Genomic DNA, 60,948 nt, shown 5'->3' with positions numbered 1-60,948 from the left:
TGAAACAGCACAGAGAAAGGAAGGCAATGCTCTGTCACAGCTATCTTTTCAGGAACACAGTGATGGTGTTCATGTTAAAACCCAGAACCATTGTCTTAGGTGCTGACAATTTTTGCTGCAAGATGAGAGTAAGCACCTGAGTTCCCAGGTTTCCTGAGGAAAAAAAATACTCCCTGAGGGACAGCTGGGCTTCCACATGAGATGAGAAACAAAGTAAGTTGGTCACACTTAAAGGAGAAGATGATGTTAGAAATTCACATCTCCCAGTTCCCCTCTGTTTACATTACCACTGAGAAGAATAAAAGTTGTAGGCTTGGGGCTAAAATCAAACATGTTGTCAGTCAAAGTGACTGACACACTTTCACAGTGAATTTCCTTCACAGTGAAAAATGTTTATGCTATTCTTCCTTGGGGAGAGGAAAGGCTGGAACAGCTCTTTTATGCCTTTGATGGCTAAGAATATTAATGACAAGAATCTAAATTCTAATCTGCAATCAAATACATGACAGGAAGAGGGCTGAAAGACATTAACTAGGTTTTACATGACTGCATAATGTAATGCTGATAAAGCTGTAAATAAAATTAAATGGAATGTAGCAAAAATACATCTTCTCTGATGTTCTTGCTGCTGCTTTGGCACCTCTCCACTTTTAATACTCTATTTCAGGGCTGGATATTGTGTAGAAGGCAAGAAAAGGCAACCCTACAGACACGAGGTTTAGCTCTGAGCTTTGCAGGGTGAAAGTGGCAGTACAAAAATCAAAGTCACTTGTTTTTGGGAACTGAGCTGCTTCTCAGAGACTGCTGGCTGGAGGCAAGATGCTGCTGTTCTTCGTGTTGTTAGTGGGAAATGTCATAATAGTAGTTACGTAATCTCAGCTCAACTGCAACAAATCCTGGTCGGTCATCAACACTGTGGAAAGATGACAAGTGTCACCACGCAGGAAGCAGAAAGCTCTGGAGGTGCATGGCCCTTGTAACACTCGGGGCTTTACCTCAGTGACAGCTCATTTAAAGCTGCTCACTGTATTTGAAGACTACGAACATGATGCTACAAAATGAATGCCAAGTGGCAAATACCACTACAGAGCATCCAGTCAGTGGATTTAATATCATGCATGTTACTTAGTGGTTGGTGAAGGTACTGTAAGAAAGAAATGGTAAATCAGCTCCATTTAATTCTCTACTTCATTTCCTCCAGCAATAATCTACAGAAAAAAAAATATTTACAGCACAATATCTGCCTTATGATGGGTACTACAGTCATACAGAGTGGCTTACCACCACTGAGAGCAGCCTGCACATATGGCTATACCACTGTATGTACTGTCATTCCTCTATATCTTCAATTCTTTGTTGATGGGAAAACACAATTGAACTGGCAAGAAGCTCTTACAATAATACATTACATATTGAAACAGTTACACTGCCTGACTTTAGTTTTCCTTTTTATTTCTTCTTTTTTTCTTTCCAATATTAAAGATATGTGAGTACAAATAAAAAAAACCAGCATACTTTATGATATGCTTATTAATCACAGCAAAACCCCAAAACTTTCCACTCTAGAATTGTTACGGCATTTTAGTCAAACTAAAAGGCAGAAATTATTTTATGGCTCCATAGTCTTTCCAGAATACTAGGCGTAATAAAACTAACAAAGCATCAAGATACCTAAAAGTGAAGTACCCCAGCTCCTTATAAAGAATACAGAGACCTTTGCTAGGCACACATATTCTCCAGAGGATAAACTGGAAGATTAAGTGACATTACAATAAACTTTGGATACTTTATGGAAACCTTCCTACATCTAAAAGTCAACAAAATAGTTTAAAATGAAAAATCTTTAAACATTTTTAGTAGATTTTTTGCAATACACTAATTTAAGAACAGATCAGGTAGCCTTTCTTTTCTTCCTTGTCTGCATTTCCTAATTCTAACTTCTGAATTGTTATTGATCAGAAAAAATGTTTCTGACATACTATGTGTGATCTGAAAAGGTATTTTGCCTCTTACTAAGTCAATGGGATCCAATTTTTAATATATTCAGAAATCAAAGAAGAGAAAAATAGGTCAAAACAATTAATTATTGTTTGGCAATATGACTTTGGCAATATGACTTTGAAATTTCAGTAAAGTCTTGGAAATTAAAATGAAACAAAATACAATCCAAAATGAAACAAAAATGCTTAATTTCAGACTGTCTTCTCAAAATACTTGTTTCTTTATGACACCCTGTATTTTGTATATAACTATTACAGCAAAATCAGCTGTGCAAAATCAGCTTCTCTTAGTACACTCTGTAACTCAAACAATTTTCACTTGAAAGTGCAACCAATTCTTTAGTTTGGAGGTTGTTTGCAAGCTAAACACCAGCTGAAACAACATATTTTGAAATACCTTTCCCCATTCCTCCCCTCCATCCTGGCTATTAAGTAAGTAGACTGAAGTATACTTCTACTAAAAGAGAGAGCATCACATCATACTCACTTGTATGTCCAACACAATTTCATTAGATCATAGACTTCTGTTGGACAGACTTCTGGACGTTCCATTCGTTCTCCTCTTTCAATCATCTGTGCAACTTCACCACCTTTCATTCCCTGGAATCAGGGTGACCAGAACAGTCATTCAACTTGCAAATGATTGCAGCACACATGCTAGTATAAAACAATCAGAGGCCTGGAGCTGGTTTTAGGACTATCTTTGCAACTTATTTGTTGCAACAGATGGGGTGCTAAGGCCAGCCTTAGCCCGTAATAGAAACCTTTTTATGTAGGAGAAGGGATTGGTTCAAATTTGCTTGCATTTTTAGAGAAAAAAAATTGCCAGATAGAACTACTCACCTTATATGGTTTTTGCCCGTAAGAGAAAGCTTCCCACATTAAAACCCCAAAGCTCCACACATCACTTTTGCTAGAGAATTTGTAGAAATTCATGCATTCTGGAGCATACCACTTGACTGGCCATTTTCCATGACTTTGTGCCTAAAATACATCATAAAATAAAGGAAAAAAGCAGGCTAGAGACAGCAGAAAGTAGTAAACATCAGAATTCATATGCACAGATTCGTACCATGACAATTTTTATACAGTTTGTATTAGAAAGAATGAGAATCAGCTTTAAAATTGTTACAAATTTGCTCCTGAATCTTCTAGTTTCAAAATAATGCAACAAAATGAAATCTATGGTAAATCCAAGTCTATCTAAATGACTTGGAATCACGTTTATAGTGGCATTTAATTCAAAGGTTCTCTTTAAAAGTAAGATTTTTCAACTAGGGTCTCCACAGGGGATTGAAGATACACAATCAGTTACACAGAGTGTCATTACTTGAAGTTGACACCCTATTTCAGAGCAGACTGATCACCTTATGGTACACTTCAGTTTGATTAAATTATGTCATAACACTGTGTTATGATAATGTAAGCATTAAGCTATCCCAGCAAAGAGTGAGATCTAGTGAAAGAACCCCACTGCATTTTGTGGAGTTGTAAAGGGATTGGGCCTTTGATACTGATTCTCAAACCTCTGACAGAAGCTCTGGCTAGGCTGCTGGCAGTGATTTCAGATGTTACTGCCTTTTCTGGCAGCAGATTCCCAGACTATTCCCACAAGAAGGTCCTCAGAAGGGAGTATGTGCCTGCTCCTCCTCTGCAGGGTTTCAGAGTCTAGCTTACTAGTTTTATATAGCTGATGAAAGGGAATGTGCAGAAGGAAGAAATTCAACTGCAAGAGCAATTTATCAGAAAAAAAGAGACGCAGATATGATTAGAGCCTTTGTCTCCCGCAGATGTTTGTACCTTATTATATGTGTCAGTTATTTAAGACCCTTTAGCTGCACAGAGATCCAATGAATTTAAAACCAAGCTAAACATATTCTGCTTAGAGCAATGATTATGTACCAGTGATGTTCTTTCAAAAACCTCCCTGAATTCAGTTATTAGCCAATAATACTGTGTGCTAGCCTAAACTGTCTTTACACATGGTCAAAATCATGTGCCCAAAAGTTAATATCTGCAACAAATACATTCTCCCCCTTTTAGTTATGAAGGCACCTCATTTCTACCATAAATTTCAACCTTTTACTGACAAGTTTACCAGAAGTAAATAGAAGAAGTAAGCAAATAAAAGAATTGACAGGCTTTTTCCTCCATACACATCTCCTAGTGTTGATCACACATTTTGAAAATCAGTGACATATTGACAAGCTATAAAATAATGGATGATACATATTATTTCTAATTTTCAACTTTTAAAAACAACTGCAACCTTATTGAGCTATGCTACTATACCGCTTTCATGTGTTCTGCAAACCTTACCTTATAATAATTTTCATCAGCACTAAGAGCTTTAGAAAGCCCAAAATCACTAATTTTGGCATAATGTTGGGTGACTAATAGCACATTCCTTGCAGCCAGATCCCTATGAACAAAGTTACTCTCCTCCAGGTATTTCATCCCCATGGAAACCTGATGTACCAGCTCTGTTATATTCTTCTCCGTGACATGTCTGAAAATCATAATTGAATTGTAAGAGGTCAGGAGTTCATTTTCATGACTTTTCAGGGAGTTCAAATATAAATCTTTACTATAAACTTCCCAACATCATATAGGAACCTGATTCACTTAGATAAGCTTTAATTAAAACAGGCAGCAGAAGAATATTCTGACCAAGATGATGTGTGATCCTATTAATAAATGAGGATATGTGAAAATTTTTTCATTTATTTAAAATTCACTGTTTTACGTGAAATATTTGACATCTAGAAAACATGTACACAATAATCATGTGCCAGTAAAGAGTAACTAAATCATTAATTATTACATTAACAACATATGAATTTAAAATTGCCCTTAAAGGAAAAACAAGTCAAACCAAAATAAACTGTATCTCTTTTACCCTTTGGCTAAATACTACGAAATAGAATCACACTTACATACCTGTTTTTTTGCAAAAATTTGTTCAATGGCCCAAGTTCAGCCATTTCCATCACTAACATCCATGCCTCAGCTTCACATATGCCTATCATTCGGACAATATATGGGTTATCCAGTTGCTGCATTACATTTGCTTCTCTCAGTAATTCATCTTTTATGGCTGGATCATTACTCTCATTCTTGAGAATTTTTACAGCCACTGGCTTGGCACCCCTATGAAAAAGAACCCAATTCTGTGATTAGTTGCTGAAAAATCTATGTGCCAATGCACACAACCTTCATCTGATGCTTATGCGCACACTATACAGTGACAAAAGACAGAACTGACATTCAGAAGGGGAAAAAACCCAACTGTAACAAAGAAATGTCTATCAAAAGGTCAGAAGGCAGCTAAGCAAAAGAAAAAGTTGAAAGAATCTGGGAAATTTATAAATAGTCATAAAAATGTCTTAGCAGGCCTGAAAACAAACATAGTGGAAAATATCTTCTTGCTCATTATGGCAAGAATGCTATAAAGCTTTTGTGGCAAGAAAAGCTATAAAGGTCTTTCTAAGCATGGAGGTATTTTTGGGGTGAGATTAAAACATGCAGCACTGAACGGCACCAAGGCAGTGTACTGAAATCCTGAGAAACTAGACCTATCCCTACAACCTGCAGCTCACAAATAAAAGCTAAATAAAAGAATGACTGATGAGGTTGACAGAGCTCAAAAGTGAAATAAGATTAGCAGACACACAAGCTGGGACCAGAGCCCTTCAAATCCCCCCAGATGCACTGGAAAAAGAGTCCTTCCTGGCTCTGAAAACTTTGGCTAAAGATATGCTTGCAGCTTCAAGTGCTGAAATTGTATACATAATCAGCCCATGCACTTAAACAACATATGGATAACATCTTACTATGAAAATGCATTAATAGTAATATGCTCCCAATTTTCCCAGTATAGAATCATAGAATCATTAGGGTTGGAAAGGACCTTAAGATCATCTAGTTCCAACCCCCCTGCCATGGGCAGGGACACCTCACTCTAAACCAAGTGAATGCTGCCAGGGATGGAGCATTCACAGACTCCCTGGGCAACCCATTCCAGTACCTCACCACCCTAACAGTAAAGGGTCTGTTCCGCGGCAAAAACATGATAGAGAGGGCATAGCATATTCTATCTTCCTGAAAATCAGTATTCCAGCTTCATAAAATAGGTATTTATAATAATTATTTTAGGTGAAAATCTCTGTGCTACAGGTGTATCCATGTCACTCTACACCATTTCTCAAAGAGCAGTTGTGCAGATGGGGCATACTGAGTAGCACAACTGCCCATACGAACTATGGAGTAAGGCAGTGGACTTCCCACCCTACTATCCCTAATAGGAGGGAAAATAGTCTTAAAGGGCACTTCCTCACTTCACAGACAAAAATAATAGCTGTGAGGTGGCTATGCTGTAGGCAGAGGTGTCTGCAAACAGGAGAGAGGGGGATTTGACTAGATCTCCAGAGGTCCCTTCGAACCCTAGCAATTCTGTGATTCTGTGAAAATGAGCGTATGAGTGCATGTACAAAAAGAAACTGGTAAATACTATTCAAAAGTATTCAGGTGCAGTCTGTCACCCCAAATGAAATGCACAGATTATTGCTGCGCTGAAAAACTAAAAACTCTAAAAACTCTTATGTATTAGATTCCATGAAAACAGAAGAAAACACTTACTTTTTCATCTTATAGAACCCTTTCTTTACAGTACCAAAGTTGCCTGAGCCAAGTTCTCCTTCCTCCAAGGTTAACAATTTCCTGTCGAGAGTGACATTTTTTGGTTTCATTTCATCTGGATCAGCATATGGACTTTCATAAACCTCAGTATCCATGGGTAAGGCATCTCTCTGATCACCTGCAGATCAATCAACGAAAAAATCAGGCATTATTTAAGACATTTGTGCTGCCACAGCTTTTACATATTCACCCTTTCTATGTTAAGGATCATCAGTGTGTTTGACTTAGGAGGGCATTATGAAGAAAACACTGGCAGTTCAGCTACAGACACTTCAGAAAACCCCCAAAGAGAGTGACCTCTACCTGGTGACATGCTTTAACTACTGAGCATTTGCATAATGTGAAACCAGGAGGTTCCTTAATGGAAGGAGGGTTAAAGGCTGGCCCTTCTCCTTAGTATTTCCTGTTAGTTACCTCAGACAATTCTTTCACTCAGAATGCTGCCTTATATGTAGCTCATTCTTACCATAATCATTAATTACATTTTACAGAAAGTCTGAGCACCAGCTTTGTACTGTGGATGCAACAGGGCATGGTTCCTTTTAAGAAGTGGAAGATGCAGCTTTTAGAGTCAAAGAAGTAATAATCTTTCACTTCAATATGGAAAAAAGATTTCTGCTAAATTACTTTTATTACTGATGGTGACATGTGGCAATTTCAGCTTCCAGGCTTGAGCTACGATAGTGGCTGTACCAATACACAACATGGTGTGACACAAATGCCAGAAAAATGAAATATGGTTAATGGGAGATCTTTGGCATAATGTAGGAAATTGTATTAATGACGTAAATTGCCTACCTTTTTCTGCTCCTGTAAGATCTCTTTTCCTCTGCAGTACGTAAGGATTAAAAGGTGCTTCATCAGGTGGGTGGCTAGTAGTTGGCTGAAGCTGTAGCACACCAATAGAGGTTTTATGTTTAGCAATGAATTGGTAAGTTAAAAGCATTCTTTCCCCAACGATTATGGTACAATGATTGCAATAGCCACACAGATGAGAATCAGAAAATGAGAAAGTGATCCAGCAAAGTTATTTCATTCTGGAAGTTATTGCTTGAGTAAATATGCAGGCCAAATAAAACATACACCGCTAAAGCACAAAAAGGCTTTGCAAATATTTTAGAGCATTTGATCTGAGAGAATGGGTCATGCACAAATCTTATTCTGCAGATATTAAATTTACATACATTTTTCAAATCTAACCTGTAACACAATTAGTCATAGGAATTTCTCTTTAATCTGTCCTTCCTCCTTCTCCAAGTTATCTCTGTCCATACCTAGGCCACAGAGAAATTCCTAGCACAAATTCGAGCAAAAAATACTTCCCTGTTTCTCTTGTGGATGCTACAGAGTGACTCCACTTTGATGAATCTGGGGTAAAAAGTAATTATTTCATGGACCAGATACTAGACCAGTCAGTTCACAATCTAACTCTTACTAGAGCAGCTGTTTCAAATACAATCCCTTTTCTTTATTCTTCATCAAAGGAACACTATGGAGCACACAAACCATCCCAGCATAAACACAACATATTTTCATGCTACTTGGCTGAAGGATGAGTATGGCACTACAAAGTAGATGACAGAAACTTATTCTTCTCTTTTCTGTCTACAAACTGTCAGGAACAGGGAATTACAGACCTTATTTCCGCAGTTTAGTCCCTTTGCTTTGCAGTGTAAAAATTCTACTCTAGTCATGAGTGACCTCACCCTCCTAAGACTGTTTTGATACCAGAAATTCAAACATCAACACTAACCTGCTTGGCTTGAATGGGAAACAAAAGTATATTCTACTTGCAAAACACTACTTGAGTAATAAAAGGATAAAAATATCACTACCTAAGGAAGGGACTGAGATGCTGAGTCTTTGGCAGTTTCCAGGATACTGGAAAGAAAGTTCTGAAATACTTAGGGATTATAAGATCATGCTTTCAAAGGATGCTTTTGTATATTTTAACCTTAAAATAACCTTTCTGATAGAAATGCAAAGTGTTCAGAAAATGACATCTAAAAGAGCCTGCATTGCTCTGGGCCTCCTTTGCTTTTTTGAAAGGGCTGACAGCATTATCAATTGTCCTCTGTTCATTGTGGGGAGTACCTCAATTGTGCACCAAAAACTGTGATGGGAGTATCTGAATCCAAAACCATTACATGTTCCACAGCACACCCATCTCTAAAAACTCTGAAACCTTTTCTGTAGCCATAGTTAGGTAAAGTCACTCAGTTGTAGGTGTAGGTGTAGCTGTAGCTCCAGGTTCTAGCTCCAAGCTAATCAATGAAGCATGCAGCTGTTTTCTTCTTTTCCATAAACAGTCAAGTGCTGGATGGAGCTTGTGTAGTTGTTATATAACAAGGAATATAAATTCATCCCACAGAAGGATAAAATTTCAGCAGATTTTCCTCAGTTTTAGACGAGTAGAAAGATTGTGTACCACCCTTCCTCACTGTACCCCAAGCTTACAAGGAATAAGATACAAGCACTTTGGGAAAGGCCTTTGAAAATGGTAAGCTCAAGATTTCAAATGGCACAGTATGTGACACCTTGTGGTATGGACACTTCTAAACTATGGGGCAGGCTGTCAGTTAATGCTTTAATACTAGAAAGCTGTTGTGATCCAGTCCTGTCTGCACATCAATACTTTTTTTTTTTTTTGCCTTCTGCTAAGGTTTGATTTTCATTGGTTAAACTTCTCAGGTAAGCTAATCTTATTCACTTAAGCTCTTCTAAATTTACCATTCTTCCCCTTATTAGGGACTAGCTATACCAGTGTGGCACTTTTATAGAAATACAGCCACACCAACAATGAGAGGAAAGCAGAAGGCAGAGCCTTTGCATTGCCTCAAAACGTATCTTTCTAGTAAAAGCAATACCACTTTCTATGCGTGGATAAGGCCTTAACAGGATAACCCTTGAGCAGATTTGATAGAATCTAGTTGATGGAATGGGAACAAGACCCTCCTATGTTTGTTTAAAAATATGAATGACATGGCTTTAACTATTCTAAGGCTGATTTCTATAATAAAGATTTTAATCTCATAGTAAAGAACATACTTACAAAGTCGATCAGTACAGCAACTGCAAGCTCTTTTCAGGTTAATAATTCTGATTTGCAAACACACAAACATAGTCTCTTATTTTGCTAAACCAACGTGAATAGCAAAATACTGCATGACAAAATCAGCCAAATGCTCAGTGAGCGTTTGCTATGAAAACATAAATCACCACTAGGTGGCACAAGGTCATTTAAATTGTCAATTTTACATTACAATAAAACAGCTTGAAAATTTTTGATCTGAGTACTAAAAATATACTTAAATAAACAGTTTGTGGTTTGTTGGGTTTTTTTTTTTTTAATGTAATTTCCAATACTATTCCAAGTGTAAATTTTCCATTTTAGTGTCTGAAAGCTTTTACGTGAGAGGAGTAACTGCCTAATTAGCCAGGTCTAAAGTAAACTCTGCATGTTGGGATTAATGGGTGGTATCTGTCTTTTTATGCCTGCTCATTTTTGTTAAAGAGCAACTAGGAATAAATAAATAAACAAGAAAAGACTCACAGGTGGAACAGGGACACACATGTTATTCTCAGCAAGCAGACAAAGTTCATAACTGCATATTTCACAACTACATCAATTGCTGGAAAACACAATTTTCTGAACAGCATTTTCATTAGTACACAGCTAGATTCCCCTTGACTCCCTGATATCACCTGTCCCATTCTACTTGGTCTTGTGGCATCTTACACTTGTGCAAATGTAATTAGCATGAATGCATAACAAGATTTGTGCACACTGGTTCTGTAAGAATATACTTTGTGGTTGTTATTAACAAATTATTCCCTAAACGTGCTCAGTATCATTATGTAAGAAAGACAATCTTCTGATTAGGAATGATATTTCAGAGTAGAAATATCATTTTGCTCTGCTGTAAGTGACTGGTTTTTTGAAAAGTGTTTTATCACATTTTACTCGCAGACATTTTGAGATCTGCACTAAAATCTTGGGATGTGAGAAATTACTTAAAAATAGTCCCACAAATTTAAAAACTTCTTTAAAACTATTGCTTTAGTTACAAAATCAAGGCCATACTTACGCAGATGATTAGGAAAAAAGCAGAAAGTTAAAAAAATCTTCACAATCTGATTGTTATTAGCCAAGACACACATTTATAACAGCAAGCCAAATGAGCGGAGTAAAAAAAAGAGTGAAATTAGTCAAATATAAGTCCTTTTAACTTATTAAAAAACCTGAGACTATATGAGGCACCTTTTTGCTGCCAGCCTTTGGAAAGGTGTACGATTTGAGTCTTGAGATAATTCCACCTCCTGCCCAACTCTAGAAACCACAATATCAAAAGGAACATTAAATATGTCAGGAAAATAACTAAAGGTATTTTACAAAGCAGAAGTAATATACAAGAACAAAACACTCCCAACCTTTCCCTTGTGTGTGCCTGCAAGTACAAATACAATGCATCAGACAAATCTAATACAGGAATCTAATACAGGAAATCTTACTATGAAAGTTTTGACTATGTTACTTTCAAGCCATCTTGAATACATACATATACCTTAAAGCAGTTTTTAAATTCAAGCACATTGCCTTTTTACACGGTATGTTTCTCCTGCCTGAGTTATTGAACTTCAGTACACATTTAGCAATGTAAATCAGACAGTAACTTTGGTGTCTACAAGTCTGACTGATTTAATTAGCAAGATTTGAAGCAAACATTGGTCTTACAACAATGTGGCTATTGAAGCAAAAAGCACACAAACTGGTCTTAATTCCAAAAAAAAATGAACAGGCTTTAGATTTTAAAATGCACTTATGTTTTGTATTAAGATAATTTTAAAAGAAATGCAAATATATCTTACTATAATACATTTACTTAATTAAATGTGACTAATTAGCATTTCTAGGGTAACAGAGAACCTACCTGACTAATTAAAACTGTGATGACCAAGCATTTAGGCTGACACTCAGGCTGAAATAATAATCTGAGCCACATTCTTAGTTACTTTAAAACAACATTTAAAATTACTTATGGTTGGATGTTCTGAACTTTCAAAAACCCAATCTGACCTGTTATTACTTTTTATTTTTCCCAAAAAATAGCTTTTCTAGTGGTTAGGATCAGTATCTTTCCTAGCTTCCTTAATAAAATAGCTTCCTTTATGTTGTAAAATTTACTCCAAACACACCAGCAGATTCTAGTTAAATTAATTGGGCAGTCTGCTTTGAATATCATCCAGCAGATCTTTCCCCAGTGGTCATACATTCTCAGCTTCTACACAACTTCACATTTGGGCATGCTTTCCAGTAAGTCTTTGGAATCTCACCAGTGTATTTCAGGCATTAAGATACACAAAAATAAAAATTTACTGAAAAATTGGTCTAGATAGGAGCACCAGCATTGTATTGCCCCTCAGAACAGGCCATTCCCCTCCATGCTTCAGCTATTAATCATGTTCTGTCTCAATTTTGCTCCTTTTTTTCTAATCAATCTATTCTCACAAGTCATCATCTTTCCTGTTGCCTGACTCTGCATTATCTCCTGTTGGTCAGCATTCTTCGGCGCAGTGCCAAAAACTGACGAAAGTATTCCAGCTGAGACCTTTTGAGTACTGAACACACTGGAGACTTCTCATGTGTCCCTTTCTTCTACCAGCATGATGGTTGTTGGTCCTTGTTCCTGTTCTGATTCATTACAGGCATCATCTCCCCTGAAAATCTGTTCCTGCTCTCCATCCTGTGTTCTACAGCTAGCTATTAGAAGTAAAATGCGTTGAACTAGTTTCTACTTCACCTCATTTTTTCCAGGACATTTCTCCAGTTCAGCACAATTCTTTTGTGTCCCAGTTCAAATACTCATAATCCCAATTCACATATTTTGGCAATTCCTTTTGTAAAATAAAAAAACATGCAGTCCTTCAGAAATACCAAAACTCTAAAAAATAGTATTAATCCTGATGGTGAATATAGACTGCATATCCTCTATGTAAGACCTTGTGATTGTATTTGTTCTTTTCAGAATGCATTTTTTGCAATCTAAATCACGGTATTTTAGCCCCTGCATACAAGAAAAACCTACACAAATGGTCTTCAGTAAGTTACTGGGGAAAATATTAATGTATGACAACCTGGCAATAGTAACTGAAGTCTTTGAGCTCCATAAGCAGTAATATTACTTTAGAATTTTTCACTTTCTGTTTCTATATTTATACTACAGGAAAGTAACTTAGCAGGCTTGTTCGAGAAAACTAAAGAAAATACAACATTCAGATTTCAGTTTAAAGAAGTTCAGAATGCCAAACATATTGTAACTTTAAACAGTATTTTAGTAGAATATTTGCAAAATATACAGTTAACACACTCACTCATACCTTTTCCTTCTATCCGTCATGATGACTCCTAAACATAACTACTACTGATCAATCCTGAAATCATTAATGGTTGTATGTAAAATGCGCAAGTGACCAAACATACTTAAGTCAGCTATTGCTAGAAAAGTTAAAGGGTGGAATTAATCTCATAGAATCACAGAATGGTGTGGGTTGGAAGAGACTTTATAGATTATCTAGTTCAGTTCCAGGCCACAGGGGGTTGCAACCAAAGGTTCCTCAAAGTCCCATCCAACGTGGCCTTGAACAATGCCAGGAATGGGGCAGCCACAACTTCTCTGGGCAACCTGTGCCAGTTCCTCACCATGCTCAGAGTGAAGATTTTTTTCTAATGTGTAATCTATATTCCCTCTGTAACCTTAAGGCCATTCCCCCTTGCCCTATCACATTTTAACATGTCCTTGTTAAAAGTCCCTCTCCAGATTTCTTGTAGGCCCCCTTAAAGTTTTGCAAGGCTGCTATAAGGTCTCTCCAGAGCCTTCTCTCCTCTAGGCTGAACAAGCCCAACTCTCTTTGACTCTCTTCATGGGAGAGATGCTCCAGCCCTCAGAGCATTTTCATGGCCCTCCTCTGGACTTAATCAAGCAGGTCCACCTCCCGTTTGTGCTATTGCCCCACAACTGGATGCAGTACTGAAGGTGGGTCCCATGAGAGCAGAGAGAGGTAGAATCACCTTCCTTGACCTGCTGGCCAACCATATCCTTTGATACAACCCTGGACAGAGTTGGCTTTCTAGGCTGCAAGTGCACCCTGCTGGACCATGTCGAGTCTTTTTTTGTCAACCAAAACAAGTCCTCCTCAGGGCTGCTCTCAACCCCCTCCCCACCCAGCCTGTAGTTGTGCTTTGGATTGCCCCAGTCCAGGTGCAGGATCTTGCACTTGGCCTTACTGGACTTCATGAGGTTGGCACTGGCCACCTCTCAAGTCTGTCAAGCTCCCTCTGGATGGCATCCTTTCCCTCCAGTGCGCCAACTGCACCACAGAGCTTGGTGTCATTGGCAAACTTGAGGAAGGTACACTCAGTCCCACTGTCCACGTTGCTGACAAAGATGCTGAACATCCCTGGTCCCACTACTGACCCCTGAGGAATACCACTTGTCACTGGTCTCCTCTTGGACATGGAGCTGTTGACTACAGCTCACTGGGTCCGACCATCTCTCTCTCTCTCTCTCTCTTCAAATTCTTCAAAAGCAAGCCTTTGTTATTTCCTGAATGACTGGCTCTTGATTTAAGTTCATTAATGTTAGGCAAGATTAACCACACCCTGTTAGCATGACTGACATTTTCACCTGTAAAGCATCATCAACAACTGGGGTGATATTAATACAATGCATTGGCGAGAAGTGGTTGGTTCATTTACTTCTGTTGCACAGTCCTAAAAATCAATCAACTTTGTCAGATACATGGGGGTTTTTGTTACTACTTCTTTGATAAGTTAAATACCTATAGTAAGACGTAAGTTAGTAAGGCATAATTTTCGCAATTTTGGTTGCATAATTTTAAGTAATTTAATGGGGCACTTGATTTTCAGAAAGTTGTGGTAGGAGAATGGCTGTTCATGGGCCCACAGGTACTGAAGTAAATGTAATTGCTTATTTAAACACAAATATTTTTTTCTATAATGTGGGACTGCATTGAGATAATGACTTAGTTGATTAGGCTCTCCAGGACACAGTGACACAACTAAATTAAATTCCTTATTTCAGATCAGCTACAGTTGAATGAGGTGTTATGTGTTATACCTCAGGTGGCTCCTCTCATCAATGGACCCTAAGAACTTAGGCAATGATAATCACAGATGGGCTTGCTCACTCTTCATGGAGTTGATGAAAGAACTTCCCCCAGTTTCACTACACAAAGAATTAAAACCCTTCTGCAAAGTCTGCTGTTAGGTGCACAGACCTAATCTAAAACTAAACTGAACCTCAATTTCTGCTTCAGCCAGTAGATTCTCAAAATGGACAAGGCAGTATCTCTCCTCCTAATGTTGATACAGTAATTATAGAACATGATGATCAATTCCACATATGACAAATACTGATTTTTCCATACATTATATGTAAAAAAGAAGTTCACAAAATTAAATTATAAACAGCTCACGCAAAAGACTGATGAAAGCAATAACCATGCTAGACTATGTTTAGCATGTTCTTTTCAACCTACTACTTATATACCTATAGAAACAAATTCACTGACGCAACAATATACAAGCATTTGGCTTCTTAGAGAAGTGTGTGACTGTAAGCCTTCTCAAATTAATGCTGCTGCTATACCAACACCTATTCTTACCTTAGAAGGGGGTCCAGGAAAAGGAAAACCAACATTATCTGTAAAATAATCACATGTGGAAGGATGCTGAGCAAGATGAGAAATGTACTATAAGAACATAAACTTTACACAGGGAATCAACTTTCTATTTTTTAAATTGCATTACAGTGCATTTTATTCTTACCAACTCTCTTTCCTTTTGTCTCTAATGTGCAGCAGACTCTGGTACTTGCTGCCACAGAGCCAAAAGTATGGGCAGCGCCTAAAGTGATTTGATGGAGCAGAATAAGTATGGGCATATCCTCTCACCATGCCACTGGTATCTAGTCTGAATGACAGAAGGCCTTAGAGAAAGAACACCACTTCTGGAATAGCACAAGTTAGGCAACGATTGAGCAGAATCATATTTTTTTCCCCTGACAGTCAGGGCAAGAGGAAGGACAAGGTCTCATCAGTATTTAATATGACATTAAAGAAGAAACAGGACAAAGAATATACTGGACCTCAGGGCACACCCCCCACACTGCCATCCCTTCCCCTTCTCCCAGGTTATCAAAGAATGCCTCTCTGACCCCCATTTTCAACATCAGGAGCAGCCAATCCCCTGTTCTGCCCTGTTTTCTCCAACATTGGATGCAACTGCACCCAACTTGAATGCCTGTAGCACTGCTGCTGATATGCTGGCCTCAGCTCGGAACAAGGACAGTTGGAGGAGTGCTAGGATGACCACCTTGTTAGTGTGTGGGGCCAAGTAACACACACTGTCACTTCAAGCAGCAAAGCACATTCTCGATCTGATGCCGATTTAGAGCCAGGATAACTGGACTTGGAAGCCTCCCTTAATCTACAGGATCTGCCTCTATTCTGCATGGTCTGACACAATTTACTTGTAAAGTTGGAAATATATATATTTTTTTTTAATCCAACTTTAATCTACCTTAATCTGTACCCACCTACATGGCAAATGGAAAAAAGGCACACATCTTTATCATCATTACCATGGCTACTGATACATATAAAAATAATAGGAATAACTCACCATTTTCTGAGCCAAGTGGACAGGGAATGGTAAGAACCCTTAATAATCCATCTGGTTTGTATGAATAATGCTCAACTAACTACCAGAATAAGAGGAAAAAAAAAAAAGAAAAAAGAAGAGAAAAAGATATTAAAAGGTAAAGATGATATAATTAATTGTCTCTTTAAAACTGTGTATGTATGTATGATTGGTACATATTACAACAAGTGAACAGGGCATATAGCAGATCTTTATTGCACATGTTCTTACCTCATCTTTACTTCTCTTTAGCAGGGATTTGTTTCTGATGTAACTGAATCTGGAACCCCTGATCCAGGAATTTGTAAGACTCAGGATTCCACACCCGGTTCTGCTACCTTTGCACCTCTGAGCAAATCACTTCTTTTTATAACTCCATTCCACCCTCATTTCTTTTTTTTTTTTTCTTCCCCCAAATGGGTATAACTACAGTGTAGGAATTGTCCTCATAAGCAATGCTTTCTTTGGCCCTCAAAGTCGCAGTGGAATGTAAGCAATTAATAAATGTATAGTACCAACAGTTGTGGCCATTTTTGTTCTTCGTTGTCCTCACCATGCTATTTTATTACTGATATTTTGGCTTTGGTACACTTGAGTAAAAGGAGGGGGTCTGTGACTGAAAAAGTTGCAGACATAACTGCTTTTAAATTTCCAGTGACTCCAGGAAAGTAGTATGCAGGACTTTTACAGAAAAGGCTAAGAATGAAATATAAAAGTAAAGACTCATATTTTAGATTTGTGGCTCACTTTACTTGTTTTACTAGAATTTTCAGCAAAGAGGATGTAAGAGATTTCTGCAGGGATTTAAATTTGCTTAGCATTTTCAATTTACACAGTCATTTCTCCAATGTTCACTTTATTACCATTTATGGGACAGTCAACTATGAATTCCTTAATTGCTTAATCTTTACCAGGGGTCAGACATATTTTGGTGGTAACCTTCAGCAAACGATGTTTTTTCAGCCTTTAAGGTAGAATATTAGAAAGCTAAAGAATGCAGTATGTGTACAACGTCCTAAACCATTTCCTTTGTGCTTCCTAGAATTCTGTTTCTTGCTGTTATAAGCTCTTTAGCAAAAGACTATACCTATCATAGCTATTACTGAATATGGTCACTTGCAAATGCAAATGGTTTTCCACTCTAGAGAATATTCAGCTACCTGAATAATAATTACAGCGATTTTGAACTGGTCCAAGCTGCAATATCACATGTGAAAAAGATCAAACTCTCTGCTCTTACACAACTTTATATACTAACATATATTTTCTTCCTGGATAGAAACCACATAAAGTTTGAAACATATGAAAAACAACCTGCCAAATGATGCTGCTGTTTAGATGAAGATTGTTGTCACACAGCATAGTAAAACAAGCTGCCTTACTCAGTTATACAGAAATATGACAACAGATATCCAAGTGATTCAAATTTAACAGACCTGCCAGAGGGTGTCAAATCTCTTCCCATCCGGTATGGAGAGCTTCCCTGTCTTATCTCTGTCAATACGGTAATGCAGTACTTTTCCATCATTCAGCAGACACAGGGCATAGGAACCATTGCTGTCTCTTTCTCGGATACTGTAGAAATAAGAGAGATTCTCACGGTTATTTTTAAAATCACCTTTTCATTTAAGCTTTTGAATTAAAACCAAATAAAATCAGTACTGCAACTTTTAAAGACATTTTGTTAAGCTTTTCATTAATTTCTTAATGTAATTTGTTTTCAGACATAATTCCCTGAATTTTTTTTTCTCCCACAAGAGGCAAGAGATGACAACAAAATATTCAGGATGTGGAGCTCTTTGTAGGCAGCTACAAAGCATTGCACAGTGCACACAGCACTCTCTGAGCAAGGAAGCATTTGAAGGCTTCTGCACTACAGGCCTGCAAAGCCCACAGAAATCTGAGGCCAGGATTTAGCATATGCAAACAGCTATACTTCAGTGTCCTCTAAAGTTGACCTAGAATTAAAAACAACAGATTAGTGCCTTCTCTAAAGCAAGATTTCTCTCTCGTATCTCTTATTTTTAAATAAACAGATGACAGTAAGGGTGGAAGATAAAATACTATAAAACCATACTGTGAAATAACAAATAAAGGGAAAATCTTTGTGCACTGAAGCATCTTGTTTGACAGGAAATGTAAAGAAAAATATATGTTTCTGTAATAATAAATTCTTAAAATTTTGGTAAAGATATTAGTGCTTTGTTGCAGATTTCACAGGAAATTCACATGAAATTTTACACCGTGTTGGAGTATGTATCTGGTTTAAACTTCAGCAGTCAGAAATCAAAAAATGTAATGTAAAGACGCTGTCTAGAATTCATAGGTAGACAGAATGATCTTACAGGAGGTCTGCAAGTAACATCTGAGATACTGCTAAAGCGTGGCAGAGTTGGTTTATGTGTACTCAAGGCTAGCTCACACTGGGACCAGGGTCTTTCGGTGCCTGTTCCAAGAGTAGATAGGAGTTTTCTACTAGTTCCATCCTAGTTGGCATAGCACTTCTGAGTTTAGAAAGTAGGCTTTTTCTTTTAGTTTGTCTATGTTCACTTGCTTCTGACAGTGAAACAGAAATAGAGCTAGTTTACAATTTTCTGGAATAATGGGTTTGTCTTATGAAAAACTCAGATTCAGCAACACTGAAACATTACTTGTTCCATTGTGCTTAGAAATCTAATCATTCTCCCTTGAATTTTTAAAAAGTTCTGAAAAGCAATATAGCAGGATTTGCTATCTAAGGCGTTGTGAAACTTTTCTGTTAGCAACACTAGTACTTGCTATCATATCACAGAAGACTGCAGAGGCAGTAAATTCTGCTCCCCAGTTGACCCACTCAAGGTTGAACTAAATATGTTTTGTCTGAACTACTCATGCAACTGTTTTCTTTCCAAGAAGTGATTCTTGTTGTATAAGATGTGAACAGGACACTGGCTAAAAAAAAAAAAGGAACCAAGGTCAGTTTTTTTTCTGAAACCAAAGTAACTTGCCTAGTCTCTCTAAAGCAACTTGAAACACCACAATCTGGTTTTTCATGACATTCGCGTATTTTCTCAGAGTGCTGACTTCCTGTGCTGACTGACCAGTGGAGAGCAACAGGCTCTGCTAAAATGAAGAACTGCTTTTATTTTGTCTTTCTCTCATTTACTTTTAGCAAATAAAGCTGAAAAATATTTTCAGAATATAGGACATTGTTCCTACAACATGAATGGCATTTCATTGCACTCAGATTTCTGTTCAGCATAGGTAAGATTATAAAAATGCAAATGGATTGTTTCCTAGTAAAAAATGTCCTTTGTGTTTCTCACGAGGAAATGGTGGCTCCAACACAATTAGCTCTACCGAAACTGATTCTCCTTTGCAAGAGTTTTTACTATTCCAAGTGGCATTGTAAACATTTATTGAAATCACACTCATCAATGGGAGATAAGAATCCTGATTTTTAGGGACCATGGCATAGATCCAAACAGCCCTATCATTATTCAAGGCACAATTTAGGAAGAGTTCAGGTTTATGAGATCATTTCTGAGCAATCCCTTCCCCCACTCCAACAGTTACATTAACTCTGAATACATCTGCAGTTCATAGTCACAGCAGCTTCTGTCAGACACCTCTACCACTGCATGCACAAAAAAATCTCCATGCTAACACTTACAATTGACCAGTTCCCGTTTTCTTGGGGTTATAGCCCAGGTGTTTTTTTAAACTGTAGCCATTCAGCTCCAGGACAAACTGGATCCCTACAGAACACAAGAGGAGGTACTACTATCTTCCAACACATGCCTAAAGAGCAGAAGTATCAAGAGCACTGAAGCAATAATCAAATACGGGCCTAAGTCTCAGTTTTGGCAATGAGATCCTTTACTGGTCCAAAAAAGTGCTCACACAGAACTTCTCATCATAGATCAAACCAAAAACTTTTACTACCTTTGGTGACAAGTATAGTCACAGGCCATGATGTGCAATTTCATTTTGGTTATGAAGGCTGTGATAATGGCTGTCTAGGTTAGACTAAGCATCCAGAACTTCATTTGGATACAGTATCCAATACCTTGCAGTACTGATACTGTGAAAAATGGCATAAAAAATGGTACCAAATAAAAGGCTGCTCAAACTGAAAGGTTATAAACCGAAACATCTTAAAATTGAAATCAAGGTTTTCACATCTTCTTGAGGGTGCTGCCTGTACTACTAAGGGCCATCACATTAGATTTGGGGTCTTGCTTCATGTGTGTAATTCTCCTATGAAAAGAAAAAAAAACTTAAGTTCCAAATGCAGTATCTGCTTCAATATGCTTGGAAATTGCACACAGTACTGATAACAACAAAAAAATCTTCATTTTAAAAAGTTGTATTAAAAAACAAAAAAAGTATTTCGTCATGGAAGGAAGCTACTAGTGAAGTATCACCTGGTCCTCCATTTCATGGCAATTGCTGTGAAATACAAATTACAGAATTAGAATATACAGATAAGAAACACCTGTAAATAAGCAATCTTTTCCTTTCACACACTGAGATTAATCGGAAACAATGATTAATTTGTTCAGATCAAATTAATCAGAAACCACTGATAATGAACAATGTCACTGAAAGCAAATTTAAATTCACAGATACATTAGAGAAGCACCAAGGTATCCAGATTTTCTGTTTTTTTTTAAAGAGCAATTTTAGAAAGATCTGAAAAACTCAAATTGTTATGCAATACAATGCAATGCAAAAAAGGTTTATTTATTGATTTAAATTTTAATGCAACCTACCCTTGAGTATTTTTTATGTTTATGTGAATGTAACCCAAATAGCAATCAGTGAGTATTCAGTGTATCATTACAAAGTGTGTAAATAGCTATCTGTTTTCTCACTTGGGAGAATCTCTATTTTTGCTTGGAGGCAAAAAGAATGAATGCCTCAGTTTTTTCTGCTTCCAAGTCAAAAGCCAAATGATCACTTTTTTCTAAAGGAAAAAAAATTCCTAGGGGTTAAAAAAATAAATTGCTATTACAATATGCCTCATTGACTGTGTAGGAAAGAAGTCACAGCAATCTACAGTGGAGAATAATGAAGGAAATAAACCAGTAAGATGCTTGCTTTAGGAATGGTGTGAAATATTATCACTCCTGAATCCAAGAGTGCGTTAAAAGCTTGTTCTCAGCCTTGCTTTTTCATCTCAGTTATAACAGCTTCTTTGATGCCAGAGATATCAACATTCCCCACTGCTGATCAAACTCCAGGCATTCCCTGCTTGTCTGCCTGTATGAATATCTCTCTCTCTCGTAACATTATTAACAATATGGCTAGTCGTTATCACTTCAAATATGACTGCACATATTCTGAGTCAGAGTGCTAATAAGGAATGACCTTGGTGCTATTTATAAAAGGATCATACAAAGGAAAAAATAGTCTGAGTGCAGTCTTCATCTACATTTTTGTTCTCTTGGGGCTATAATTTCTCTGTTTAGTAACACATTAAAGTTGTTTCAGAAATGTCAGCATACTACAGAATTTAGGAACTAGCTCAGGCACACATGACTGCTATCTACAATAGGACCTAAAACTCCAGTTCCTGGTCACACTAGTAAGCTGTGCAGTGAAGAAACACCTTTGCAAGAACAACTGCATCACTGCAGTCTGTTTTGCTGGCATTGTCAGCAATGGTGGCATTACCCTGACAGCAAATTACACTATGCTCCACTTAAATTTGCTCCTTTACAAGTAGCTCTGCTGTATAACTGCACCCGCAACATGGGATCTTCATGAAGTAGCTATCTCAGAAACTGCATCTTTTTTTCACACCCTCAACCCACTCTGCTGCTAAAGCAGACAGTGTACAGATAGTCTTTAGAAGCCACAGCCCCACTGTAAAGGTCTGCAAGTGGCACCTAATTGTGCACTTCACTGAAGATCAGCAAACACCTCTTCCAAAGAGCTGTTTGCATCCTCCAGGCTGCTGTGGAGAAGAACCTCCAGAACTATGGTTCATTGTCTGTTTTTTTCCATGTATCTTGGAAAATTTTTATGGTCATCTAAGCCTAGCAAGTGCTTGGTACTTCGAAGAGGAACTTCATCATTAACATCTCTGAATTAAGCTCATGTCTAATAGGACTGTTTTCTCTTTGTCTGAAATTAACAATGTCCAATTCCATTTATGGAAACAATACTGATAGATTTATTTAAAGAATACTTTACAACATCAGATAAATCACGTAGCTCAGAATGCACTCCAGCAGTGGTAAATCCCTAGTGGAAGACAGTAAGATTAATGTACACATGGCTGCTACATGTATCAAACCCACAGATTTCTGGTCAGACAAAACACAAGAAGACTTATGGACAACTGCACTTCAAAACTTTTGATTTCTAAATTTTTTTACTAGTGCTAACTATTGTGACAAATAAGGGACAGTTTAGACTCTTGATGTCATGAGATGCCATGATGAGTCAGCAGCTTGGATGAGTAGCTGTGTTAGATTTATGATGCTATTCCTATTCAGGAAGCTGTAAAATTCTTTCCATATTTATGGTATTTAAAAAAAAAAAACCTAGATCTAATAATCTTGTTGTGCTGCAAAGCAGCACTTAAGAAATCTGGGGAACAGATGTGTTCTCAGAGAGACTGCTGTACTGGATTTTGTTTCAAGGTAGGTATGTCAGATTGTTAGCACATTTTTGGTGTACTGAAGTTTTAGAGACCCTTGTAAAAGACTATACAGAAATATTCTAGCCTTTTAAAATGTATTATTTTAATAAACAAGATTATCTTTTGTCAAATACCAGCACCTATTTATGTTGAATAGCCTCATAGTACGTCTCATTGAAAATCTACCTTCCTCCTATTTTCCCAGTCTCCAAGTCCTATCTCAACACTTGAACTTCTCTCAGACAATGAATGTTTCTCAATTTTACCTTTCAATCAGCTACCAGGCTTGAATGTATTAACCAACTTGAGAGAAACAGTCCCTGATCAGCTACATTCACAAGCACAAATTCACAGACTTCAGCCTACAGATGGACAGAAGATACCACATGCACTGCTGCTAGGTAGTGAAAAAGTATGCAATGCCTGGGCCTGAAATGTAAAACGCACCTCTCTAGTACTCAGAAATTTTGCTGCTGCTGTTTCAGTTAGCTAACTAATGAGTGGTCTATTTCTGAACACCTACTGAGCAAGCCTATGTTAGGCAAACCACATATGCAGAAAATACAAAACCTGTCTAAATTATACAGTTCTTTCCTTATTTCTGATGAGCCTCTATGTCTACTGAGCTGAGAGCTAGATGAGCTCTAGAGGAAAAATCACCAATCTCTGATACAAACAATCATCACATTATTTCTCTTGCTGCTCTGGCTGCTGAATTATGGGGCAGATGAAGATCTAACCCTGTTTCTTCCCCAGGAGCATAAGAGTAAAGGGCAGCTAAGTGGTTACTAAGCTCTAAACCTGACAGATAGGCAGTCTGTGCAAGAACAACTAATGCATCATACAGCACCATACAGAAGTAAACAGTGTTAGTACTAAGTAAGAGGGACTCAAGCTCAACACACTGTCAATTATATCTTCATACTATCTAAGCTCTATTGGCACATGGTTTGAATTTAGCATTTTCCCCTCTGTGGGGTTTATCTACCTCATGAGAAAGCAGCTGCCTGGTTTCCAGAGAACTGATAGATAGGCACCAGCTGACTTACGCAATCCCACAGAGGTCTGTCTGCCCCCTCTGCTGCGAACAGCACCAGGCCATCTCTAGGGGGAACAGGAAAATGCTTGAGAGTATTCCCATTTAAAGCTGTAGAAATACCTATAGAAGATTAAAAAGATACCAGGGTCTACAAAAGAGACTAAAAATGACAAGTCTGCTAAAAAATTACACTCCACTCCAAAGCCCATCCATCTTGTTAAGAAATGATAGCTAAGAGAACCATTTCCCTAAATAAAAATAATAAATTTTATATATATATATATGTTCCCCCAAAGAGAAGCATTTTGACCCCACAGAAACCAAAGTGTGCAAGAAAGAAACTGGAAAATCTGGAAGTTTTAATACATGACTCAGGTCATTGATTAAATAGCATTGATTTGGTAAGATGTTAATTCAGAAAGTAGTATTTTTTTAATAGAAAAAAACAAGCCGTTAAAAGAAAGGGTTGCTGCTTTGTTTCAGATCTCCCACTCCTATGTCTAAAATGTAGGAAAAGATACTATGAAAATCACTGAGCAATTACAAGGAATGATGGTATGGCAATGCTGTGTTTGTATTCTGTGACAGTGACTACATTCATCAAACCAATGAAATCTCTGTGCTACAGGAAGAATTCAGAAAAGATTAATATGTGATAAGGGGAATCTTTGGATCCACCAAAATGTGTAATAAAATTTTTAACAAATTTATAACAATTTTTTTTGTTACAAATGGCAACAAAAGCAACTGGTAAATGACCAGCTGGATGATATAATTACGGCAAATCAGTAAAGGGAAAGAGTGGGTACTGCAGAAGCATACCCATCCTGCACTCACTCTTGGGGTTTTACTTTGGCCTAGCTTTAAAAAGGTGATAGTCAAGTGCTGAAGAAGACCACATAAGTGGGTGATGAAATTTCTCTCAGGAATTGCACAGCTCTAAGTGATCCTTTCCTGGCCATGATGCTTAAGCTTCATTTTCTATCATTATATAAATACTTGTACTGGGGGACAGAGGGGAAAAAAAAAGCTCAGTGAAAATACTTTTTCAAATGAGGATTTTCCAAAGAAAATCTTTTTTTGCTAGAAGATTTTGACTGTCTCTAATCCTCATGAGGCGATGGCCGTTAGTCACTATCCTAAATGATGCATTTGCACTCAGAAAACAAAACATCACGAGGTCAAGTAAATGCAGACAGCGGCAGACAAAAAGTGGCATTACCAAGGTAAAAGCAATTCCATTTGTTGTGCAAGTACAAAGCCAAGCACCACCACTGTCCCTGGGAAACTGACAGTTATGGATCCCAACAGGCAGTTTGTATTTTTGCCACTTTGGTGAGTTAGTGTATACGGGGTACAAGTGGCCAGACTGTGGCAGCTGTGCTGTAGGACCTCTCTGAGGAGGCCAGGCTGTGGCAGCCATGCTGTAGGGCCTCTCTGACAAGACCAGGGGCTGCCCTGGTTCTGGCTGGCCCCAATGGACACTTGCGCAGGGCAGCACCAAGACCCTCAGCCATGTATATGGTGTCTCTGCCTCTGTGAAAACATAATTAAGGACAGATGTACACTTGGTGGGTGGTGGTGGAGAGAAAAAGCCAAACACAAACCAGAAGCAGCAGCACAAACACCAAGGGCAGAGGAGGAGGCAGAAGGAGATACTCCAGGCACCAGAGCAGTCTTCTGCAGCTTGTGTGAGGGGCCGTGGTGGAGTAGGTGTCCACACCATAGCCCTCCAGGCAGGTGGGTGTTTCCTGAAGGATATTTCCTATGGAGGACCCATGCTGCAGCAGTGTGAGCATGAAGAGGCAGCAGAGAGATGCTGCTACAGGCTCACTGCAGCCTACATTCTACACCCATCCTCCCCTGTGCTGCTTGGTGGGGAAAAGATTCGGGTGTGAAGAGTGAAGTTGCATCTGTGAGAACTGGGGGTGTGGGTGTGTGAGGGGAAGGTGTTTTATTTATGTTTTTGTCTTTGTTTCTTACTGTCCAGCTCAATTTTAACTGATACTAAAATAACTATATTTTCCCAAAAGGAATCCTGTTTTGCCTACAAGAATTTACTGGTACATGATCTCCCTCTCTCCATTTTTACCCATGATGCCTTTCCATCCTGTTTTCTCCCATATTCTGTTGAGGAGAGGGAGTGTGACAGCATCTTGGTGGGCCAAGGTTAGCCTACCACAGTCACTTAGTCCTGTTTATCAGTTATAAAACAAAGTTCAATGGATTTTTCTTGCCATTGAGTTTCTCTGATGCTCCCTTTAGAATTAAGCCTAGTATTTGATAAAAAAACCAATGGTCCATGATTTTGCTATAGTTTTCCATCCTCAGCTAAGTGGAAACCTAATCTTGGAGGCACTTGCTTAATACATGGATGATTATGTCTTGTATATCATGCTGGACTGGGCTCTTTAACTGTGAATAAGATACATTTTAGGGCATACCCTCATTTGATTCACTCAAGGGTTCTGTGTAATAACAGTGGTGGTACACAAAAATACCAGAAAAAAAGCGCTCACAGAAATTTTCCGTTGTTCCTTGGCCCAATGAGGATACGGTGTTCTGATTCTTCCCGTGAGATCCTCCCATGGAACCATGGCATCTTCTCATGGGCTGTAGTGGCAATCAACTTCTCCAGCTGAGGCTTTTGACTAATGATAGCTTGTTCAAGAGCGTGTCCCTAGAGAGTGGTAGAAACACAGTCAAACTCTCCTGCAGTAAAAACATGACAGGTAGACTCCCAGTAAAGAACTGCTTTTGGAACATCCATAATCTGCACATATATAAAGATATGGTTGCTATGAAAATATTGAACCAGAAACTAATGTATAGTAATCTAAACATCACAGAGCTGGAATTCTTCCTTTATCTCTGATAAATAGAAAGATAAATAAGTAGTTAATTAAGCTTATTAAATAAGCTTATTCAGTATATAACTGAAAATTACACCTCATTTTTATGCAATTGAGACATAGCTAACTCTAAGTAGTCTCAATATCCTATGATAGTTTACTGAAATAAACTGAACATGCTTTGAACTGTTGAGGTGTGTTTATGTTGAAGACATAAAAAGCAGGCAAGACAGTCCCAGTTTTAGAGTGAACTATGTTAATATTTTGGTATAACCTATATACCTATAAACCGATCTACAACCTACCACTTCTAAATCTGGCTCAGAATTTGAGGGCAAAACCCACTAGTTTCATCAGTTTTCAACTTGAGTTCACCAACTTCTTTCTAGATTGGGCTCAGACTCATCAGAAAGAACTGTTAGCCTCAACACTTGTAGTAAGTTTCAGACTTTTTCAGTTTGTGCATTGCTTGATATACATTATAGAACAGAACACACAAGGTTACTAGCTAGTAACAAAAGAGATGAAAAAATGAGTGCAACTCCAGGAGTTCATAATGGTAATTCATGGCATCCCAAGGTGAAATACAATTCCCATTGCAGTGTCCTACACTGGTGTTTCCATGTTAGGACCGGTTTCTTCACAGTCATTCTAAGGAAAAAATCCAACCTGTCTTCCTCAGCATGGAACATTCCTGCTTGACACAGGCAGTACCAAAGATGTATAATCAGTGTTCTGCAGTTAAGAAACCAAGTTCTGTTTTGGACAAATTTAAACAAGCAGGAGGCCAACTAAGAGGGGAGGATGCAAAACAGGTCACCCTGTCACCCTGCCTGCCTGCACATCAATGAACAAAAATTCAGAACCAAAAGCAATAAACAAACCATTTCTGTATCTTGTTCACTACATCTGTTTTGGTGCATGTGGAAATCTGATGATACAGATTAGTGCTAGATAGATAGATGGTAAATAAGGCTATACCCAACAAAGACATCATAAAGCTCCAAAGTTTTGTAAAATTTCAGGAAAACTATTATGGCCATCTTACTGCATCCACTGGGAAAAAAAAAAAAAAAACAAAAACAAAACCACCCCACTGCTCAAAACTCAACAGCTATGGTTCCACTGGGAAAAAATGCCACATAAAAACAGCTATAGCTGGAAACAAACACTGCAATCTCTTTTTTCTCCTAACTCAAAGACCACTGTATGGCAAAATCATCCTGGATTTACCTGTAAATTCCAAGTTTGTTTGACGTACTCCCTGATGAGGTTCTCTTTTAAGTCTTCAAAGGGTCCTGTTTTGGGTTCAACACCTGGTGGTCGGTTGAAAGGTTTTCTCAATAGACAGATAAGGCCATCTGCTGCTTCTGAGTGATAGCTAATGAGTTCAGCAGGACTGGCATGCGACTTGCCTCCTGCAATGGCATAAGAGCCACTCAGCTCCCTCTCAATGGTATAATGATGAACCTTCCTTCCATGGGCCAAGGATAAGGCAAAGCCACCCAGGTAATTCCGGCTTTGGCGGAGCAAGTATAGTCCATCACTCACTCCTCCTTGCATCAGATACTCTTCTGCTTCTTCACGTGTAATATTGCCAAAGAAGTATGGCAAATGGTTAGCAGGGTTCACTGTGCTGGAAGCCATGTTTTTCCTTTTCCAAGAAGCAAAAGTATTCTATATGTGAAAAACAGATGGGAGACATGAGTATCAGCTGGAAATAAGAGAATAAACCAGTAACATGGCAATTCATATGTGGTACGTCAGAAGCACATTTTTTAAAAGATTTTTGGTTTTACCTTAGAAGTTCTCTTTCTAAATCACAAGTGAAGTTTTTCCTTTTTATATAGTAACAGAAAAAGTTTCCTATAACTGCACAAGTTACCTTTGACTCTTTGCCTCTTTCTTCTTTGCCTAGCCATACACAGATCCTGACATTTTCACTTTACTGAAAACCTTCATCTATCCTTTGGTCCTGGCCTTGAGGTGTTTCCCAATACAAGGAAATAACTAGGTAAGCCAGATTCAGTGAGAAGTTTTTCTTTCTGGTTTTGTGCCATTCTAATTTTGCTTCTGAGTAGCTTATGCCAGTATGTGGGCTGAGTATTGACAAAAGTCTTATATTAAAATAGTTAACATTCTTCTCCACAGAGATTTACCAATAATAATAATAATAATAATAATAACGAAAAAATTACAGTGTCTTGTGAACAGTTTTCATTTCAAACACCTTACATAACAGGAAGGCAGACTACCAATAAAAACACAGGAGACAAGTTCACAGTCTCTGAAGAATAATAATGAACACAACATAAACATTTTCAATGTTTTTATTCTTACTTTAACAATAAAAAACATGTTTTTATATATAGATCATATACACACACAGTGTAAAGCTATTGTAGTTTAATATAAATTTCTTAAAAATATGCACAAGGACTCTACAGAACTCTAGCTACAGGAGCAGTGTTGTGACCTGTCTTCCGTGAGTTATCCCAGTCTCTAACCTACACTGTCAACAGAGAAATTTATTTTCTTTAAGCCTCACTGGTGGTTTACACTGCCTGGACAGCTAAGCATTGTGCTGGAATTACTTTTTTCTCTTTCAAGTTACTGAAGACATCAGAATACAAAAGTTGAATTTGGTTAATCCTTGTTTTAGTGACTTTGAAATGACTAATGGATACTGAGAAGAGTACCCCAGCAAGAGTATTTGTGAGCATATTTTTACGTCAGATGAAGTGGTCCACAACTGCAATTACTTAGCAAGTTCAACGGTCGAGTTACTGTTTCTTGGAACAGTACGAGTTTTTCTTGTACTTTCTCATGTACTTTCTCTTCCAAATTGTTCCTCAGTCCAATCACTGTCCTCGGTTCAGCTGTTATTTTTCTCTTTGTAATGTAATGTAATGTAGTGCAATATAATCTAATAGTTCTTTTTCTTCTTCCTAATAGCTGGTACAGTGCTATGTTTTGGTTTTAGCCTGAGAACAAAGCTGATAACACACTGATGTTTTAGTTGTTGCCAAGTAATGTTTACCCGGATCAAGGACTTTTCTGTATCCAATGCTCTGCCAGTGAGGAGGGGCACAAGAAGCCATGAGGAAGCAGATACAGGACACCTGACCCAAACTAGCCAAAGCGATGCTCTACACCACAGCACGTCATGGCCAGTATATAAACTGGGGGGAGTCATCCGGAAGGCACTCATCACTTCTCGGTTTGGGCTGGTATCCATTGGCAGATGGTGAGCAATTGTATTGTGCATCACTTGTGTTTATTGTTGGGGTTTTTTCCTTTTTAGTTTTATATTCTCTCCCCTTGTTATTTCCCCTATTGTTACTAGTAGTAGTAGTTTTGTATTATACTTGATATTTTTGACTTTTTTTATCTCATGGTTCTGAGTTACTGTCTGGGGTTAAACACCAACACTGTTTAATCAGGGCTGGCCACAGACTGTTATATCTACAGTTTATGTAGCCTAAGAAGGAAGGAACCCCATTTAGGGACAGTTCAACACCTTCCTTCAGTCTAGAAAGAGAACAAAAATCCTCCTATTATTGCCTTTGCATTTGTAAAATTACATAATCTGAAAAGTTATATTCATATGAAAAATGTATGAAGTGCACATATTTGTATTATTTGTATGTTAAACTTTTTCTTAGGAAGTATCTCTCAATTTTATTAACAAAATATTTATTTTCCTTGTCTTTTAAGTTCAATTGTGACAATTTGATATTGAAATACTCTTAAGTATACAAAATAAGTGACAGCCTTTCTTATCTGTAGTGTATTATGCAGACTTTAGACTAACTAGGCAACAATACATGAAAGAATAAACCCTGTTGTTTGTGTTTATAAGATCACTGCACATCCTGTATTTTTTTTCCCGGTGTGTATACACTGAGAAAAATGTATATGTACTGAATATGAAACCTGTGAACATTTAATGACAAAATACTGTTCTCTGTGTTTTATTTAGGTTACTGCAGCTCTCTTTTCCCATCTTGCATTAAGCTTGGATAGAAGAAGACAAAAGATCAGAAGTTCAGCTCCTGTTTCTATTGCTGTGCAAGATATAGTAGTAAAAACAAAGTGCCCTTCACAGTTGAATTAAAGGTAAAATTTTAGGGAAGCCATCCAGCAGTCTGTAGAACCAGTATCCAAAAAATCAGGATGTTTGTGAACAGGGTTAATAGACCTCTCTACTTGCAGCTGGCCAAAGCCTTTAAATGAGTTACATGAGCACATGTGGAGAGGACTTTATGGAAGACCATGTAAGAAGGGAAAGTCCATAATGCAAAGCTGCAACTAAGGAACAGATGTTTTAACATAGGGCCTTCTGGCACATGGTGCTTTGTACTGGCAGCTCTGCATCAGGCACAGATGTGGTGTTTGCAAGGTTTGGACTGTTAAGCGAGGCCTTGGTGCTGGTGTTGTGCTCTGTGAGTTGCAACTTGCAGCTCTCAGGGCTCAGCTCCAGAGCTATTGAAGGATTTTCCCCAGCCCTGCCAGGGTTAAAGCAGCCAGGATACCCCAGAGTTGAGCTTGCAGCAGCAGAGGTGAGCTGTGCAGGGACACCTCACCCTGGGGAGATGGGAGGGTTTCCTTCTTGAAGGACCTGGGCATTTCTTCCCTCCTTCCCATCCCAGCCAATGACAATGGCCTCTCTTCTCTTCCTAGCACCATACCCGCTGCTGCAGCACCGGAGACAGGGAGCAGCTCAACATCACCAGTTCCCTCCAACCCACTGCAGCCTGTCAAGTGCATAGCCATGGAGATGGAGGACTGCTGTCCCATCTGCCTGGGCAACTGGAAAGAAGTCAGCTATGTGATGCCATGCCATCACCAGTTTTGTTACCAGTGCATCCTGCGGTGGGCTGAGACCAAGCCTGAGTGCCCCCTCTGCAAGAGAAGGATCCAGTCCATCTTGCACTCGGTGCAGGCTGATGATGACTACAGGGTGCATGTCATCACATCACCTTTGATACCATCAGTCATTATTCACCAGGCGGAAATGCCCAGACGCCCAGCCTCCCATGACTTCCGTCACCCTGGAGCATCCCATTCACAGGCTGCAGAAGGGGTGCCCAGGGATCCTGTGGGCCACCTCCAGCATGAGGAATGGGTAAACCTTTTTCAGGACCACCCAACCCTCCTTGAGACTGTGCTGTCCTGGGCTGAACGTAGGCTGCAGCAGATCTTTCGAAACAGGTGGTTGGAGGCAGCCATAGTGGAGAACACTATCATGGTCCTCCTGACCAACTATGGCATGAATGAAGAGCTGCTGGTCCATATGCTTGGTGTCTATCTCCACACCCGCACAGTGGCATTTGTGAAACAGCTTATCCGTGTTGCTGTGCGGCGCTGTGGCAGGAACACCTGCCATCTGCGAGGCCAGCAGGAAGGTCTCCTGGCCCTGGCTCAGGGACCTGCAGCAGTCCAGCAAGATCCACCAGGGATGAGCTCCCCAGCCCCTCCTCTGCTCCCAGTGTCATCACCACTGCAACAAGAAGTGCCACAGCAGCAGCCAGAGCAGGCTGTGCCCAGGCCCTCCACTCCCAGCCAAGGCAGGGAGCACTCCACTGGGAGGCCAAGGCAAGCCCCATGGAGGAGGGGCAGCAACTCTGAGGCCTCTACAACCAACAAGAGGCAACCACATCTGTGAGCAAAGTAGAGTGCCTTGGGGGACAGCCAAACCAGGGCTGGGCCATCAGCTGGGGTATGTGCCAGCCCTCAAGGGCTCCCTACATTTCTCATGCCAAGAACTGTACTACAATACAGTACCTGTTCAAAAGAGCTCAGTTATGTTGCAGTGAACAAAATTCAAACGGAATTTGCCATAACACTCTATCTGTGGAAATTTATTTTCAGGGAACTATTTCATGGAAGTTCCTTTTCTCCATGCCTTTAGTTTCGGGCTTACAAAAATGTTAGGACCTTCATGTCCATAAAGGATAAAGAGCTTTGCAATGAAATTTAAAGATAATATAGTAAAAGTGGAGTGTGGTGGGAGGGGAAATTTGCATTCCCTGGCTACAAAAGTTTCTGATGTACTGGCTGCTGAAGTTAAAATTCACCTTGACTTTGATGTGTTTCAGATCAGACTACTCCTCAGAGTATTTATTCTCAGTATTTACCATACACTCTTCAGGTTAAGCTGCCCAGACACAAGCTCTTTTTGGTGGTCTTGTTGTATAATCAGCAATGCCAAGTTTTCCCACTGCTGACAATTCAGCATGTTTATGAGTATTAATATAAATGATGAAAAAAATCTCATACATGTTCATTAACATCTAAGAAGTCACAGAATACACACAAACCAGAAATTGTATGTATGCACAGGAACAGGGCCAGAAGCCTTTGAGTAAAATTTCTGTTATCTTTCTAGATGTTCCAAACCACAAGCATGTAGAGGCATGCCAAGTTTAACTGAATGATCATATCAGATACAGAACGCAGGGAAGGTGATATACTCACTGGATGCTAAGGGCATCATAAAGACTTCTTATAATTCTGAGATTAAGACTGCAGGCAATAATTCACTTTCGGCACAACAGACCCCTCTATAAGGAGATTGAAGTTTTCCTTTGACCAACACGTTGAATGAAAGAGCAGCAAAAAAGGCTGCTCATGTGCAAGACTGGTTTCTTTGACTCTCTGTATCATACCTACAAACTTCCCTTCCAAAAGATAAAACCAAACAAATATAAGTACAGACACTCCAGCTCTTAGAATACTATCAACATGTTCTATGTGTCTATCAACATGTCCTATGTGTCTATCAACATGTTCTATGTGTCTATCAGCTGGGACAAAATGTGACAGAAAAAACACTTTGTGCGTCTAGTCATGCTGCCTATGCCCTAAATTAGTTATTCACATCTCATTGTAATGAAAACAGTGTAAGTGCTATCTCCTGACTACTTCCACCTAGCTTCTTTAGCAATTTATCTGATGGACTCAAGAGGACAGAAACACAGGCATGTAGAGGATGGGCAAATGTTCTATTGTCTTAAAAAAAAACAGTAAAAGGCTTTTGTTTTATGATGATCTTGAGATACAGCATTCACTACAGAAGTGTTCAATTTCACTGGCAGTTATTTAAGACTCCCTATTTCGGAAGAGTATCTGAGCTTAAGATGATTGTTCTCTTTGGTTGGATTTCCTTGCCTTCCTTTTGGGAGTTTAATACCCCTCTAGGACTAGTAATAGTGCAGAAGAAAATATGTTTGATTCACACTTTTCTCCTCCTGCAAATTCCTTCAGGGGACAAATAATTCTGAGCTTGCCAAGTCAGCACAGTTACAAATGTGAGGTTGTAAAATGGAGATTAAGTACCCAAAGGGCTGAATGTAAGGTTTTTACCCTTGAGAAGGCTGAAGGAAGTGCAGCTGGTTACCTGAGAGTTGTACTTAAGCTTAACAGTAAAAGAGGGTCTAAAGTGCAACTCTCCCCATAGCCATTACATTTGACTTTTAAGGAAACTACAAATAGAAGCAAATATAATGGGTTACCCTATATGAAAAAAAAATATATATTTGCGTATTTCCTATGCAAATACACAGGAAAATTAGGTACAGAGTTTCCCTGATAAGTGTCGCGGAGAGTGGGTACTCTAGACATAACACAAAAGTTTTGTACCTCACACATTTCCTGCATGTAGGGAAGTGGAACATTCTTGTACAACAGAGCAGCAAAACTCAGGAGAACTCACCTGGAAAGCATTAGAAACAATCTGGTTGACCATACTGCTACCCTTAGCCTGCTTCTCTTTTATTTCTTACATTTAGACGAGGATAAGAGTAGAATAATTGCTTTATTGACTGCTTTGCATAGCAGCGAGAATAGTGTTACTGAGGTACTAATTTCCACTGTAACATTAAAGATTATAAATCGCAGTATGAATCTTTCTACAAAGACCAAACAGGCACGTGAAAGGAGACTTAAGGGCAGATGACTGATTATTCTACTCATCCAACTATTTAATGAGTAAAAGAACTGAAGTGTGACAAAAAGATCAAAAGATATGTAGTGGTGAAACAGTGCTCCAGATGAGCTCTGTATTTGCATAGTTATTTTTTATCCTTTCCTGGGTTTTTGAAGTAGTAATTCTGTGAGCAATATATGGAAGTATAGAAGTAAAGAGCAAGTATCTTTTGCATGCAAAAGACAAAACAGAGGCTCACTAGAGAGTGCAGAATGATGGAAATACACTGACTGAAACAATTTGATCTAACATAGGGTGACATTTTTTCTTTTCCCTAAAATTCGCGTTTAATTAGAATTATTGGAATCAAGATGTCTGCCTCTGTGAACAGCACTATAATTTTTCATTTTAAGATTCTTTTCTACATTTCTATCTAAAAGGTGAAAGTAAGCATGCAAAGAATTAGAAATATACATTTGCTGGTGACTTCAAGTAGTATATTAAATATTTAGGTACTTTCAGGGTTTAGTATAATCTTAATGGTATACTCTGAACTGATGTAAATTGTGACATAATTGCCATGAAGGTATTATAAACCCATTATTGCCTCACATTTAAAAGTGATATTTACATTTTTATAGTATTTTAACAATTAAAATTGATTTAAACAATTGTTGTGTTCTCATTTCTTCGTGTTTAAAACCACCTTCCAGTCTGCCTAGGCAGCTGAATGGTGGTCTTAATTTGATTCATCAGATTACCTTTATATGTCTTCTTTGCCTTCCTGCATAAACATGAAGTCTTAATTTCTATCCAGACCTTAGGAAAAGAATTTTTAAGAGGAAATTATGCAGCAACAAAAGAAGAACACATAAATGTTTAAAAGTAAGTCATTAGGGAAGGAAATGAAGCAGAGTATAATTTTCTCAAGTAATTTGAACAAGGTAGAGTTTGATCAGGACACAAGGTGAACTTTTTGACCTATCAAAAAAAATCTGAAACCTTACTTAATTCAACTGGTAACACTAATAATTTTTACAACTTTTGTAGACAATGACATCTCCAAACAATATTCCATTCATCATCTGAAAGAGATGTCCATATTAATGTCTCAAAAAGAAAAGTGACATACACGAGATCACCAAAAGGTTTCTTCAAATACACTGTTCTTCCTCAGAAAGTGCCTTGCCTGTGTACCGATGTCTAAAGCAGTGTATCTCAGCCTCCACCTACTGCATCTCTAACCAGCTTACAGTCCACAGCAACCTTTCCACCACTCATGCTTGGGCCTCTTCCATCTTTTCTCCTACTCTATGAGAAGTTTTCTTCATGCAATCATACGACCATATCTTAGCTCTGGATCCTTTTACTGACCATGAAAGCATTATGCTGTACTGTTTCTTTCCCTGCACTTCAGACTTTAAAATATGCCTTCTTTCATTTCCAAAGGCTTTCCTGTTGTTCTACACACACTCCTGGGCAATGAGGATAGATAAACAAAGCATATCTGTTAGTTTTTAAGCAACTTTCGCTCTTTAGTATTTTCTCAGCATTAGCCTTTCCTTAGCACTTTTATCAGACATAGGTGCCAAGTTTCATATTCTACTTCGTTAGCAGTTCAGTTTCAGAAGCATTTTCTTTCTTTCAGGCATTTCTTATTTCTTGCAATGATTTGGGGGTAACTACGATGCTCCTTCTAAGGTTTTTAAACAGTGAGATATATATTTTAAGAGAACAGCAGCTTAGTTAAAGTCAGTCTGGGAACAAATGGAGAGTGTGGTAGCTTTGAGCCCAGAAGACTTTTCTCCTGTTCACACTCTGAGTTGAATAATGCCATTAGTGACCTGCATGATTGCCCAACCTATGACAGGTTTTGTGTGTTCTCTTGATTCTGAAAGTTAGTGGCCTTACTAGCACCTTCCTGATCTTAAGAGAAAATAATGTTTCCCCTTGTTCATGGAATGACAGAATCACAGAATAGTTAGGGTTGGAAAGGAGTTTAGGATCATCAAGTCCCAACCCCCCTGCCACGGGCAGGGACACCACACTCTAAGCCATGTCACCTGAGACTCCATTAAACCTGGCCCTGAACACTGCCAGGGATGAAGCATTTACCACTTCTTTGGGCAACCTGCTCCAGTGCCTCACCACCCTCACAGTAAAGAACTCATTACTTATATCTAAAAGAAACTTCCCCTGTTTAAGTTTGAACCCTTTATCCCTTGTCTTATCACTACAGTCCCTAATGAATAGTCCCTCTCCAGCATCCCTGTAGACCCCCTTCAGATACTGGAAGGCTGCTATGAGGTCTCCATGCAGCCTTCTCCAGGCTGAACAGCCCCAACTTTCTCAGCCCGTCTTCATACGGTTGGCTTTCTGGGCTGCGAGCGCACACTGAAGCCGGTTCATGTTCATTTTCTCATCAACCAATACCCCCAAATTCTTCTCCTCAGGGCTGCTCTGAATCTCTTCCCTGCCCAAACTGTAACTGTGCCCGGGATTGCCCTAACCCAGGCGTAGGACCTTGCACTTGGCATGGTTAAACTTCATAAGGTTGTCATTGGCCACCTCTCAAGAGTGTCAAAGTCCCTCTGGATGGCATTCCTTCCCTCCAGCATATCAACTGAATCACACAGCTTGGTGTCATCAGCAAACTTGCTGAGGGCACACTCAATCCCACTGTCCATGCCACCGACAAACATGTTGAACAAGATCAGTCCCAACACCAATCCCTGAGGGACACCACTCATTACTGATCTCCAGTTGGACACTGAGCTATTGACCACAACTATTTGTGTGTGACCATCTGGCCAGTTCTTTATCCATTGAGTGGTCCACCTACCAAATTGATGTCTCTCAAATTCAGAGACAAGGATGTCATGTGGGACAGTGTCAAACGCTTTGCACAAGTCCACTTAGAGGACGTTAACTGCTTTACCCCTATCCATCAGTTCTGCAGCCCCATCCTATGATGGCCACCAAATTGGTCAGACATGTAAATCCTCAGCATATTGGCCTTAATAGAACAAGAAACTGTCAAACAAGTGGTGTTGGTGCTTCATCTACCAAAACACCATATATCTGCCCTCTTATGTTAAAGAGTTATTCATGCAAAGAACTGAAACAAAAACTCAAACACATGTAAAATCATTGATATTAAAAAAGAAAAAAAAGTTATTTAAGAAATATTTTTCTTTGGACTTATTTTCCAGAATCATTTTTGTCTGTATGGAAGACAGTTAAATAGATGCTTTATCTTCACTGAAACATGACAGAAACGTCTTTGTTTATTCTAAATTGCATCTGACATTCTGATAGCATCAGACTACTTCAGGCACTCCAGCTATTGAACTATTTCCTGAGGAAATACTATTTAAATTGGCAACACTATTACTGCCCTTATTATAAGGCAAACAAATCCTTAGAAAAAGCACCACAGCATTCATATGATATTCAGGGATTTACTGTGTAGGCTCCTGCAGTGAGGTCATGGGGGGGCACTGATCACTAAAAACATCATTCTTCTCTGATGCTACAAATCTCACTCTTCCACAACACCTTCTTTTTGGGACTTTCCTGTCTTTGTTAACCTTTTGACATTTTATAATTCTCCTCTAAAAAGGTTTTTCTGCTTTGATCTTTTAAAAGATTCAGAATGCTAGTGGGAAAGTAGCCAGGCATTTATGGACTAGAATTATTCTTTCTCTGGCAACAGAAATCCCATGGTTTTCACATATACCTAAGAAAAACAGAAGGCAAAAAAAAAAAAAAAGAAAAGAAAAAAGTTTGGTGCTTAAGAAAATAAAACAGAACAACTCACCAACACAAAAATATCAACACTTCCTTTCACACTTTCATATCCTTGCCATGATCTACTAGTTGTTCCCTTGCCTCCTTTTCCAGGGAAATCTTACACTGTCACAAATGCAACCATTGCCTCAGGCGAAAGATGTCTCTTGTCAAAACAAGTATTTTTGTCTTAAAACAGATGGCATCTTTTGTATAGAAGCCTGCTCCCTTTTGGGCAAAGTACTCTACTGTGATCAGTACCCACTAAAGACCATACAGAAAATGGAACCGCTGGGGATGAGCTAACAATCAAAGGAAAGCATTGAAGATACTCCAGGCAGACCCTTCTCTAATCTTCTGTTTTCCTGCTTTGACAAGGTCTGAACAAACTTCTCTGGGCACAGACAGACCTCCACAAACTTCAGCTGTGTGCTCTGCGCTGTCAATGGAAGTGTGCAGGGACAACTGTTTCTTCCCAGTGCTGACAGAAAAATAGTTTGGGTTGGGGTGCAGTTACAAAAGTTTTTCTCAGGGAGCCCAAACGTGCCTCTGAATCCTTCAGGAACTACTGAGCTGAGTTACAGGATACATAAAATTCCAATCTGCTTTTGTTTCAAGATTAGTGCCTTTCCAGAAATACATTAAAAAGTAAAACTGCTCTTTGTAGCACAGAGGCTGACACAGACTGACTGGCCTCATCATGAGTTAGAGTGGCAAAATAAAGCAGGTTCCTCTTTTAGACCTAGGTCATCTGTCATCTGAAACAGACTGCAGTATCCTGCTCTATATAAGGTATAGAAATTATTGCGGGAACAAAAATAACTGTCTTTTCATACTTCTAGAATAGGCAAGTTTCTACAAAACTGACCAAGTTTTCTCATTGCCACTTTCAAGAGTCTATGAAAATTGTGGCACGTTACCTTATTCTTTGAAAAGCTCCTGGTAGGAGAATATAGCAAGGTTAATGTTCTACTGTAGAGGTACTAACTGACAATGGCTCATCTCTTGCTGGCAATTACACCCACAGAGGTCTGGAAGAAAGGATAAGCATTTTAATGTTATTTTTTTGAAAGGAAGATGGGATATGAGCTCACGCAGCCACACTCCCAACATTAAACATCAGTTTCTTAACATCTGTGTAATGTGGGGTGGTTTTATTTTTTGTAATTAGGAGCCAGATCAAAGGAAGACTTCTGTCCAAGTGCAGCATCCTCCAGCAGTGGAGCCAGCTCCTCCTGACTGGCTTTTGCGAGGACGTGTACATCAGAAAAGCAAACTGCATAGCAAAAAAGCTCCTCATACCAATTAGTGTGTCAATGAATCCACACTCCAGAAAAGACTAGGTCTGTGTCCTCCTCATGCAGTCCTACATGCTCAGAACAAACAGTACAGCTATAGCTCACTTCTCATTGCTATAAAGAATGGATCAGGCTCTTAGTAGACAGAAACACCTTTTAGGCAGCAAACAACCTCTTGGATTAACTGTAACCTCACTTCTTATATAAAACATGAGAATGTTCCAGAAATGCTACAGAGAGAGAAGCAGGAGCCTTCTCCTGTACTGCAGAGGAAGCCTATTTGCAACACCTGGACCAGTGAAATACTCTTGATGAGGCTGGTTTATCACTCTGGGCAGAGAGAGGATGCACCTGGCCTCAATGCGTTATGGGCCACCAGGCAGTATTTCCCTAGCTCTTGCATGACAAACTGCCAGGCTGGAAAAACAAATAGCTCATTTTCAACCTTCTTTCTCATGTTGTGCCATCCTCTGTACAACATCAATGGCTCCATTGCTAAGTGGTCCATAGGTAAATGTTGCTACAGATAGTTGCTACACCAGGATACCAAAAACCTGCTTCCGTTAGACAGAACTTGCTCCTCAGGAGTCAGAGGCATTTCACCCTAGCAACATCACTCCCTCAACACACCACTGCTTCCATGTGAAAACAGCTCTGCATCCTCTGCAGAAAGGGACTGAGTTCACTCTTCCCTTGCAGAAATTTTCCCTGAACTTCCATACACAGGATACCTGCGGACCAGATCTTTGCTACATCCACTGGATGAAGACTGTCACACAGCTGTTGAGCTCACCTGAAGCAGCATGAGATTTCTTACTGACTGCACAGGATAACTGAGGACAGAATAATTACTCAAAGCCTTTCTCAATGCATTCTTAATTCTGGGGTGTCCTGCTGTGTGCATGACAGGAACTGTTGAGAGCAGCGCTCTTCCTGATACTCACTATAAATAAGTCGTCATTCTCAGAAACTTGCAAGATGGAGTTGTGAAAAAGACAGCTAATTCCATTATCCTATTTATAAAAATGATCCTCACTTCAGTATACTGTTTGTTTTATCAACTTTTGAGCAAAACACTGCAGAATTCATATGTATTCTTTGAAATGAAGCACTGCAATCTAGCACATTATGTCAAAGATGATTATGTTAATGCTGCTTCCTTTACTTAGATTCCCCATATTTCAGGTATTGGAGATTTTTCACCTTATCAAATTCTTAAGTTTGTTTTTTTGTGTGGTTTTTTTAATTTTCTTTTTTTTGAGGCTGATTTTGGTTGTGGGTTTTGTTTGTTTGTTTTTTGTAAAGTGAGCTTGTTTTCTTGATTCAAGTTATAAAATTTGGGCTAAGCTTCCCAGAGTGGGAACTCATCCATGAACAACTGCCTAGCACACTTACTACCCTCCTTTTCTACGTTCTCTCTAAACAAAATGACAAAAAGGATTTTTCAGCTTAAGTTTTTCTGTAATGTATTTTAAAAGAGGGTTTTTTTTCTGGGGAAAAGATGTCTTTGTAGCAGGTTTCAAATGCCAGACTTTGAATCTAGATTAAAAAACAAACTTTATACTCAAGACTACAAAAATCAAAACTAGTCTGTAAAAATATTATTAATTATTAATATTATTAATAGCAAAACTACACATTTTAGCATTTTAGCTTTACTAGCCTACAGATGTTCCCAGTCACACTGGCTTTAGCTAAGAGACAGTACATTGACTTCCACAGGCTCTACAGGCAGTTGTCTCAAAAGTTTTATGATTTTTGTTTTCTTCCTTTTCACACTTACTCCATTATTTCATTAAAGCGGTAGGAAACAGTAAGAGAAAGACTATCCAAAACATTAGGGGTAGGCTGTGGCTGATGTATCTTACGCTGCCCCTGGTCCTTTTATGCATTTTACCCAATCTGTTTCTTAAGATAAGGATTTTTAAGTCTTAAAAGCCATTTAAAAGCTCTTTTTTGACTTTATGATCTTAAAATACTTAGTCAACTGTATGCCATTTCCTTAGTACATATTCTACTCTAACGCTTCCTGTCTCTGTTTTCTCTAGTTACCTCCAACCACAAACGTTATTCCTGTCAATTCAACTCCATCCCCACCCTACGAGTTTCCTCATGAATTTGCATGACTGGATTTACATACCACAGTGCCATGAGTCCTATTTTTACAAAAGCTTTTAAGCACCTCACATTTTACCTCTACTCAGTTTCAGTGCTGAAAGATTGTGTTGCCTCCTTTCGTTTTGAAGGGAACAGAAGTTGTCAGATATGTCACTGGAGAAATTGTCCAACAGCTAGGCAACATCAACTACATAACCTTGCTGCTGAAACCTTAAATTAATGGATGAAAATGCAAATACTAAGCAACAACTTTGTGTTCACATTATTATGACTAAAGAAATATTGAGAATTGTGTACTAGTCTATCCTCTACTGCATACAAGAATAGGGAATAATCCTGTAAAGCCCAGGGCTGCTGCTTCTTACACGAGTGATCAAAGGGCTTACATTAAACTGCAAAAATTTATAATGTTTCTCAGTGCAAGAATTAGGAATGTTTATCTGTAAAAGTGTTTTTATCAATGCCAGCTGAGACATAAACCATGACCTCCTCCCCAGGATTTTCTTATTTTGTCAAATGCAAGCAACCCCAGTGTGAGACCATGACCTCTGAATGCAACACGTATTTCAGAAGTGACTTTTCCCACTTCCAGTGCCTCTGGCATAACAAATACAAAAGAAAGGATGGGAGACTAAAGAAATGCCCCTGCTTTTTTTTTTTTTTTTATCAGTATCTTCAAAGGTGCTTAAATCCAGCTTTTTACAATTTCACCTTCAATCTTCAAAACTTAGTTTGTGCTGACTGTGACACGGCAGTGCTTCTAAATATAAATTCAGGTTTTGTCTTCCTGTGACTTCAGATGAAATTCTGCTTTTGTATCAGAATTACAACACTGCGAACGGGAGAACTGCACACTTCTCCTTTGCTTTGCCAAACTGTTAATATTTTCTAACAGATGCAAAACCAGAACACTCCAACTGTATTTCTCTTGGGATTTTGCAGTCATTCACTTTAATCTTCCAGCCATTTTGAGCATTCTGATTCCAAAGCCTTTATTTCAAATTATTTTGTCTTCACCAGACTGCAATCTTTCTCCCCTCACAGGATAACTGTCAGAATATAAAGAACATTCAAACTTCCTTATTTTCTGTTTATCGCTCAATGCTCAGCAGAGGGATGAAGAAAATAAAAAAGTCACAGTTCCTCTAAGCGGGCTTGTCCTACAACGTGCTGTGCACTGCTACAGTTTATGGTCTCCAAGCCTGTGAAAACACACAGCTTTATATGCTTACACCAGTTCTGTACCATATGGCTATGCCTGTGGATTAGGCTGCAGATTCACCCCAAGGGCTGCTCAGATCTAAGCTTCTGTGGATAGAAAGCGCATGATGCAGGCCTAACAGAAAATAACATTTAAAAAAAATTAAAAATAATATTAGGCAGTTAACTCCCTTAAAAGGAAGAATTTTATTTTAAAATGGAAATATGTTACAATATATCGTGTAATTTTGCCAGACTGGGACTACACTTGCCATTCTCCTACCGGAGTCAGTGTCACCTAGCATAAGTATCACTTACCTTTGCCCAAATTAACATCACTTCAAACTAATACACAACTTTATGCAGCACAGAACAAAACTGAGTAATGCTGGCAAATCACACAAAATGAAGAGCAATGGCTCTGGCATCAGGCTTGAAATATTCAGCTACTTAAAGCAGGTCTACAGTTGTTTTGTGGGAAACAAAATAGGGAAGTTTGATAAGAAAGCGACATATTTTTAAACCTATTTTGCCAGACATCAAATCTTTTGACAGGTTATGTGCCGTTCATAGAGAAGCCCTGCGCTTGTGTCCACTTGCTTTGTTGAAAACCTCCCACAACAGTGTACCGAGACATAATGAAATCTACTTTTTTGTACTCAAGTTGTAGATTTGCGCTCCTCAAGCGCCAAGCTTTTTCAGACACGCTGCAATAAGAAGCTCTCCCGCCCGCTTCCCCCCTGGCGCAGCTCCAGCCGTCTCCCCCCCACACACCTCCCTTAAGGTGACAGCCGCCGCTCCGACGCCGCTCCGCACGCTCCCAGTGCCCCGTTCCCTCCGCTCGCTGGTGAGCGCGCCCGCCCGCGTCTCTTTTCTGCCGGGCCGCCAGCACTCTTCGCCCTCGCGGGCCGCGGCCCCACTCGCCGTGTCCATGCCCAGGGCCGCTACTCACCGCTCCCCTCTGGTCACTCCGCACCGCACCGCCGCTCGCGCCCAGCGTCTCCTGCCGCTGCCTCTGCCGCTGGGACAGACCCGGCAGGGAGGCAGCCCTCGGGCGGGCAGTTTCGCCGGGCCGTGCCGTGCCGGGTCAGGGTACAGCCGGGAGCAGGGCTGGACCCGCGCTTAGCGCAGCGGGTGCCGTCGCTTCCTCGTTTTCTCTAGCAGCCGCGGCCACTTCCTCAACGGGGTGTCGGCGCGCTCTCCTTCCTCCTCCGCGGCCGCAGCCGGCGTGTCCCCGGCCCCTTCTTTCGGGCGGTAGCCCCGGCGGGAGGGCGCTGACCTCGGCGGCACAGCACGGCACGGACGGCTGCAGCCTCCATGCCCCTCCGGCGTGGGTTTTCCCGGGGACGAGGAAGCGCCAGCTACCTTCGGACTCCCCGGCATGGGGCGCGAGGGAGGTTCGGGACCCTTCGATGCGGGTCCCTCTGGTGCCGCCTGCGGTGGCTGTCGGTGGGACCCCATAGTGTGGGTCTCCGTGATAATCCGGCGATGTGGGTCCCTGTGGCAGCGGCTGGGTCTGTAAGATGGGCACAGTATTGCTCAGCACCACGCCTGGGACGGAGGGTCGAAGTGTATCAAGAGTGGGCTTCTCCCTACAGGAAAAGGAGTATGTACACTTTTGGTGAATATTTTAAGTTCTGTCTTTTGGTGCACTTTGGTAAGAAGATAACTCTTGGAGGGTTTCTTCTTGGAGTAACACAGAGACCTACAGTTGCACAGTATCTCCCTTCCTGTTATATTTCATTCCCCCAAGCTCCATATTTTAATAAAAAATACTTCTTGTAGCCGCTCCACGTGTGATGAAGACTCCAGTGTGCCCAGACACCAGACTGAAGGAAAGTCCTTCAAAGCTTCCTCAGCACTCTGTGTGACAGGGAATTAATTCCCACTGCAGACAACCCCTCAGACCCAAAAGGTAGCAACTGCCGTTTGCCTGGGACTGTCCAGGGATGACATGCCCCAGCTGTGGGTCATGGAGTGGCGTGAGGAGCCTCGGCTGCAGCCTGAGCACTCTTTTAGCTGTGACTATGCTGCATGACACTGTGTGGTCCTGTGATGAGTGTGGTTATCTCCTAGTGGGAGGTAAAGAAAGCTTCCTTCTTCCCAGTAATAAATCAGTGCTAGCACTGATGTGGGCATTGGCCTTATTTTAGAGCAGTGGAACACTGTCTCTCCTTCACATTGCAAAATGGCCCATACATCTATTACAGTTAGCAGGGTTGCCAAAGTACAAAACTCTCGTGTTTCATACCAGTCAAAAAGGTGTGTGTTTTTGCTTCATTTCAGTGAGAGTTCTGGTGATTGCTGTAGTGGTGGTGTGTTTCTTACTGGCACTGCCTACATATTAGAAAAAAGGAAGAACTTAAAAAAACTTAATTCTTTGACATGTTTTGATGGCACAGTATCAACATCCAAGTGTGAACCGAGCATGATCTGTAGGAAGCAGCTTTTAGAAAATCATTATTGGACTATGAACTGTTTTAAGGAGAAGTCTCATCTTAAATAGGTTAAAAAATCATCAATACTGCATGTATGAGCAATTGTACTGGACCTGGCTCAGATGAAATTAATTTTCTTCATAGCATCCAGTATAGTGCTGTTTTTTTGTTTTTTTTTTTTTTTTTTTTTATTTTGGCTTAAACAGTGTTGGTAGCACACTAATAAGCTGTCTTATTCCAGCACACTGCTTGCAAAACATTGAGCCTTCTTCTGTTTCACATTCTACCTGTCCTCAGCTAGCAGTGGACAAGAATCTGGGACGGGACACAGCCAAAACAGCTGCACTCAACTGACCAAAGGGATATCCCATACCATATACTCAGCAATCAAAACTGCGGATAGATGGAGAAAGGGTGGAGTGTGGGGGGATGTCTTCCAAGGTGGCCACTGCTTAGAGACTTACTGGGCAACCCTGTGTTTGCAGGAGGTGGTGAGTGACCACCTAGGTATCATTTGATTTGGGTTTTCTTTTTACATATCCTTCACCTATTAGACTGTCTTTATGTTGATACATCACTTTCTTGATTTTGATTTTCCTATTCTGCCCTCAGTCCTGCTGGGCAGGGGCAGTTGAGCAATTTGCTGTGTGGGTGCTTGGTTGCTGGCCTGTGTCAGCCCATATCAGAGAAGAGGGGAAATCCAGCAAGGGAAGTAAATATATTTTGGTGCTGTCCATGGTTTACTTTTTGTTTCATTTCACAGGATATACAATGCAATGATAAAATGCAATTTTATACATCATCATATATATATATGTTATCATTCTGAAGCTTTTCTGGTCCTGTGTGGTTGACTCTATAGGAGGCCAGTAATTGGCAAGATAAAATAATTCCTCTTTTTGTCTAGCAAAATTTCATCAGAGTATATCTGGGGTTTTTGTAAAGATTCAGTAAATTTGTGGAATCTCCCACCCAACATGAATATATACAGTAGAATCCAATAGTTTGTTCATAGCCTCCCACTAATGCTGTCTAATGACCAGAGCAATTAACTTTGTAATCCTCCCTGGTTTTGGGGGAGCACCTGAGGGAGCTTCAACGCTTTTGTTACTGCAATACAGTTTGAAAGACCTCTGCTTTCAGGATGTGTGATAGTTTGCCTAATGTCAGGGCACATCTAATGTGGTGGGAGACTTTACAACTGCATGTCTACATGCTATGTTAATCAGTGCTTTCTGGCAAAATTTTAACTGTGAGGTTGGACTTAACTTTTACTGCAGATGAAGTCCAGATTTTTTTTCTGATACAAAAACCATGAATAATTTCTCATATACCATGACACTGCTGCAGTCATCGGCTGCTCAGGTGGTTCCATACATGATCTACTATTTTTTTCTGCATAGTGAAAGCAATTGGGATTTCTGCTTGAACTCACAAGATTTAAAGGTTGGGAACAGACCGGTACTGCTGTTGGTGATGATGGAAGTTACACTGCTGGTTTCTTTCAGATCTGTTTTTTATCATGTAATGATAAAGTTGATTAACTGATTTAAAAGAATATTCCAAATATAATTTCTTTACTATACTAACTCTAGGATCAATATAATTTAGGAAAAATAATTATGCAGCCAAGCTTTTCCAAACGTTGGAGATTTGGAGTTATGAAGTGTTTATTCTGTTGTCTTCCCGTTTGGTTAACAGATAATACAAGCAGGTATGTTGAAATAAACTTTTTTAAGCTAAGCTACCACAATGAAGCATTATTATTTATTTCATTCTCCAGAGAGAATTTTTAGGTTGGTTTGTGGCTTACAGGGATAGTGGAATTTGGAGATGTACTTTTGCAGAAGTAGTTTGCACTGATGGAAGTCTGCTCTGGTGCAAAGGCTATTACTGCAGCTTACTCTCAATATAATTACAGACTGGAGCTGAGAATTTTTTTTAAAATGCCACTCTCTTTCTATTGTAGGGAATGCTGTAAGCTAAGATGGTGCTTCGTTGTCTGATTGAACATTAAATGTGACTGTCTTATTTGAGGTTCAAGTTCTTGATACGTGGCCATACTTACAGCTAAAGGTCAAGGTTCCCTGTGAGAAAAGCAATTAATGTCAGCAAGATGGGACTCTACATCTATACGAAGAGAAGAATGCTGAAGTGACTCATTTTGCCTAAGGGATATAAAATTTCCCTACAGTTCATTGAGTTCAGTCATGGCTCGAACAAAAATACATGCTATTTAGGAGTTATTTATTGTCTACTTCGTTTTAATTTTGATGGAAGCAGTGATTCAGTGTTGGCACAATAGCAGTAAACAACATTTAGAGAAAATTAAAACCCAATACCCCGAAAGCAGTGCTGTGACACAAAAGCAAATTACAGTCAGAAAGAACTGAGCTGGATCAGAAGCTACAAAAAGGAAAAACAATAATCTCATATCTTCTGTCCTATTTCCGTATACTGAGGAGTAGCAAAGATCCCTAAGTAGCAGAAATCCCATGCCTGAAGGGATTCCATATATTGTAAATACCAGCCATTTGTGTTTCCAAAAGGGTTTTATTTACTTATAGCTGAATATAACTAGAAAACAGTAGCAACAAAGTCTAGGCAAAACTGAGTACACAGAAATAAACTGGGGGAGATGTGCAGCAAATTAATTGACCTGCCTACCTATTATAAGAATCTATAAATTCTTACTGTTTTGGTTATATACTAATTTACTGCTTTGACTAGAAATGTTACTAGCAATATCATTTGCTATACGAAGTTAAGAGTAGTAATTCAGGGGCTTTGAGGTATTTTCTGTATCAACTCACAATAAATGTGATATCTGTGTTATCTTATGTCTGTATAACTGTAACAATTTAAATACTGTAATTTTTGCATACAACAGTCACATTTCTGATGTTTCCCCTTTATTTTTACCTTAAAACAAAAAAATGGATTGTGGTCAGTATGTATGTCTGTTGTAAAACTTGATAGTTCTGCTCACTGGTGATTAAGAGTTGTCTCAGGATGAATTCACTATATGTGGAAGATCATGAAGTGAGAAGGTGTGATATCTACATTTTTAGATGTATGTGGAACTTTGCAGGTTAATATTGTGGATTAGCTGAGAAAAAAATATTTTCTGAACTTACATGACTTTACAAAATACAGTTATGTTAAACTGAAGATGTAGTCTTGGGCTGAGCCAGTCCACTTCTTAAGACTTCATGTGCCACATGCCCATGGCTAGTTAGCAGTTCTAGCTTTTTTTTTTTTTTTTTAATAGCAAAGATGTGTCTGTTTAAACCACTATTAAAAAATAGTGCATTGTTTGAGAAGAATGGCTAAAAGAAGCAAAAGCACATACAACAGCAAGTTATGATGGGACAAAAAGCAAATCTTTTTTAAAAGCACATTGTTCACAGTGTTGCCTAATCATAGTGCAGCAAATAACCAAAGCAGTGGGTAACAAGGAGCTGATAATCAGATTTTTAAGAAGTCTTGAGCAAAACCCTTAAGAGAAAGGTCTTAGGAAGAGAATAGGCAATCTCTGCTGTGGCAAAGAACCAGCATAAAGTTTTTTTAAAAGATTAAATAAATAATCATCTTCTAAGTCTCAGAAGGTTCAGTAACTGTGGGGAAAGATTCTGTTTCGGCACCATTTCCAGAAGTATTATGTCTGTACAATGCTGGATCTGTAGCCTTCTGAGAGCCATCTTGGACTGCCTCAGTCAAAGAAGAACAGCACTGGAAGCCAGTGTGTCAGAGCTGAGGATTGTGTTGGGTTAAAGTCATATCCTCTGTGGAAGCCTTTTTTTATCACTGGTTACACGGTGACAATACTAGAGCATGGAGAGCACGTTTTCGGTCCTGTTCCTTTTGGGATTCCTCCTGGCTGGGGAATCAGTTAATGGATAGGTATTTAAGCATTTAATTGTATTCTAAGACTATTATATATTCATGTGCATAATAAAAGCAGCCACACTTATGCTAAACCTCGGACACTGGTGAATAGAGACAATTGGACAAAAACTATAGATCCTTAAGTGTATGTAGAAATTGAAATAGATTAAGATGTTCCGAGTGTAAACCTACTAGTTGCACAGAAAATTCTTAGTTTTTGATTTTCAACTGGAACGGTTGGACTTAGTATAACTTGTAAATAGTCAAAGTACTTAAATAGTATTATTTTTGTATTTATATGAATACTTTTCAAAAGTATTTCTCCTGAATTCCATGTTCCAGAGAGACTGTGATTACTTGGGTATCTCATGTAACTTATTATGGAGCCCTTCTCTAATCACAAGGACTGGGACACAGAAAAGAGAGAAAGATTCTGCAAAAGTCAGTTTGAATTCAGCTGTAGTTTTGTTCTGTCTGTAACACTTGCCAGCTCTTTCCTACAGAGCCAGTCACTATCTTTGCACTGCAGTCTAGGAGCTTGTATTGCTTAGATGTAGTGCTGGTGCAGTCTGCATCTGTGCATTTATGCTTAATCTGTGAAACCCTTCTAGAAACTGAATTAGCTGTTACCCGCCGTGCTCAGAGCTCATGATCTAAGCTGGACCCACATTGCTTCCTGAGGAAACAGTGTTCCCAATAGCAGGAAGTACTCCTCTTTGAGAACAGGTTATGGAGACACCCAGTAGGTCTCATTATGAAACCAGTTTATAATTGTCACAGATTCTGACTCATGTACAAAAGGCAGATGTACTCTTTCTTGGTTAGTGCTAGCCCTGGGAAAGGTATGATGTATTTACACATCTCTGCACCTCAACGAGTCTCCTGTCAGATCTGAACTGACCTTGTATCCCTGTTATAAATATTCTTCCAACCAAACAGACAGGGGCACCTGTAACTCAGGTTTCACTGTATGTGAACCAGGCTATAAAATGCTATACAGTACTTTTTATAATGCAAAGTATTAACTATCTGTTCTCATAACCTACTTTCCAGTAAGTTATGAGAACAGTCTTTACAGTCAAAATAAACACTTCTGTAATATCAGAGTTCTCATGTATAATTTAGTTTTAGTTTTTTGCCGCTGCAAGGTAGCTAGGGCATTCATACTGAAGCAACATACATGAGAAGTTGTAACCCAAGGGATATTTTAAAGTTGCACAAGTAGTATTTTTCAGTTTTCTGTCATATTTTGTTTTCAGAGACTTGATTTAGCACTAACTTAATTTTCTACAGATTTCCTCTGAATGAAAACTACATTGGAGTTAAAAAAAAACAACTCAAAAACCCCCACAAAACCTGAACTGTTCTGAATGCTTTAAACACCACTGTCTTTTCCATGGTAGAATTGATTTAGGAATCCCTCCTTCACTGGATTGCAAGAATGTTAACATGTCTTCCAGTCCATAGAAGGAGCAGAGTATGGCTGCTTAAATAAATATGCCATTTATAATGGTACTCATTGAACTAAATCAGTTTGAAAAAAAATGACTTTAAACATACACTTGCCTTTAGAATTATGCAAGAGAGAGAAAGAAGTTGTGACAGAATTATATCAGCCGTGTTAATTAAAAAATGTTTAGAATGAATCATGAATATGGGATGGCCGAAAGATCTCCTTTTCTAAATGTGTGATGCAGCAGGGATAGATAATGAAAATAAAAAAGTTTGAAATTTGGAGTTGTTTAAAAGGAACAGGTTTCTTTATCCTCTCCTGTGTGGCAAGATAGGGTTTTTATAGTGGGGTACTGAGTGATCATCACTTTTCTGTGTTTAGTGTTTTTCAAGCGCAAATCATAGAACGACTGTGTGTGAATGCTGTACTTAGTATCTTCCTATTATAAAGTGGAAAAACAATCTCTTCCCTTCAGAATGTGAACATGGGAAAGACTGTCTCAATCAGGTTTCTGTCAAAGTTGACACAAGTGCACATAAAAAATAATTTCTAACTTCTTGAGAACTGAAACTGTTGGGGTCTCATAGCTTTAAAACAGAAAGCAGAAGTTAACTTGATTTTAATCTTATTTACATTGATTTCATACAGCAGTGACCTCTCTATGTCTAGTAGACATAATTTATGTCTACTAGACAGACATTTTGATTAATGCTGTCAAGTTTATTCTTTAAGCCTGTATTATATGTTGTTTCCACCCATGTTCATAGTGAAATTAAACTCTTAAGAAGGTGCACTGACAAGTTGAATGAATGAGCTGCATATGAGAAAGGAATATTAATCTAAATAATTTTAAAAATGTAGGAATGATGCTTGAGTCAGAAAGAAAAACAGAAGTATTTAAGGAGTATCACTGGTGGGGCTTAGTCACGCATGATACTGCAGACAGCTGTCATTGGGATTGGAAGTAGAAGCACTTAACTATGTCCATTAACCTTAACCACATGTTAATAATGTACTTTCAGATGTGTAATGACCACAGCACTTCTACTAGCATAGGAGTAGTAAAGAGCTAAGGCATGCCATATGCAATTTTTTAAAGCTTAATCTTTCTTCCTTTGGGGTTTAGTCTCTCTATTTTATTTATTTATTTATTTATTTTAATTTCTAAATGCATGATGAAGCAGACATAGAGAATTGAAATTAAATAGTTTGAAATTTTGAGTTGTTTAAAAGGACCGGGTTTCTTCAGCCTTTCCTGTGTGGCAAGATAGGTTGTTTATGATAGGGTGTTGGACAAAATCCACTTTCCTGTGTTCAGCGTTTCTCAAGGCACAAACCTTGGAAGGACTATGTGTGAATGCTGTGCTTAGTATCATTACGTTATAAAGGGAAAAAGCGATCCTTGAGACTGGAGGCAGCTATGTAACAGAAAAAGTTTGAAAGCATTTTTGATCAGAAGACCTTCAGTGGCTCCAGATACCCACATGTTCAGATCTGGGCTGTGGTGGTAGAGTCTCACTGAAACACCCTGGAGAGCTGATTCTTGGTCCCTACTCTAATTCACCTCTTGCAAGTCATACAGCAGTGTAAAGCCTAGTCTGAAGCAAACCCTGTATTTGGCCTCTAAATGGTGCAGTTGCAAGGGTGGAAGGCATGGACCATGGAAAACAGAAATCATTGAATCCCACCAGGTTTTTCCAAGACCATTGTAAACAGATAACGTTGCCCTGGATTGTGTTCAGTTATTCTTCCATCTTACAGTTAGAAAACAGCTCCATGGTGGTTGCTTTGTCAGTCTCACAGGCCAGACAAGAAAACACTCATAAAGAGAACCATGTGTATATCTGTAATTGTCTTTTTCTAAGTTTAGATTAGCTCAGCTTGGTTCATTCATATTTAAATACTTAGAAATCCGTGATAAGCATTATTTTGAACATACTAGATGTTCACCTGTATGTATCTATATTGCTGTAAGGCAGTGGTACAGTTGATGCCCCTAGGGTAGCTAATCTACATTTTAATGACTTCCTACATCCACACACACAAGTGGATATTTGAAATTCTTAGCATAGTCCTCTTGCTTCTGCTCTCTCTGTCTCTCTATAGCCACAACAGGTACATATTCTTTATTTGTCATATCTGTAAATCTTGTAAGACAAATAAATGGGTTTTCATCCTGATTTTCAATACTGTAAATGTCAGTGAAAGGACAGCATGGGGTTTTGAACAACTGTGTACTTCATTAATGCTTGTTGCAAGTATTACTACTTTTGAACTTCTGTCTCCTTAGCAGTGCCATATGGTGCATTAAACCAGCTAAGGAAGAGAATTTACAATGGATTGAATACAATGAATTGCAGGAAAATCGTATGAAAGAGCATCAAATCCATTTTTTACTTACACATCTAATGTGAGTGCACAATATAAGCTGATTTATTTTTTCTATTTATTATTAATAATTAGGTAACACCATAGAGGTGTATGATATTTTAGGGATTATGAGGCATTATAGCCTGGTGGGTGTAAAACCAAACATGTAAAAGAATAATGTTGAGGTGTGCGGATAGGAACAAGGTGAAAATAAAAAAAGAAAAAGTAAAAAGACAAGAGACCTTAGCTAAGGAAGCAGTAGGTAAGAAAATGTATCTGGTATGCATTGGTACACATATAAAAATAGTACAATAAAAGACTATCAAGGCCACAGAATTAGATACTTTTAATTAAGAAATGCTTGAATTCAAGTTCATGGGCAAAGCTTTAAGTCATCTGATTTGTCTGCATCTGTCTTCTGAAATTATATGGGCAGTAAGCCATCTTTTCCAGGAACCCTGACTCAGGACATTGTCAGGGTAGACTTGCTCTGGCAGTGACTCATGTTGGGTGGGGAGGAATTCTGCTGATGGGATTCCTGTGTTATTTTTCACTGGGCTGGGCATTGTTTGATGAATAAGGGGCTTGTCTTTGAGAGGAGTGCAGTATCTTATGTACATGTAGATGATTAAAGGACAGTAATCCTGCACTGAGCCTCCTCTGTGAATTCTCTCCACTGCAGTGGAGAGTGATTCTTGTATGTTAGTTTACTGTCATTTCAGAGAAGAAGACCCTTTCTGCCATCTCCCTGTCCTCCTCCCTGGAGGAGGAGGTGACTGTGACTGCCTGCACATGGAGGTTGGGAGGACACCTGATGCCCTGTCAACCCAGATTGTAGCTTACTGCACTGCATATTTTAATTGTAGACAGGCATTAAGAGAAATCTTGATGAGTCACTTATTAAATAACTGCAAATCCCCTCATAAACTAAATGAAGCAGGAGCCTTGTGGAAAATTAGTTTGTGTTTATGGAATTAGGGTACTGTACAGCATAGACAACAGTGGAGAATATTATAGTGTTGTGGCTTAAGCCCAGGTGATAACTCAGCATCATGCAGCTGCTTGCTCACCCCCCTCTTCACTTCCCAGGCAGAATGGGGTAGAGAATCAAAAGAATGTAAATCCTACTGGTTAAGATATGAACACTTTAATAACTAAAGTACAATATAAAACTACTGATACTGATAAGGGGAGAAAATAGAAAACTAAAAGGGGAAAAGGAAAACCCAGTAAAACACAAGTGATGAACAATACAATTGCTCACCACCTGCTGACCAATACCAGCCTAAACTGAGCAGTGATCAGACCCTTCCAGATAACTCCCCCCAGTTTATACATGGGGCATGATGTGCTGTGGTATTGAATACCCATTTGGCTAGTCTGGGAGAGGTATCCTGTTTCTACTTCCTCCTGGCTTCTTGTGTGCCTCCTCACTGGCAGAACATGAGAAACTGAAAAGTCCTTGATCAGGCTAAGCACTACTTAGCAACAACTAAAACATCGGTGTGTTATCAGCATTGTTCTCAGACTAAATCCAAAAACACAGCACTGCACCAGCTACTAGGAAGAAAATTAACTCTATCCCAACCAAACCCAGGATATATGGTTACACCTGACTTCAGTCCTGACCTTTAAGTTTTGGTAGCCTAACTTTGAAACTGTTAAAAAGAACTTAACGAGACTAAGACAAGAAAAAGAAATATCTTTCCATGCCATATATCAAATCCTTATTTTACTATACAGAGGTACTAAAATTCATCACTGAATGGCTTACAGTATTTTTTAATATAGGCAAAACATACCTGTATTCTAGGATTTTGAGGGGGAAAGACAAGTTGTTTCTAATAAAGTTTTACATATGAAATGATGAAAGATTTGATTTTACGCAGACAATGGAATGTGCAAAAAGTCAGTCTGAGTTGTGGTCTGATGAAGTTACAAGCAGCTGACAACAAGGCTTTCTGGAAAGGTCATGAAACTCAGGTCTATGTAGTACTATAGCTCCATCTACAGCACTTTCCTTGTTCTATTTTTGTTTATATTCCTCTTTCTCAAAGGCTAAAAATATTCTGAGCTTATTTCAGAACTAGAAAGTGAAAAGGGGAAAAGCAAAATAAGTGCTTAATCTGATTCTCTTTTAGGCAAATATTCGTGCCTCTTTTAGAAATGTTTCTGAAAGCTCTCCTTGTCAATTTAAGGGTTTACAAGAAACTTGTAAACTGTGTGTTCATATGAACTGTTTCATCCCAGGAGCTTAATCTAAAGACAGGCAATGTATATATCAGGTAAGTATGGTTAACATGAAATGAATGACTGATGACTGAAGTCTTTATCTACTTGAAAAAAAATGAAATATCTACATAAGGAACATCATTACCTCCACAAAGGTATTTAACTGATAGGCCAGTTAGTAGCATTGCAAGAGTAGAGAATGATGGGTACTGGGATCTACAGTCACTAAAAGCAACTGAGTTGAGTTTTACCTGTGGCACAGTTACCAAGTGTTACCAAGCTAAAACTATGCCTGTTTTGTGGATCAGTTAAAAAGCATCTTTGTCCTGGACTACCAGCCTAGTACTTATTGCCATGTCCATCCACATTTTCTCTCCTTTTAATCTACTTTGAATGGCAGTGCTAGATTACCTAATAAGGAGGTAGCTGTAGAATGCAAAGGATTAATTAGGCCTTGGGGTCTAAAATTACTTTCTGACTCCACACTTCGGTCAATCTGAGATGACAGCATAAAATATTTAATTATGCAAACATTTTTCAATTTAGCAAATATCAATAAAGAAAAGTCAGCTGCTATGACTAGGAGGACCCCCCCAAACGTGGTTGTGACCTCACTGCAAGTCTTGATCAGTCACAGTGATAGGCAATAGCAGCAAACTGCCTTCTCACTGTGCCACACATTCCTTAACTAAGTTCTGGTGGGAGAAAAAGATTGCCTTGCAAATGCCAGTGGAGCAGAGAACTGTATGGCACAACAGCACAATTCACCACAGTAAATCTCTGTCTTACCTTTAAAATGTGTCAGCTAAGATAAAGAAGTAGTTTATACAGAAAAGAACAAAAGAAGCTGTAGGATGGTCCAAACTTCCCTGACAGCAGTGTTACAACTTCTACAGTCCTTACCTCATACAATCAGAAAAGTGTGGTTGAGTATGTAATTACATAGAGCTGCAGGCTTTTACTCTAATGACAAAGTAGAACATGCATTGTCATTTTCTGTACAGAGTATTTATCCAGTTATTAGGATATTCTGAACACAGAATGTGCCTAATAAAATTGTGGGTGGTTTAAACTGGGAGGCATTATAGAATGGAAATGGTATTAGAGTTCAAAATGGAAAAAAAATGGAGAGATGCTGAGGAAAATTAACCCCAAATTTAACAGGAAAAAAATATAAATAAGTATGGGAAGGAGTATCGATGGCACAAATGAACAAGAAGAGTCAACTGGAGATAGCAGTTCTTCTGAAAATTATTGAGAGGTTACATTTATAACAAGTTCAATGAGAATTAACAGTATCATGATACTACAAAACACCCCAACAACTGTACTGAAATTTATGAGGAGAACAGCCAGTAAGGCATGTCAAATCATCCTTCTGCTCTATGCAGCATTACTAAAGCTGTGGCTGGAGTGCTGTTTTCAGTTGTGGGCACACACATCTGAAAACATGTAGAGAAACTGTGTAGATCAGAAATCTTTGGAGATAGTCAAGTACAGTCCACAGAACTGGTGAGAGGTCCAGGAACCATGCCCTGTGGGGCTGTTAACATGAAAAAGAGAAGACTTAACAAAGGACTTTAAATGATAATGGTGACCTGAATGTAACAAAAAGGCTATGAAAAAATGAAAGAAATAATCTGTCCTCTTTGTCTATGAAAAGCAGCTGGGTGAAGAAATAATGTGCTTTAACTGTAAACAAGTATGTCCAGGATAGAAATGAAGAGAATTGATCTGATATAGAGGGCAGAGAGTAACAGAAATAAATAGTATGGGCAGGTTGTGTAATCACTGTCACTCAAAGTCTTCAGAAACAAGTCTCTGACATGTACCTCATATGATCTTGTGTTAGGAAAGAAGCCTGACCTGAAAGTCCTCTCACTGTTCCTTCCAGGTCTACTTTTCTACAAGCCTGTACAACAAAATGTATTAAATTTTACTTCTACAGTGAATTTTAGATTAATAGTTCCATGCTAGTTTGCTTTGTGTTTTCAGAAGCAGCTTCTGGCTCTGTTGGAATTCCTATCCCCAGCCATAGGGAAATGTTTACAATTCTTCACTGTTTCCTCACTGCACATGGAGTAAGCTTTTGGCCTTCCTGGGTTCAAAAGTCCAAATCAAAATCTTGATTAACTAAAAGGTATAACCCAGAAAATATTCTCAAGATGATATTTTGGAAACTGCTATTCAGGAAGTACCAGATTGTGTAAAATGAGTTGGAAAGATCTCTACCACTGTACATTGGTAACATGTCACTCTTAGCAGATTTCTTCTATTACCATCATATTTTTCAGCAATAGTTGTTCTGATGTCCTTAGCTCCTTAGCTGAATCTCTGTAAATAAAGGGAATTTGAAAGATTTAGCTTGTACAGCTTCACAACAGTTAAGCATATTTTGTTATTCATAGTATCACCTGATGTTTTCAGTTTGCCTCAGTTTATTCATTAGGATGTTTCATGTAAAAAGAAATTGAAGGATGTGGCTATAAGTAATCAACTTTAATGACCGATTTGTATTAAAAGGCAATATATTAGGATATTTTTAAAGGAGGTGGCTTTTGGGCCTAACTAATCAATTTAAAATAATTCTGGGAGAATCCACAGGTAAATTCACTGGAAAGGATTTAAAGGGTAATGTACTGTGTGGCTCTTTGACTATGGGGCTTGGACTGTCTCTCATGGGTTTATACTTATCAGCAACCTAGCACAGTGTTTGCTGGCTGTTCTCACAGCAGGAATTTTTGGCTCCCTGATCACTGTGTATCACTGATTTTTTTTTGATCCTTCCCAGTTCCTCAGTTTAGTAATCCAAACATAACAGTTTATATGTGGCTTGTTTGTCCAACATGGACTGAAATGTGAATTCTACCCAGAGTCTCAAGAATATGTTGAAGAGACTATACAAACCAGCTTACATGGTTGCCTAACAACATTTAGTTCTTGGCCATAATGGAGACACCAGTCATGCCTGATGTGACAAAATGTAAAACACTTTAGACACCCATTGACAATCATATTGAAAGCATCCCCTCATTTCACACAAACAGTAGAAGATAACAATTTGATGCTGAACAAGGTTGAGAACTGCATGGTGATGCTCTGCTGACCTCTTGGTTATGAATTTATGAGGCATTTATTTTCCAAAAATTCACTCACACCCATATGTTTACATCATCTGTTGTATACAAGAGTGTATTCCATTGTCTGCAAAGTGCCTAAAGAGTGTATTCCATTGTCTGCAAAGAGCTAATGCATGGCTCGATCTTTTGAAGTGCCTGGGCAAATAGATGAATCTCTAGTGACACGATGTGGGGTGATAGAATGAGTGTGTCATGCTTGAAGACAGCCTACTTGAGGAAGATAGTTTGTGATGTGTTAGGATTTAAATTTACACTATACAGCTATACTTTGCACAAAGACTTCATGTTAATCCACAGCACACAGAAAGGGTTAGTGTCTTTCCATCTAACTTCAGACATCTTTCAACACTTAAATGGAATATACATTTAGTATAGGAATCCAACAAAGGAGGAAGACAGTGCTGAAAGATTCTTAATTATATAGTAAGATGACTAATGGAAGTGGAACTACTAACCTGAGTATCTCACTCTTTCTGTCTTTAGACTGGATACAATTTAGGCTAGATGTCTAACTTCTGAATGGCTTCTGGAGTTATGTGAGTTTTATTGCAGCCTGAGAGCTGTGATTCCTTCTTATTTGCAACTGACTGGATGAAAATCTGACTGAAGGCTTACATGTGTAAATGAGCCTTATTTACAGAATTAGCAATTTATACTCACAGAATACACTGTTGGAAGAATGCAAAACTAAAGTTATTTGACATACATTTTGACATGTGGGTTTCTGTTCCATAGCTTTTGAAAATCATGTCCTAACTTCGATTTTTATGTACAAATAGTTAAGGAAAGTAACCAAAAGAGAGGAACAGAAGATGCAAACTATTTTCTTGCTCTTGGAATAGCATACTGCAGATAAATATTTGCTTTGATGAAATACATTAAGCTCCTCATATCTCAGAAATTATTTTTTTAAATAACCAAGAGTTTTCTCCTTAATTAGGATGAGAGAAGGACAGTGATTAAGATAATAAGACTGTAGCTTACTTGAACTAATGAGCTCAGCAGATGTTAGAATTTCTTTCAGTGAAGTGTGGGAACATTCACCAATAAATAAATCTGCATGTTCTGTTAACTACATGCATTTTTATAAATTATTAGGGACATTTATGTATTTGTTGAAGTTAAGGATTATCATACTATTTATAAAGCAAGCATAGATATTAAATATTGTTCCTTTAATGCTGGTATATTTGTGAAGGGTGAGTGACTGGCTGTGTGGTGCTTAGTTGCCAGGCAGGCTTAAACCGTAACACTCAGTATTGCTGTTTCTGGTTTATGGGGGAAGAAGATTCCTGTTCAGAGCATCATCATACACAGCATGGTAGCCAAGGCCACTTCAAGTAATCAGCAGTGTTGAGTAAGCATGAAGGTCTAAAGCAGCATTGTAAGGTGTTCCTGTAAGATGAGTTCCTGGCAAATACTTGCATATGTTATTCATAGAATCATATAATACTTAGGGTTGGAAAGGACCTTAAGATCATCTGGTTCCATCCCCCCTGACATGGGCACGAAAACCTCACACTCAACCATGTCACCCAAGGCTTCGTCCAACCTGGCCTTGAACACTGCCAGGCACGGAGCATTCACAACTTCCCTGGGCAACCCATTCCAGTGCCTCACCACCCTTACAGCAAAGAACTTCTTCATATCCAATCTATCCTTCCCCTGTTTAAGTTTTAACCCGTTACCCCTTGTCCTGTCACTGCAGTCCCTAATGAATAGTCCCTCACCAGCATCCCTGCAGGCCCCCTTCAGATACTGGAAGGCTGCTATGAGGTCTCCACGCAGCCTTCTCTTCTCCAGGCTGAACAGACCCAGCTTTCTCAGCCTGTTTTCATATGGGAGGTGCTCCAGTCCCCTGATCATCCTCGTGGCCCTCCTCTGGACTTGTTCCAACAGTTCCATGTCCTTTTTATGTTGAGGACACCAGAACTGAACACAATACTCCAAGTGAGGTCTCATGAGAGCAGAGTAGAGGGGCAGGATCACCTCCTTTAACCTTCTGGTCACACTTCTTTTGATGCAGCCCAGGATGCGGTTGGCTTTTCCTTGGGCACTTTGGAGTAATTTTCATTTTTTCTAGGCTTTTTTTTGTAGAATCTTTAGTCTTTTGCTTTTGAATCTGTTTATATTGACCTCATCAAAATTATC

The 60,948-nt window shown here is 39.0% G+C and overlaps 1 protein-coding gene across 2 annotated transcripts; it reads right to left on the bottom strand.

Annotated features, from left to right (window-relative positions):
- Positions 1 to 840: 840 nt before the first annotated feature.
- SYK (spleen associated tyrosine kinase) lies at positions 841 to 28,588 on the bottom strand. Of its 2 annotated transcripts, XM_013130559.1 has the most exons (13): positions 28,175 to 28,588; positions 26,609 to 26,769; positions 17,856 to 17,994; positions 16,402 to 16,480; positions 15,384 to 15,421; positions 10,960 to 11,028; positions 7,497 to 7,587; positions 6,639 to 6,816; positions 4,941 to 5,150; positions 4,320 to 4,509; positions 2,844 to 2,984; positions 2,488 to 2,600; positions 841 to 913 (listed from the first exon to the last, which is right to left on the bottom strand). In XM_013130559.1, the coding sequence occupies exons 1-13, from the start codon at positions 28,586 to 28,588 to the stop codon at positions 841 to 843; spliced, it is 1,896 nt and encodes a 631-aa protein (XP_012986013.1). The 2 variants fall into 2 exon arrangements, with proteins under 2 accessions (XP_012986013.1, XP_005154967.1); XM_005154910.1 differs by lacking the exon at positions 10,960 to 11,028.
- Positions 28,589 to 60,948: the final 32,360 nt, after the last annotated feature.

Source organism: Melopsittacus undulatus, chromosome Z (assembly GCF_012275295.1).
Source record: "Melopsittacus undulatus isolate bMelUnd1 chromosome Z, bMelUnd1.mat.Z, whole genome shotgun sequence".
In the NCBI taxonomy this organism is placed as follows: Eukaryota; Metazoa; Chordata; class Aves; order Psittaciformes; family Psittaculidae; genus Melopsittacus; species Melopsittacus undulatus.
The sequence above is the reverse complement of the archived record's forward strand: the minus strand, read 5'-3'. Positions and strand labels throughout refer to the sequence as shown.

What these genes read in the sequence shown, in the direction of transcription:
- SYK (XM_013130559.1), bottom strand. Translation starts at nt 28,588, where the DNA reads ATGGCTTCCAGCACAGTGAACCCTGCTAACCATTTGCCATACTTCTTT. An exon ending in TCCACTTGGCTCAGAAAATG is followed by an intron (nt 15,422 to 16,401) that starts GTGAGTTATTCC and finishes ATTATTTTACAG; the next exon opens with ATAATGTTGGTTTTCCTTTT. An exon ending in CAAAGGCTGGCAGCAAAAAG is followed by an intron (nt 7,588 to 10,959) that starts GTGCCTCATATA and finishes GGTGTGCTACAG; the next exon opens with CTTCAGCCAACTACTAGCCA.